Below are 70,238 nucleotides of genomic sequence, written 5' to 3'. Positions count from 1 at the left end.
GCCAAATCACAGCCCAATTAAGGGATAAAACGTTTAAGGGCTTTGGGGATCTTGTTCTCCAAGCCAGGGGCTTAATCCGCCTGGGGGGGTGAATATAAAAATGGACAGTGCCCTGGACCCTGCCGCAGACGTTCGGATGGGAGAGACTGAGCGGTAGAGAGGGGAAGAGGAGAAAGAAAAAAAGAAAGGGGGGAAGAAGAGCAAAACTAGGGAGAAAGAGAAAGTGAGCGAGTAGGGAAGGAGCAAGGAACGACAAGCGCTGGTCGTAGGGTGGGGAGGAAGGCGGGCAAGGGCCATGACCGAAGCCTTGGATGTGGCTGTATTTGCTGCCCGACGGGGCAGAGACGATGACGATACCACAAGAGACAGCTTGTTCACTTATACCAACAGCAACAATACCCGGGGTGAGCCCAGCAGAAGCATCAGAACACAAGGGGTCGGCCTAAGGTTGGAGGTTGGACGCCTGGAGGTGGGAATCATTCTTCGACAGACCAGGGGAAGGCAGAGGAGAGAGCCTTGCTCTAGCTGGTTGCACCCCAAATCCAAAAGATCATGGGGAGGAATGCTCCACATGTATGATTTGCCAGTGGTTTCTGAGAGAGCGTCTGAAAGGGTCTTCAGGAGGCAGGGACGTAGCCAGGATTTTGGGAAGGGGGTGGTCCAGACTAAGTGCCACCATTATAATGGGGCTTGGGTGTGGTGGCGCAGCAGCACACACCATTCATTTTATCTAACGGAAGGGGGGGGCCCGGCCCCCAAAACCCCCCCCCCCCAGCTACGTCCCTGTAGGAGGTGTTCTGTGGGTATAGGGATCTTAGTAAGCAAGCCAGGAAGAGGTGTAAATGCCTCCATCTTTCATGGGGGATGAAAACCACAGGAGGATCCACAAAGTGTCCAAACTAGGAACAGACACTCTCTTGTCTTTCCTTGGCAAAGTAGCCTCCTGGTGGATTCCTCTGTGATGACGGCTATTGTTGGTGGGGCTCCTTCTAACTCCTAAACTTTTCCCTCCTCTGGCAGGCCCCTTTGAAGGTCCAAACTATCACATTGCTCCACGATGGGTCTACAACATCACTTCTCTCTGGATGATCTTTGTGGTCGTTGCCTCAGTCTTCACTAATGGTTTGGTATTGGTGGCCACTGCCAAATTCAAGAAGCTACGGCATCCGCTGAACTGGATTCTGGTGAATTTGGCAATAGCTGACCTGGGTGAGACAGTTATTGCCAGTACCATCAGTGTCATCAACCAGATCTTTGGCTATTTCATCCTTGGCCACCCTATGTGTGTTGTGGAGGGATACACTGTGTCTGCTTGTGGTAAGAGACAAATGGGTTACTTATTTACTTACGTTCCAGTTTCACCCACTTTTCCTTTTAATCCTTCCCACATGTCACCACTCCCCTTGAAATCACATATCTCTTCCCTGTTGTCATCTGAGATTCCCTATCATATTCCTTTACTTTGCTTCTTCTTATCAGGATTTTCTAGGGCAGGGACATTTCATTCCCCGCTACGCTTTGTCTCTAGCTGCCTTGTGTATGCTAATCCTTTGCACTCCAGGACTCATTTGGCAGGATACAATACAAGGTTTTTAAAAAACCATCCGGCCAGTGACAGAACCCACAACTGCAATTTGGCACACTTGTTTTAGTATCCGGGAAAGTCAGTCCACAAAAAAGTGGTGGAGATGAGTTGGGAGGAAGATTGGTTCCCGCCTTCCACAGACCCAGCATAGATATTTTCCAGAAATCCATATCACTCCTGACTAGTGACAACTATCCCCTGTGCTTCTCTTCTCTGTAGGTATCACAGCCCTCTGGTCTTTGGCCATTATCTCCTGGGAACGCTGGGTTGTTGTCTGCAAGCCCTTTGGAAATATCAAGTTTGATGCCAAACTGGCCATGGCTGGCATTGTCTTCTCCTGGGTGTGGTCTGCCGTCTGGACAGCACCACCCATCTTTGGCTGGAGTAGGTGAGTTGAGGAGAAGGGACTATGGCAAACAACATCAGTGGAGAGAATGGTAGGCATGGAGGGAAAGGCTGGTGAGGAGAAGGGAAGCAGGTTTAGGGAAAGGTGTAATTACGCTCCACTTCAAGTATTCTGCATTAGCATTCTATGTGGTTTGCCAAACAAACACAGAACTCTTGCTCAGGATGGGCTGAGTTCACAGCAAATGAGTATAGAGTATTGGCTCATTCCTTGTTGGCAAGAAATAAGGAGGTGGGATGGAGAGATCATCTATCTTTTTGGTCCATGGGACTTCAGAAGCGGGGCTGGAGATTATTTTCATGGGGCTGGAAAGCTCTGAGCAGAAAACCAGTACAAAGGTATTTAGCTCAAGCTGTGTCTCAAATGATGGGCATTAGTTTTGGAGCAATATAGGTGTCATTTGCTGTGTCTTGTGAATGTCAAGCTTACATTAACCAATGCCTGTATTCCACTTTTCTCTTTGAACAAAGTCCAGTTGTTGTTAACATAAATAGCAATAGGAGAGGCTCAAAGGTGCTTTAAATTTCATATGTGAGAATGGCCTTGCTCCCTCTCCAGGTATTGGCCTCATGGGCTGAAAACCTCCTGTGGTCCAGACGTATTCAGTGGCAGTGATGACCCTGGTGTTCAGTCTTACATGATTGTCCTCATGATCACTTGTTGCTTCCTTCCCCTTTCTGTCATTATTCTCTGCTACTTACAAGTGTGGATGGCTATCCGTGCAGTGAGTATTTGCACTACATTACTACTCTGTCTCCTAGCTGGAATCCCCCTGGTCCAAAACACACTGCAGAAATAATCTAGCTTTAACTTCCCTGGCTCAGTGCTATGGAAACCTGGGAATTGTAGCTTATTGTGGCACCAGAGCTCTCTGAAAAAGAAGACTAAATGTCTCACACAACTAAATTTCCCAGAATTCCCTAGCATTGAGCCAGGGCAGTTAAAGTGGTCTCAAACTGAATTATTTCTGCAGTATGTTTTGGACCCATGTTCCTCCCACTCCTACAAGAATGCCACTTTACATAGAAACCTTCACCTTAATCCTGTCCCTTTTGCTAAGGCCTCATTCCCACTACAAAATAAATCGTTTTTGGAGTCAAATCGATGACGCAATTTAGCGCTGAATAGACATTCACACTATTTGAGCCTTTGATTTACCTACCCATTTCAGTTTAATCCACTTCGTGTTCACATTCAGTGATGGATCGATTTAACATGGAGTCACCTCATAAGGGTGACTGCGCCATACGAACCAATTCTGATCTGCAGCTCATTCACATTAGTGCTAAAGTGATGTATTGCAAATGACGCAGGGAATTAAGCAGATCCAGAAGAAGCATTTTAAATGGGTCTAGCGCCGGGGGGCCCTCAACAAACCAGGGATTTTGTGGAAGTGCAGACAAGTGCCATTTAAACCACTTTAAACCGTTTTGCAAACTGGTTTATTATGTAGTGGGAATGGGGCCATTATCTCCTCTACCTTCGACATACAACATCTTTCACGTTCAAAATATCACACTTCTAAGATTCCTAAGTGGCATCCTATTGGATTTTTTTTGTCAATGACACACACCCCTGACACTCTATCTTCCTTATAGGAAATCCCTTGTTCAAATTGTTAGGCTCGGTAAGATTTCCTCTGAATACCTAATTCCTAGCAAGATCCCAGGAACACACAAGCATCTGCCCTTGGCTGTTCTCAAATCCTTACTAAACCTTCCAAGAAGCTTATCTCCAGTTTCCATTGTATTTCTCTTTTCCTTCTTCTCTATTAACAGTATTTTCCTTGTGAAAAGATATACTGTTTGAAATTAACTATTTCTTACTTACTGTGGGGACCTTCTTTTCTTTCCCCACCGCAGCCTAAGTCTTTTGAGCCAGTGTGGTATAGTGGTTTGAGCATGGGACAACATTTTTGGAGATTCTGGAGACCAGAATCCCGACACAGCTATGGAAACCCACTGGGTGACTTTGGGCAAGTCGACAGATTTGCAGCCTAGCCCAACTGAATCCCTCTCCTCTCTACCGTTTCATAAATGTTATGCCCCCTTTAACCCGACTGCTTGCCTTCCTCTTGCCCAGGTCGCTGCCCAGCAGAAAGAGTCAGAATCTACACAGAAGGCTGAGAGGGAAGTGTCGAGGATGGTAGTGGTCATGATCATTGCCTATTGCTTCTGCTGGGGACCATACACAATCTTTGCCTGTTTTGCTGCTGCCAACCCAGGCTATGCCTTCCACCCCCTTGCAGCTGCTTTGCCTGCCTTCTTTGCAAAGAGCGCCACCATCTATAACCCAATTATCTACGTCTTCATGAACAGACAGGTAATTTGCTCTTTTTCCAAATGGACTCTGACAGGGTTAGCTAGATGAGATGGAAAGTACAGAAAACAGAGGGCTGCATGGGTTAGACAGAAGCCTATAGGGAGGATGCATTGCCTAGCACCAGAGTGAGAATTATAAAGGACCCAAGATGTTGTGGGACTGCAACTCCCAGTTTTTCCCCATCGTTGGCTCTGCTGGCTAAAGTTGAAGGGACTTGTAATCTGACACACCTGAAAGGCCACTGATTCTCACTCTTGGCCTGGTGGAGTCTGTTGCATAAAATTATCTGATGGAGGAATGCAGAACTCACACTTGTTTCTGATTAACCTTATCCTCCCTCTCCCCCCTCTACCATTCTCTTTTTCTTCTGGCAGTTCCGTAACTGCATATTGCAGCTCTTTGGCAAGAAGGTGGACGATGGTTCTGAATTATCCTCCACTTCCCGCACTGAGGTTTCATCTGTCTCTAACTCCTCTGTATCACCGGCATAAGAGCCCCCTGCCTGAATAGACACCAAGCCAGGAGACTCTGCCTCCCAGAAGAGCCCCCGTAAGATCTTTCCCTTCCTCCTGGACTGCTGCCGTATGGATTCCCTATGAGCATATCAAATACCGGCCTGCCATCTCCACAGACCCTCTCCTTTGAACCTAGACCGTAACCTAAGATGGGAGTGCTGCTATTTTTCCAGTGCTTTGGGGGAGGGAAATGTTTCTGCTTTCCTTTCAGAATTGTTTGGGGATAGAGGTGAAGGGGATGAAGAATTCCCTGTTAAATATCCCATCTTTCTGCAGCTTTCCTGGGAGGTGTTGTTTGGACACTCGTTCCCAAGATCCTGAATTAGTCTTCCTGTACAGCCCGCCTCAGTCCTCCCCGCCAATGGAGCAAAATAAAAGGGGTTCCCTGTGGAAAGCATATAGCTTTTGTAAAGCAAGTCTGTCCGAGGCCCTCTTAGCAGTGAACTTGCCCCAGTATCCATATCTTCCCTAAATGCTCCCCTTCCTGTGGCAGGATGGACTGATGGATGTGTCCCAAGAGGGAAGATTACCCACTGTTTGGCCATGCAGGCCATATTCCGATTCCCTTTTGCTCTGTCTCTCTATGAAGTTTTCACTGGTGCCAGGGATTTTGTTGAAGGGGGGCTGGAAGGAGAAAACGTTTGTCCCCCGAGGTGTCTGTGCCTCAGCCAGGTTGGATGCATTGAATCCTAGTGCTGTTGAATGTGGGAATGATTCAGAGATGGGGTAGAACCTGTGAGACTCAGCACGAGCCACCTTGGTCATCCAAGGGACTTTGTGCTTCTCCCCAGCATGGCTGAACCGGAACCATTCTGTACATAGTGTTTGATACTAAAGCCTATTGTGTCCCTGGGACATCTAGCTAGAAATGCAATGAGGAAAAATGGAAAAAAAAAACTACAGCAGTGAGAGTGTGATAGAGAATAAAGATTTTTAACTTCTGTATAAAAGCTCTGTTCTTATCCTGCCAAAAACACAAAACACAAAACCATGCAGCAACAGAATGCCCTTTGCTGAAATGTGTTTGCTATATATATATATATATCTTTGCATGGGGATGGGGTGGGGATGATGGCAGTAAAAGAAGGAAAAGCTTCCAGAGGTGGCAGAGGTTAGGGGTCTGTCTGATTATTACAGACTCCAGTGGAGGAAAGACCCAGGAAGATTAGATTTCACTGCTAGTAAATACATGCTAACAGGTATGAGGAATGGTAACATGGCTGCCTAGACAGGAGAACTTGTGGGGCCATGAACAGAGGAAAAAACTGGGAGGAAAATACACCTGACTGAAGAGACACAATCCACAGGGATGTTCACCTGGGCAAGAGACACAAAGAAGAACTGCACAAACCAAACACTGTAGCAGAACGGGCCTCTTCTAGAGTGTGGTTGGGTGTGATTTAGATTTTCCAATTCAGATGTCAAAATGCCATGGGAAAGTCCTTGCGTACATCTCCCAAGCTGGATAGATTGCCAGAACCACAGCATTATTAGACTACAGAGTTACGACTTAAGGCTGCTTGGTTTCATTTGCTTTCTTCCCTACGCAGACCAATGAATTCAGAATGTGTGTGCATGCCTGTACATCAATATGCATCCTCTGTGTGTATGTATCTGTTTTTCTTTGTCTCACCTGTGCTGAACTTTCTCAAGAAGAATGGACACACAGCCCTTAAACTCCTGCAGTCTGTTTTAGATTCATTTGAGGTGCTGGAATACATGGTTAGACTTGGTATATGGCATGAGCCATCACACGTAGCTGGGCATAGCTGTAGGTGCATGGGGAAAGAGACAGACATGTAGATTTGGGTGTGTTTTTTTAATAAATAAAGAAATAAATAAACATCAGGGAGTGTTGAAATGTGCGTGCCATTTAGTCCTCTGGTTATGAAGCTGAGGGAAACCATGCTTTCCATTCCAGCTGGGTAATATGAGGAAAGTAGTGCCAGGCAGCAGTGATGATAATAACCACAAGCAGAGTGGTAATGGCACGCCAGCGAGTACGCAGAAGAGGAAGGACACAGGCTGAAACCGTGGAGGCACACACCAGGAGAATGGCAGCAATGGTCAGTAGAAGGTTCATAAGCTGTCCATAAAGTTTATACACACTGGCCTGGGGCAACTCCATTGCCTCCTGTTGCTGGGCCTGCTGCTGCATTTCCAGTTTGGCCAGTCGGGTCTGGTACGTCTCCAGCACCTCCTGCCAAAGAGACAAGGAGAAGGCAGGAGGTCAGGATCCCCTACTTGGTTGGGCTCCTTCTCCCCTGGCATTTGAACTCTCACATTATAACCTTCTGCTCTCTAAGGAGTCTGTCATGCATTACACTAATAGCAATTTTCTAAGTGCCATTTGGGTATCCATGAACAAATGAGAAGAATCAAAAGGCTCAGGGGAAACTGGGGCTTCTCAAAGTATAAAAAAGCAGGAGTAGGAACACCCTGGTGCAGACTGGGTCTCCTCAGTGGCCCCAGAACAGTGACTGCATGTTGGGGGGCTAGGTGGGCAGAGGGAAGAAAACTGACAGAAAGGGAATTGGGATGGAAAATCTTGAACAGGGACACACCTCACATGGCTTCACTTAGTTGCATTTCCCATTTGTCCTCTGCTAATGAACTTTCAACACACCCAGGAGAAATCATTTGCAGGGAATAACTCTGGGGCGGAACTCTTGGGCTGAAATGAATGGGTGTACCTAATAGTTCCCTGTGCAGAGGCAGGCTAAGAACCAAAAGATAGCTTGTCCCACCCCCACGGAAGGCTCCAGTGGGAGGCACCTTCCCGAAATACAAAGTGCCCTCTGCAGGGCTCTTTAACAAGGTTAATCCCCCCCCCCCGAACCTTTCTAATGCATACTATTAATAATCCCCTAGATCTCTGAGTTTTCTGACATCCTGCTTTGACTCACTTAATACAAGCTTTGCCACATTAGCCCAGGAATATATTTCTGTATCTAAAGCTGGTTGGAGGAGCTTGAGTGTGGTGTGCCATATCCCTCCTCAGATATGCCTCCCATCTTCCCTGGCATGACCAACCACATCCTCCTCCACAATCCTATTCCTCCGGTTCTCAGAATGCTGCTATGTCTACACATCCAGGACTTCTAGACATAGGAAGTCCCTTACCCATACGTCCCGAGACCTCTCGTAAGACTGGTAGACCATCTTCTCTTCAGTGCAGGCCAGGTCATGTTTGAGGTTGGTGATCTCATTGAGATTGATCTGGATCACGTCGTTCACTTGCACCTCCAGAATATAGTGCCTGAGGAAGGGTGGCATAGTCAAAGGGGTGGGCTGACTGAGGTTCTACGGTCTGATCCTGCTCTCCCTGTTCCTCTCACGTCCCCCAACCCTAGCTCAAGCCAGCTGGCTGATCTTGTTAAAGCCTGAGCTTAACTCACTGCAGGTAATTGGATTAGGACCAAGTTGGCTCTGCTTCCTCATTTGACACTTGCAGTGTCAAGAGGTGGATGAGAAGGCTCATCCTGGGGGATGTCCATGGGTATGGAAGGCATCTGCATTTAGGATTACATTGGAGCAGAGAAACTCTGTGCAAAGAGAGCACTGAATCTCAGGACTGTGAGAAGTGCTACTTCTGAATAGGTGTGAAGAAAGGACATGTTACCAGTGTCACAAGTGGAAATTAGGGTAGATGTAATCCTGGTTTGAAATAACTATTATGTTAATTAAATGTTTGAGCAGTTCATAGCCAAGTTTTACTCACTTCTTCTCATAGGATCCGGAGAGTGACAAGAAATATTAAGAACGTTAAGAAAAACAACACCCACAGTAATTTCTCAATGCCTGTCCAAACAGTAGGGCCATTGTAAGGGACTGGGTTAGTAGAACATGGGGCAAGGGCCTCTGTCCCAGTAAGGGCTTCTTGGACCTGCTTCTCTTCTTCATCACTGCAACTTACTTGTTTACTCACTTAATTCTCTGCCACAGACAATGGTGGTAATGAGAAGAAAAAAACTTTTAGATGTTACTGCTAGTTTGCTCACAGAATGTGTACCAGGCAAGCAAAATCAGGTGGGATTTTCCTTCTTTTCATTCACACCTGTTAATTATTATTCATTTTTATTTATGTTTTTGAAGTACAGATTGCTCAAAGGATTGACAGTGTGGAAAGTATCTGAGTGATATGACAGACACCAGCCAATCAGTGATGTCCATTTGTTTGAAATTCAAAGAACAATTTCCATCCAATCCGAGTGCATAACTCTGAAAGAAAATAAATCCAATGGACTGATTGCAGTGAAGATGTTCTGTTACCTTCATGATCACAGCTGCTCACTAATCTACATTTGTTGTAAATTCTCCTTACACTATATCATTGAATACCAAAGTCAGGATTGTTTGTGCCACTGTAGTATTTCCAATTTCTATGTATGGTTGTGAAAGTTGGACAGTGAAGAAAGTTTATCAGAAGAGAATCAACTCATTTGAGATGTGGCTCTGGAGGAGAGTTTTGCAGATACTCTGGACTGCCAAAAAGACAAATAAGTGGGTTCTAGAGCAAATCAAGTCTGAACTCTCTCTAGAAGCCAAGATGATTAAACTGAGACTATCATATTTTGAACACATAATGAGAAGACATGACTCTTTGGAAAAGACAATAATGCTTGGCAAGGTGGAAAGCAGAGGGAAAAGAGGAAGATTACATTAAAGATGGGTAGATTAAATCAAGAAAGCAATGACTTCCCTAAGTTTGCAAAACCTGAGCAGGGCTGTTGAAGATAGGGTCACTTGAGGTCTCTTGTTAAGGGTAGTTAACAACAACATAGACAATTCTCAGCTAGAGAATTCCTCTAGTGCCTCTGAACAAACCAGAGATTCCAGGATGCCACAGGATGCAGCCATGGCATTTAAAATGGAGTCATAGTGCTATAACTGTGTAGTGTGGAAGGGACCCTGATACCATGTTTCTGGGTTAGCAGCACAGAGAAAGCTGTTGCTTCTGGGGCTCTTTGTTTAAATGCACAAAGGGAAAGGATAGTTCAGTATGAGTTGTGACCCTGGGGTAAATGCACCACTTTTATCAGAGAGGCAGGATATACATTTCATAAACAAAGAACCTGGTACCCAGTAATAGAGCAGCAACTGTTTTCCAGGATTGAGGGAGGGCAAAGGTTTAAAGCCCCAATCCACAGGTACTGGTTTGGGAGGTGGGAGACTGGGCAGGGGAAAAAGGAGACCAGAAGCTCCAAACATGAGGATGGATGTTAGGGAGATGGGATACTAGGGCCCCATTGCTCACAAGAATGCAGGTGCCCACCTCTTTTTCTCCTCCTGCAGGAATTCCATCATCTGCTTTTTATCTGCCCTCCATGCCTCATCCAACCTGTGACATTCATCCTCCAGGGCCTTATGGTCTTCCCTCAGCTCTAACAACTGGGTCTTCAACTCCTGAATCCTCTGGCTGTTTTCTTCCTCAAATAATTCATTTAGGGCTGGCTCTGAGACAACACAACTTTCCTTGCTCTCTGCGAGGGGAGGGAGGTTGACTTCCTCTGCTGCTCCTGTTTCTGTAGTGCGCATCCTGGGTAGATGAAAGGGTGGCAGCCGGGGGAAGTTGGTCCTGTGAGTGAAAATGTGCTGCTGCTGCTGCTGCTGCTGCTGCTGTTGTGCAGAAGCAGTGCTGGTGCTACTCTCCTGTGGGACCAGAACCTTTTGCTCCAGCTTCTTCAGCTGGGCACAGCAATCTTGCAGGCGCTGTTCCAGATGGGCAATATTAGCCGAAGAGCGCTGGTTGATGCGTTCAAAGGCCTGACGGATAGAAGGGGCTTTCTCCCGGTCAGCCTTGCTCACCAGCTCCAAGTAGCAGGAGGTATTTTCATCTCGGTTGTTCCTCTCCACTCGCAGCAACTCAGATAGGTGTAGGATGCGATGGCGCAGGGCATCCTTATGGCTCCGGTAGCTTGACTGGGAAGTGGTGGAAGCAAGAGACACTCTGTGGCCCCGACTGGAACCCGACTCTGCCTACCATAGGGATGAAGTGGGAAGACAACAGGATCAGAAGCAAAGGCAGTGATTTGCATTCAACCATAACACCAAGGCCCAAATCCAACTGCGATTTCTCCCAAAAGCAGACCGATTAAATAAATGGAAACTTGGTAAGTCAGCACTTAAATTCCAGTGATTCAATGGTTCTGCTTTAGTAGAAACTAGCAACTGGATTTAGGGCCACAATTTATATTGAAGCCTCCTCTTCTATGCACAGGATTAACCTTCTCTCAAGCTATTGCAGAATGCACTCTTTCAAGGCTAATACTGCCCAGAACACTTTGCTGTGCTTCCTTCTAGAACAGCCAGTATGCCCCCTTCTCTCACAATGGTGACCACATAATTAAAAATAAAGTGAGTCATATGTAATTGTGGGTAAATACAGAGCTGCAGTAAAGTGGTAATGGGGAGAAGGACGGGTTCAAGACCTCATTCCTCTGGTGAATTCTCCTTCCAGACTGATCCCTGATAGCACCTGCCACTCAGGTTGTTCACTGCCATTACTTGCTGACTCCTTGATCCAAGCTAAGCAGGGCTACTATCACAGCTTCTAATGGAATTACAGCTTTGAGCCCTGCTCACCGTCTTTCTCCACCTCCCTCTCCCCACCACCGGATTAGGCACTGAGTCTTCACTGATGTTTCAAGATGCTTTGTATGCATGAAATTCAATTCCCAGTCTCACATCTTCATGAGTAATGGCAGTGCCAGGGACAGATGAAGCTTTGGAGGGTGTTCTGTTACCTGGCTGTCTTCCTGGAGAACCCTTTATTTGGTTCACCCATTACTGTCTCCCAAAGGATCCCTTAGAAAGGGAGATAAAGTTGCAGGGAATATGGATACCTCTGCGTTGTTGCCCCTGTGGAATAAGAATGTGGGCAAAAATCTCTTGAAAAGACCTAGGTTTGGGGAGGAACTCAGATTCAGTCAATGGCGTTGGAGGCAGTGCTTGATGAGAAAGACTGATCTTTGGTCCCATCAGACGATGGCTTAGAAGGCACCAATACATTTGCCTTTTCCTATTCTTGGTCCCTAGAAAAGTCTTGCAAAGAGATTTCACTGTTAGGAGATCAACATACTATGGCATTACAGAGTGGCTTTTTCTCTGAAAGCCATAGTAAGAGATGCTTCCTGTACCCAGAGCCACAAACAGCTGGCAGGTAGTGTTTGGAAAGATTTTGGTAATTTCCCTAAGAGAGCTGCATGCCATAGGAAAAATTGGAATAGTATCTTTTGGTCACTCACTGCAGTGCGACGCTGGTTTGTGGAGTCTTCGGTCTGCTGAAAGAATTCTTCTTTGGAAGAGCTATCCACCATGGTTGCTGTATGGAAACAAACACACGTATCAAAGGTGCTGCCAAATCCTTTCCCCACTCTTCCTTTCTTTTCCTCCTTTTTGTGTCTCAAGCAGCCATTCATCTCAATTAATCCCTTGGTTAGAAAGTTCACCCCAGCAGATTCCACAGTGTGGCCTTATACGGCTCCCACATCCCTCTGTTTTTCCTCTGCCTTTCTATTCTTCTTTGTGAAACAATTTATACGAGTGTTTTGTATCCCACTTCTGAAAAATCAAAACAGCTTGTAAACATTAAATAAATGCTAAATTATAAGAGTACATTAAAAGCACAGAATAAAATAAAACACTTTTGGAGCTAGTTACAAGCTTTAACTTATGTGTAAACCTTAACAGAATGCAGTGTTCCTCACCTGCTTGTTAATCGTGGGCCCATTCCACCAGGCAGTTTTATTGTGTGAACCATATTAAAATCAATGGGTAACATTATTAGGGCTCTACCATTTCAGCTTCCAGAACAAAACTCTGAACTGGATTTCATAGATGAGATCCATTAAGTCTCTCACTGTGTCCCCCTTAACATTATCCCAATTTTTCCACCTAAAGTAGTCACTCAGAGGTGTAGCTAGACAATTTTCATGGAGGGTGAGAAGACAAAATTGTGGGGGCAAAAGGGTTTGGCCATAAATAAGTTTCTATGTGGGGGAACATTCATAGCTAGTAACCAAAATAAGTTCCAGTTAATACATTTTAATTAGAAAGTATGTTGTGAAGCTTCCCAAAAGCAAATCAATTTGAATGACAGTATTTCCTGCATGCAAAATTGTTGTGTAAATTAAGTAAGGGTTTTTAGGATAGCTCCTTCCATGTAGGGACCAGGGACAAAGAACAATAAAAAAAAAAAGTTCCATTAGCAATTTTGGTTGTATTAGCATCAGCAAAATAACTTCCATTGAGATCCAGGCTAACTCTGTTCTGTGTGAAGCTACTGGCCCTTTTCTTAGGTAGAGCATTGAATTTCTCAAGAAGCATCTGTGCTGTACTGTTATAGCTGGAAAAACAGGTAAGTCCTGTACAGGTAAAGCTTGCTAGTTGTAGTCCAAATGAAAGAGTTCTATCTTTAGTTTTTTGTGGGTTTTTCGGGCTATGCGGCCATGTTCTAGAAGGATTTCTTCCTGACATTTCGCCAGCATCTGTGGCTGGCATCTTCAGATGCCAGCCATAGATGCTGGCGAAACATCAGGAAGAAACACTTCTAGAACATGGCCGCATAGCCCGAAAAACCCACAAAAAACTATGGATGCCAGCCATGAAAGCCTTTGAGTTCTATCTTTATTGGAGACAGAATTCTCACTCCATTGGTTCCCTCTTGCTTATGATTCCCCTGTGGCAAATAATTTGCTCATCCAGGGAGCATATTCAGGAATTGCAGTGTTGCAGCAAACAGATGATGAGACAGGGGCCATTCTGGAAGACCATCGAAACCTGAAAGTGTTCCAGGTTGTCTCCCTCAGTAAAAGAAAAAGATCCTCAGGTCTTCACATGGATATGAAAGTCTAATCCACCTAAGTATCTTTGCCAGCCCCTAGACACTATTCTCAGCAAAGTAGCTGAGCTGCAAATGTGTGATGCAGCAATTAAGAGCTGCCCAAGTCACTCTCAGTGCTGGTTACCCCCCACCTATTCATGTTTAGAGCGCTTTATGTACATGATTTCAGTCACTCTTATAAAACCCTCAAATTGTGTGGCTTTTAATATTTAATTTATTGCCTTTTATTAGATTATCTTGTGTGTTGGTTTAATTAAATTCAATACAAATGGTATATAGTATAGTTTTATACGGTTTATATTATATAGTGCCTCTGAAGAAGAGCTTCTATATGTTGGGTTCAATAAATACACGTTTCTGCATAGGTATGTATACGTACACACAATATGTATTTTCTTGTTTTTCTGCATCTGAATTGTTAGTCGCAAACAGAAACGTAAATGTTGCATGTAGTTAGCAACCGATGCATCTAGCTAGTACTTTGGAGCAACTCCAAAGTATTTTCTGAAAGGATATGCCACTTTGGGCTGGAATGCATCTATGAGGGTATACTCGCAGTATAAATATGGATTTTGTGGCTAGCACCCATGTTTGTTTTCTACCAGTAATGTGACAGGGAAGCATTGGGGGAGTGGAGATGGCAGGTCAGGAGGCAAGGGCACTAGGGTTGGCATCACCTAGTGTGATAATCCATGGTGTCACCCCCCCCCCATTAACCTCTTCCCATACCATACCATACAGAATCCTTAGTAATGTTTTTTTGTACTAATCTTACTCATAAATAGTAATTCCCACATATCACTGAATGTAATGGCAATAGTTGTGGAATAAGGAACTAGCAAAATTAAAATTAAGACTAAGGGATGCGGTGACTTAGTGGTTAAGATGCCAGTTCTGATGATCAGAAGATTGGAAGGTTGGCAGTTCGAGGCCCAAGTGCTGCATGATGGGGTGAGCTCCTGTCACTAGCCCCAGCTTCTGCCAATCTAGTAGATCAAAATCATGCAAATACAAGTAGATAGATAGGTACCACTTTGGTGGGAAGGTAATAGCGTTTGGTGCAGTCATGCTGGCCACATGACCACCAGAGCAGTCCTCGGACAACACTGGCTCTTCAGCTTGGTAACAAAGATGAGTACCATCCCCTACAGTTGGGTTTGACTAGACATTCATGTCAAGGGATTAGCTTTACTTTATCTTTAAATTAAAATTACCTTTAGATTACGATATCATACCCATAGCCTTTAATATGGTTCAAGTGAAAATCTGGTAAGATGTGATGCTCCTAAATAAAATTTTAAAATAATTTTTTAAAAAGTTTTTTTTAAAATTGGGGCCTCTCCTTTCTCCTCCCATTGGGCTTGCCCCATTAACACCATCTCTTTCACTGAGCTCTAATGTTTTAAAGGGATACAGGGGAATGTCACAACCCATTTGTGCAGATGTTTGGAGAGCAGTGGTCTCACCTGGTATGGCCCACACCTGCTAGTGATGCCCCTGCCAGAGGAGTAACTAACCCATCTTCGTTGTGGTTCCTGTGAGTCACACAAATGGGTCATTCTGTGCCTGGAGATGTAAATGCACAGGTAAAGTTTGTAAAAATGTGGCCACTCAAAAAAACTGCTGCTATTGGTAAGCAATCTGTCCTTCTTCATGGTCTCACAAGAGTTGGTCATTCTGCATCTGTCAAGCTTCATGTTCAGGTACAGAATAACCCATTTGTGTGAATCCCAGAAACCACAAATGAAAGAGTCAAAGGCCTGGTACAGACTGGTGCTATGCGCCGGCCTGGGACTGATTTTAGGGCTCGGAAGAACGAAGCGTCTGCATGCTCCCAAGCCCTACCGTGCACCGCCAGCACCATCATGGCTCACCCCTGTTCCTATGGGGGCCGCCATGATGATGTATATGTGGTGCAGCATCCAAACAGCACTGCACCACTCGTACATCATCGGTGAGTGCAAGGGCGGCAATGGCACCCCATGTGCACCCTAAAAAGAACCCTCTGGGAGCAGGTTCTTTTTAGGGCTCCCGGAGGCCGTTTGGTTGCTACGGCCTCCATTGGGGGCAGAAAGGGGCAGCGTCTCGCCGCCCCTTTCTCCCCATCTGTCCAGCCCCATAATTACAGATTAGTTGCCTATCCATTCCCTTAAAGCATTCCCCCTGGCCTTCCTTCCAACTTCCTCATCTTTAGTCTAACTCTGAGAAGAGGTATCAATGCAGCTGAAGGAATAAAGCATGACTGGGTGAAGAGAATCAGCAGGCAGTAGAATATGTTGCTTAAACTGAGGTTATTGTAGGCCACACAGAAATCGTATGGTACTCGGTAGGATATAAATATTTAATTGATTTGTTAGTCCATCCCTGCTTCTTATATATAGCCCCCCTCATCTCCCAGAAAATGTTTTAGGAAAACTTGCTAACATAACATGACTGTATAACTTCAGAGCGCTTGTGTGAACTGGCCACATTTTTACAAACTTCATTGTGTTTGATGAATAACCTGTATCAGTAATAGAACTACCAGATGACAGTTTCACCAGGCAGCCAGGATGCATAAAATGTCTGGACACTAGGTGCAGGGGGGGCAAGTGGATCAGCACTAAATGATCTTCAGACAGACCAAGGAGTCAGTTCATATAATACTGTTGTTGTATGGGAGCCATTTCTTCTAGCAGGGTCAGTGCAGGAAATAACCATGAATTCCCATGTGATTCCTATTAACATTTTTTTCCACCAGTGTGGCATGCACCCAGTTTTGCATAAAACATTTTTGAGTTTCTGCACGGACTGTTTTTCACCACTAGAACTAGTGTGGTGTTTTCCAGAAAGGGAGGACAGAGGAGACAAAATAGCCTTGGACAATTGGTAACATGTTATGTAAGGACACAATCCAAGCAGAGAGTGTGTAGTGCTGAAGGACCATGCTGTTCTTTTTTTTTCTGTATGAGATATGAAAGTCACAAGCTGAAGAAGCTATAGAAATTGTGTGGTTCTTCAGTGGTTGTAGGACTACAACTCTCAGCAGCCCCTATCCAGCATAGCCATTGGTGAAGGATTCTGAGAAGTGAAGTCCAACAACACAATGTTCAACCCTGCCCAACAGAGGTGACTTTTTCAAGCACTAGACAACTTGTCTGAAGCCAAATTGCCTTAAGAATAATGTACACCCTCTTAAACTTCCATTCCCAACCATTACAATACTGTTCAAAAGCCTTGTTCACACAACTTAATGTATTTAAATATGTCCTTTCAAACCAAACAAATCCCCAAAGCACTTTGCAAAAAAGGCTAACATTACAAATAGAGGAGTACAAGCAGGCTCTCCAAGTCTTCCTGTCTTCCACTGCTCTGCACATTTCTTATAGACTCATGCCTGTGCTCTCCATAGTTGAGTCTAGCTATCTGGTGTTCAGTTTATCTCTCCTTCTTCTACTCTTAACCTTTACCAGCATTATTGTCTTTTACAATGAATTATGCCTTCTCATGATGTGGCCAAAGGATGACAGCTTCAATTTAATCATCCTGGCCTCCAGGGGTATTTCTGTCCTGATTCGCTCAAAGACCCATTTGTTTGTCTTTCTGGCTGTCCAAGGTATCCTCAGCACTCTTCTCCAACACCACATCCCAAATGAGTTGATTCTCTTTTTATTTGCTTTTTCCCCAGTCCAGCACTCACATCCATACATAGTGACGGGGAATACGATGGCTTGGACGATTCCAACTTTCCAACACATCTATTATTTTGTCAGTTGTACATCTTTACTCTTTAGGATAGTCTCTAGCTCTTTCATGGCTGCCCTTCCCATTCCTAGTCTTCTTATCGCTTGACTGCAGTCTCCATTCTGGCTGATGTTTGATCTCAGGTACAAGAAATCTTTGACTGTTTCAATTTTCTATTTCTCAATTTTCAAACTGGACATTAGGCTGCCCCATCTCTTTTAAGCATCTTGTAGGCAGTTAAAACAGCACTGTTCCACATGGCACTCAATGCTTGAAATTTCTGTTTTAACTGTTTCAAAACTGGATTCTAGGACTGATTATAGACTGATTTTAAGGGGGTTTAAAATAATATTTTAATGCATTTTAAAATGTTTTTTATCTTTGTATTGTTTTAATTGGTTTTTATTTGTTCATAGCCTCAGGAGGGCTTGTGTGCTGAGAGAAAATACAGTAATACTTATAAATAAATAAATAAATAAATAAATAATTGCCAGTTAAGGCAATACTCAATACATCTGAAGAGGTCTGCAGTCACAAAACCATTATGCCAAAGTATTTAAACTGCCATAAAACTCTTTGGTGTTTTTGCTAGAACAGAGTAATAAGACCTTAACCATTGTCCCCTCTTCCACTAAAGAGCAAAGATCACAGTCCACTAAAAAGTGTTACTGAACTGAAATGATGGATGCTGTGCAAGTGAACCATAGTATCATTCAGTAAGGCTTTTTCTCAGTAACTGCGCTTTCCAAGGATATTGGTGGCACTTGAGAACTTTCCGGCATGACAGATCCAGCGGTGTTCTCTTGCCACTCTTAATGGCTTGCCATCATTCATCGCCAGAGAGTAACTAGAGTCCTCTCTTGAGTTATGGTAGTTATTAGGGGCAGCTTATACACACAAGGTCCCAGGGAGAGGTGTGGGAACAAATTGTTCCAGTGCACCAACTGAAGCAAAAAAAACCTATTTGCTTGACACTCCGTATGCACAGATTGCTTATTCATGGGTTTGAACATCCATGGCTTGGAAATATTTTTAAAATACAAATTCCAAAAAGATACCCTTGATTTTTCCATTGTATAGAAGGCACAGTGTTTTACTATGCCGCTGTACTTAATGGGAATTCAGCATCTATAGATTTTAGTTTCCACTGAGAGTGTGTGTCCTGGAACCAAACCCCAGCAGATACAAGGGCCCACGCTTCTGTATTCCAACTCAAGAGGGACGTTGGGTCTTATTGTCACAGAGGAAGATAAAAAGATGGCAGGTTGCAGATGGGGAGCTGCTGCATCTTTCCCCTCACGCTCCGGGACTGGAATGTACAAATGCACTTGTGCCATGCTGTCTTGCCGTCCCTTGCAGTTGTCAGTCAAGTCTCCTGGCAAAGGGACACTCTGGGCCACCTGCCAGAGGTCCCCTTCCCCTCATGCTGTGCCAAGCCTCCAGAGCCAGGCCTTATCAGCTGCCCTGAGCAAGTGGAAGAGGCATTCCCCACATTCCCAGCTGCCTGATGTTGTGGGGCTGGTATCCAGTTTCCCAGGTGGATTTCGTTGCTCTTGCAGATCCAAACTTGTGCATATTTATTAACATATCAATGAGCACAGTGGCATTTATTGCCTACTGAGTAAGCAGAGTGGCCAGTTTATATGAGGGTTGGAAAAGTATCCATGATGCGTTGCTGGAGAGGGAGGAATGACACTTGCTACAAAGGAAACAGCATATCCCATTTGGGGAGAAAATCTACATAAGCGCCCCACAACAAACTCCAAGTCCCAGAATTCCATAGCCTTGAGCGGTGCCAAACAGGGTTATCTCTCCAGTGTGGATGCAGCCCAGGAGTGGCTGGCTAGCAAGAGCCAGAGGGGCAAAGGCAGACAGGAAGGAAGGCAGGCAAGCAAGCATCATGTGAGCAGAAAGGGCCCAAGCGCAGCCGATCTACATTTGCATGCTTTGCTGCAAGGCCCTCTTCTTGCTCTTGTCCTTGTTCTTCTTCTTCTTCCTGGGCCTTGGCTGGGCTGATCCTCCTCTGTTCCCCCACGTGCTCGCTCTGATCTCACTTCCTCTGGCGCCCAGAGCCCGGATCAAAGGCTAGCGAGGCAGGCTCCGCTGCAGCAGGATCCAACATGGCCAGCAGCAGCTTTCCCAAACCGGAGGAAAAGAGCCTCCAGGCCCTGCGCGACGTCGCCAACCGGCTCCGGATCCACTCCATCCGCGCCACCTGCGCCTCCAACTCTGGGTATAGATAGATGGGTCCCTTGCCCTCTCCTCTTTCCTTTCTTGCAGGACTGCAAAAAGAAGAGGGCATGCATCCCTCCCTGTGCCAACACACGTGGGTCCTTTGGAGTAAACGGAGGGCGTGTGGCATGGAGGAACCTGGAGATCTCTGTAGTTGGGAGGGGTTGGAGGGAGGGCAGTGGTCTTTGGGGTCTGGAGTATCACTGGAGCTGGGTTTGGGGGCATTTGATTCTGGATGGGCATGTCACACTCTCTCAGCCTCAGAGGGTGGCCATGGCAAACCCCCTTCTGAAGAAATTTGCCAAGGAAAGCCCAATGATGGGTTTGCTTTAAGGTCGCCATGAGTCAGAACACCAACAAATCATTTTTGATGTAGGATTTTCTTGGCATGTTTCTTCAGAGGGGGTTTGCCATGGCCATCCTCTGAGGCTGAGAGGGTGTGACTTGCCCAAGGTCACCTCAACAGGGAATCAGACCCTGGTCTCCAGAGTCTTCATCCGACACTCAGAGATCTACCCACAGAGACCAGAGGTGTAATCCCTGTCCCAGGGTGTTTCATTGGAAAGGCCCACTCTTCCCTCCCATGATCCCTGGGCAGGCTGGGAGGGTGTGACCCAGGGTGGCCAGATGCCATCACCACAAAGGAGGACAAGGCCATCGCAGAATAGTGGACATGCAAGGGGGGGGGAAGTAGGATATTACAAAAAAAAGCTAAAAATACCACTATAAATATACATTGTGCTTAGTTTTTTTTTGTGGGTTTTTTGGGCTAGGTGGCCACCAATCTGGAAGAGTTTATTCCTGACGTTTTCGGCCAGCATCTGTGACTGGCATCTTCAGAAAATGTTGGCATGGAAGAGATAGGGTGTATGTATGTGTGTGATATATATCTATCTCCTGCGGGCCTTGCCATTCAGCAACAGAACAATATGCAGATTAACATGGAAATCACCTCCTCCCAACCAACAGTATATATAGACTTCTGTAGAAGTCTATAGATGCCAGCCACAGATGCTGGTGGAACGTCAGGAATAAACTCTTCTAGAGCATGACCACATAGCTCAAAAAATCCACAAAAATTGATGGATGCCAGCCATGAAGGCCTTCAACTTTACATTGATGCTTCTTAGTCATGCTCAAAATGAAGGGCATTGTGGAATTCCTCCTGGACAGAAAGGCTGAAATGTAAGACATGTCCAGGAAAAGAAGGACAGCTGGTCACCCTGGTGTGACCCTTCCCTGACTTGGTCATTCAAAGTGTCAGGCACTTTGTGAAAGTGTTTAACAACTCCCAGCTATATGAGGGTCTTGTTTGCTGCTTTGCTATGAATTCTGGATTCAGGGATCTTTTTCTGCCAAGCTTGATGCGGTAGGTTGAGGGTGGATGGATGCCTGTGTGTCTCCAACCTTCACTCTTTGGTCTCTCCCCTCTGAGTCCCTGTTACTGTTCTCATGGATTGCCCTTTGCTTGTTTGCCTTCTTTCTCTGTAGCCACCCCACATCATGCTGCAGTGCTGCAGAGATCATGTCCGTCCTCTTCTTTCACACCATGCGCTACAGGCCCCAGGAGCCAGGCCACCCCAGCAATGACCGCTTTGTGCTCTCCAAGGTGTGTATTCTGGTGCATTCTTTCTCTCTGTGAGGGAGGGGGGCAGAGCCTGGAAACATGAATTGTTTTTGGACCAGCACAACCCAGCCAGCGTGTCCACTGGAACAAATTTTGAATAAGTTTCAAATTCTTGAGACTGATAGGAGGTCGTTTGGGACCTAAAATACCAAGCACTGCAGAGAGTTTGGCTGGTTTTCTTATCCCATTTGGCCTAAAACACTCACACCTTAGGTAGTGGTCCTGGAAACTACAGATTTGGTTATTCATGAATTTGATTAATATGTTCTCTCTATGAATATCTAGGTCTTCCAGCATGACTCTGGTCAACCTCTGCCAAAAGTCACACCGGAGGACATAGAGATTCCTAGAGACAACACATTTCTAAGCATTTGTAGGTCCTCCAGCACAATTCTGTGGTCAATGTCTAGCAGATGATGGCCATAGAGTTGCTCTGAAGGATTTAGAGATTGCTAGAGTGGTGTCCTCTCAGGTAAAAAGATTGTGTTTTTTATTTGCATTTACCCCTCTTTCACCCGTGTCCTGTGCCCTTAACCCCAGCAAAAGTGGAGGGCCTCCCATATGTAGACTGCGGTAGATAACTCTGGTGGGACTGGGGGCCACATGGATTGCTAAAAATGCCCCCCAAATGAAATTTGGAAATCCATTTTTGCTGTTTAAAAATATATTTTTTATGTTAACCAATGTGTGACATTAGTGGATGGCACAGAAGGTGACCTTCTACTCCTCAAGGTGCCCAGAAGAGTTCATTCTCCCTTTTTGCCAGAAAAAAAGGGCGCAGTACAGGGTAGTGTGGAGGTTGCCAACGCTGTCTTGGGGAGGGGTTACATGTAGAATCCACCTTCTGAACTAAACTCTCTTTGGCTTTGTTTCTTGCAACAGGGCCATGCTGCACCTGTGCTGTATGCTGCATGGGCTGAAGCTGGTTATATCAAAGAGCCAGAACTTCTGAATTTGAGGAAAATAAACTGTGATTTGGAAGGCCACCCAACTCCAGTAAGTGCTTTTTGTAGAGAAGCGTTTCCTATTTGTGCCAAACAACTTGTTACCCTGCCTGTCATCTACAGGGTTGTGTTATGTTTCACTACTGTCTTGGAATGATCCTGGATGAAATGCACATAGAAAAGAAAATTACTGCTAGATGCTATGATTCGTGAATACATCATTTGACTTAATGCTTGGTTGCAGTTTATAATAGGGGTATTAATCTTATTAACAATCTTGTTTTGTATATTTGGTATATTAGTTGAGTATATTTTTGATGGCAGTAAGTTATTTTTAAGATCACTGAGTAGCAGGAAAGTTGAATATAAATGCCATAGCAGTGCTGATAATTGCTTACTCATGGTGAGCAACTGACACATACAAATTATTGGTAGAATGCCAGGGTTGCCAAAACAGTCTTATTTTTCTTCTGCATTGTGGTGGTTCAGTGATAAAGAATCATAGTCAGTGAGTGAAATAGGCCTTGTTCTACTCTGCAAAATTACTTTGTTGACTAGCTAATGTTGCAATAATAGACCTTGAATATTGAACTACTGTAGTTACTTAGATAGGTACATCTGTGTGTTGCTCAGGTTGCATACCAAAATGTTCTCTTTGTGTTCATATGGAAAGAGATGTGAATTGAGTCTTAATCTGTAGAGGACAAACAACACATTTCTTTAAATCTAATCTGTCTGTAATGGCTAATGTACAATGGTGTTCATTCTCTGTTCCAACTCACTCAGTTGCTCTTTCTCTCTCGGCTTAACAGAGGCTGCCTTTTGTGGATGTGGCCACTGGTTCACTGGGACAGGGCCTAGGAGCTGCCTGTGGAATGGCCTATACAGGAAAATATTTTGATAAAGCCAGGTGAGATGTTAATGACAAATCTGCAAACAGCAGATAATTCTCAGAAGTCGGGGCGGGAGGGGGGGGCATGCAGGCCCTCAGCAGGACTTGGAGGGCCATTCCCCCAAATATATATGTTTTTAAACTTTAATTTTTTTTAACTAAATATACCCTACACATACCGCGATGTTTTAAAGTTCCTGGTTCAATAAGGCTTTTCCTAGACCTAAAACAGCCTGTCAAAACTTGGGGGAAATGCCCCCTATCACCAAGAGATGGAGGGAAATTTTAATTTAAAAAAATTAAAAATGGGGTAACCCCTTGCAGGCTTCAAATGACCTGTGGGTCACATGAATTCCATGGGCCACACTTCTACAAATGCAAAGTACACAATGGAGCCTGTTGCTTTATGGGTAGTAAGCATTGCCCACTTCTTGTTTTGAACCTCACTCAAAGTTCAGGAGTATTAAGGAAAGCCAAAAGATGGGTTGTGCGAGACATATTTTTTCCCTTTCCATTGCTTTACTGATGTGGTTTATTCTTTCTCAGTTACCGAGTGTATTGCTTGTTGGGTGATGGTGAATCCTCGGAGGGCTCTGTATGGGAAGCCCTGCAGTTTGGATCTCATTACCAACTGGACAATCTGGTAGCCATTTTTGATGTCAACCGGCTGGGGCAGAGTGAAGCAGCACCATTAAAGCATGACATTGATGTCTATCGCAAGCGTTGTGAAGCCTTTGGGTAAGTGTTGCCAGCAGCTTTTGTCCTTGTTCTAGCAAGGAGCCTACTGCTAATGGCAAGCATCTCCTTTTCTGCTAGGTGGAACACCTATGTCGTAGATGGTCATGATGTTGAAGAACTGTGTCGGGCTCTGTGGCAAGCAAGTCAGCAGAAGGGGAAGCCTACAGCTATAGTGGCCAAAACATTCAAAGGGCGAGGAATCCCAGGTGAATATGGGTCTCTTGTCATGAGTGTGGGGAGTTGTGATGCAGTGTCATTCCAGTTGCCTGATGGTATTTACTAAATGTTCTTTGTTTCAGGTGTGGAAGATGCTGACAACTGGCATGGAAAGCCTATGCCAAAGGACAAAGTGGAGTCTATCATCAACTCTATTCAGAGCCAAATTGAGACTAATAAAGTCTTGCCTATCCAACCACCTGCACAAGATGTGCCAGAAGTCAATTGCATGAATATCAGGATGCCCTCTCCACCTGCCTTCAAAATTGGGGAAAAGGTATTACATCAGTTTTCTTCTTTCCACACTAGCAGTTGATCCAGATTCTCATCATTAGTCTCACATGTATCATGTTAACTTTGATTTGCAGCTTTGTCAGAGAATTTTTGTCATTGCTTGCATACAACACAGAGCTCCCCAAATCCCAGCTTTGATACTTTTTTTTTTAATAACAAGAAATAACTATTCTTGTTTATTCTACTTCTCATTGTAGAAAACATTGGTTTTGGGTGCTTTGGTTGGAAAGAGGAAGGATGACCAGTCAATATTTTGCCTTCCATGCTCCATTCCCAGGGTTGTTTTTATAACCCTGATCCCTCCAGAGTTGCTGGAAAGCCATTTTCATTTTGGCCAGAAACAGGGGTGTGAATGGCTTGTTCTGGAAACCTCTAGGAACAGCTGTTCACTTTTAAAATCGATTTTAGGACCCTCTGTATTGTTCAGTACACAGCAGCAGACCTCAATCTATTTCTTGGTGTTGGTGTTTTGACAATTAGTGTGAATCCCAAAATTATCCTGTGACCCAAAAAAATTGCTCAATCACATGAGGTCTCTTCCCAGCCATATCTTCATGATTCCCTTCTGATAACAAACCCCTCCCAATTTAAATTTGCAAATTAAGTATGTTTTATGCAAGTCAGGAAAAAATGTGCATAACAACAAATGTGTATATTGAATTCAAGAGAGAGTGAGTAACTGTTCTTACATCTTTTTTTCCTTCCATTCCACCCACCCAATAGCAATTTGATAAAGACTTGAGGTATTCTCACATGTAACTTGAACTGGATTATTTGGGGAAGTTGTTTTAGTCCTTTTCTAGTTAAGAAAAATAAAGAATATTTCCAAGTTTAGCATGGGAAAAGTATAAAAAGGGAGGGAATTATGAAGAAGTACAATCTTCACCTTTTGAACTAAGAGTGTCCCTTTGGTTTGTGGCAAATTATAGGTGTCATATAGTGGATTGAAACTCACCTCCTTTCTCCCCCCCCCTTTTTTTTTTTCAGGTGGCCACCCGAAAAGCCTATGGTTTAGCACTGGCTAAGCTAGGAAATGCTAACTCCCATGTGATAGCCTTGGATGGTGACACTAAGAACTCTACTTTCACTGAGCTCTTCAAGCAGGCTCATCCTGAACGCTATATAGAATGTTTTATTGCTGAGCAGAACATGGTGAGTCTCAAAATGTGAAATTGCTTTGTGGGTCTCTAGTGATTTTTTTTTAAAAGAACACTTTCTCTTGTTCTTCAGGTCAGTGTAGCCCTAGGTTGTGCTGCTCGGAAACGCACCATTGCATTTGCCAGCACCTTTGCTGCCTTTTTTACCCGGGCATTTGACCATATCAGGATGGGTGCCATTTCCCAAGGAAATATAAAGCTTTGTGGCTCTCACTCTGGAGTTTCTATTGGTATGTATTGGCTGCAAGCTTGTGTTATATTGTTTATTGCAAAGTTGGCATTCAGTCCCTCAAGACTGTTTTTGCAGTCCTTGTAACTTTCAGAAAATCCTACCTTGCATCCCCCTATCCAGGTTTATGCGTGCTGAGATTTCCTACTTCATTTCCTGTCCTATCCCCTTTCATGGTATCAAATGGCTCTCCTGCATGTACAGAAGTAGTCAGCTTGGGTTGAAAGAGAGTGATTCAGCTGATTCTGAAATGGCCTAAACCAGTGCTACTCAAAGTGATGGTCCCTGGACCAGGACCAGTTCCTGAGTCACAGGATACTGGTTCCAGGAAAGAAAGAAACAGTTGTAACCAATGGGCACAAATTTTGTATTGATCCCTGGCAATTATCAGACAATAATAGCAGATCTTCCATATCTGATAGCCTCAGGGGCACTAGTCTAAACTACCTAGTTGAGCCACCATGTAGGGTAAATCTGCATGGAGCCGAAGCATATTTCTGGAAAATTGGCTTTGGATTCTTAAAATAAATCCTGTATTGTACAAGCTGCATAGCATCTTTACCTCCTTAATATTAAGAGGTAAAAGGATTGGTTTCCATGTTGGACTAGGACTCCAGGCTACCAGGGTTCAAATCCCCACTTAGCCGTGGAAACCCACTGGGTGGCCTATGGCAAATCTCATTTTCTCAGGTACAGAGAAAGGCAATAGTAAAACTCCTCTGAAACATTGCCAAGAAAACCTGATGGGAGAGTTGTCATGAGTTGTAGTGGGTTTGAAGGCACATAAGAACAAATTAGAATGATAGATAGCCTGGGAATGCTGACCAGTGATGTCAGTTCTCTTCTCAGGCCAGAATGAGATGCTATAATGATCTGTACTACTTCAAGGGCAAGCCATCTTTTAAAAATAGGGGGCCCACATTTCCTCAGGGATGCATTTGTTTTTGGACTCTCAAGTCCCATAGCCCTGGCCAAACACATCCACTTATGAAGGGTGATGGGAAATATCCACCAACATCTGGAAAGTCACATGATTATCATCATGACTGTGGAAGGTATAGAATGCTTTATATTTATCAGTTATTAGCATTTGAAGAATTTTTCTACTTTGTACCAGTGTGGTATAGTGATTCAAGTGAGAGACCAGAGTTCAAATCTCTGCTCAGCCATGGAGATCCCTTGGGTGACCTTGGGCATATCACACACACTCAGCCTCAGAGGAAGGCTTTGGCAAACCACCTCTGAAAAAACTTGCCAAGAAAATCCTATGACAGGGTTGCCATAGGTTGGAATTGACTAACGTATGGCAACAATAATAAAATAACTGAGGAACACACCTGATGTTCTTGAGTGCCTAGCATAGCTTTTGAATTTATATGGCAGATGAGTTATATGGTTCTCTCTTCCTTGGTCTGCCTCACTAGGTGAGGATGGGCCCTCTCAGATGGCCTTAGAAGATATAGCTATGTTCAGAACCATTCCAGGATGCACTGTATTCTACCCAAGTGATGCTGTTTCCACTGAACATGCAGTCTGTTTGGCAGCCAATACCAAGGTATGTGGATCAATAATAATAATAATAATAATAATAATAATAATAATAGTAATAATTTATATCCCACCTCTCTACAAAATGCAATCGAGGCGGCTTACAAGATTAAGACTGTTTCTCTGCCTTCCAAAAAAAGATAAAGACACTACACATTTGAGAGCGGCTTCTCAATTTATCCTGTGTAGTTGCTAATGTGACATTTTTTATTTTTGTTTCTTGCTTTTCTATTTGAGTACCACTTTGTGATCAATAGCCTCATTAAAAATGCTTTAAGTGAACACTACTTGAAGCATATTATTCTACTGTGCCTTCTAGGTAACCTCCTATTTCCAAATAATTCTGGTGTTTACAGAGCCCTTTGAACTTAATGTGTGACCTCCTGTGCTGTAGAATGTGCGGTACCATGGGAAATTGTGCTATTTTTGGTGCTCTGCTGTCTCTTTTCCTTTGAACTGTGTATTTTTGCTCCTCAGGGGATATGTTTCATTCGAACCAGCCGTCCAGAGACTCCCATTCTATACTCCCAGGAAGAAAAATTTGACATTGGCCATGCCAAGGTAAAGGGCTATAGCCTCTTCCATACAAGAAACAGTTGAGCATTAGAACTTGAAGAAATAGGTTTCTCCAGTTTTGCTCTGGAATTGGAATTAGAGATGCATAACATATAAAGAATAGATACTTGGTGTGAAATATTCTGGTCCATAGAGATGGTGGAGGAAGCTTTGACTTTTGATTTTTGAAATGCAGTGACCCAAAACATACATGAAAAAGTGTGGCATCACTGGGCTAAGCTGGGCTAATGTGTTCATTATTCTGAACACACCCTTACTTAGAGCATGGGCCCAACAAAATCTTACTTGTCAGATGCTAGGCACTGACAGATATCTAGGGCCAGTCTTGTTGACTCTTATGAACAGTATTAATGATTTTACTGTATAGCCAAGTCTACTAGACAGTCTTGTTGGCCAGTCCTCAAAATTCAGGCCAAAAGGAGTACACAGGAGTGAGTATTCTTGACATATGTGTCTACCACTAGATGGCAGAGGACTGACATTACTTGGACACATAACCATGAAATTAAGAGAGGCCAAAGGCATTCCACAGGCATTAGATCTTTTCAGCTAAGCATGGAGTCAGGTTTCTGATGTTTCCAGCTGTAGAGATAAGGCATAGGATCTTGTGTCTGGAGAAGAATCTTAGGTTGCCTTTAAGCAGACTCTGAAATAGGGTGTGACCTAAATGGGGCTTTTGTACAGTGCTTTGGACAGCGTAAATAATATTTTGCTTGAGCCAAATAAATCCTAAATAAATATATTTGTTTTCTCAAATGCTGCCCTGGACTTCAGCATAAAATCCTGCTAAGCAGCAAAAAATATAAGGCATTCATAACATTTTGCTTTTGCAGTAGGTAAAGTTGGGAAAGAACATGGATTTATGTGCACCTGTGATTCATTGTTTATATTGAACAGGAAGCCTTGGAACTGAGCATATAAATTGGATGACACTCAGTACATGAATTTAAAAAGTAGTTTAGTTTTCATTTAAAGCTTATCTCCTGAGGACAACTTTGAGTCTGATCTTGAATCCAAAGATGAGATTTTGTTTTATATTATGGAATAGCCATATCCTAAATGGGCCGTTTGTCTCATTTTAAGTTGTTCCTGTGGTATGTTGGTGGATCTACAAATGTATTCTGCCTTATATGTCTTTTATAGGTTGTGCGTAAGAATGATGCTGACAGGGTGACAGTTATTGGAGCAGGTGTTACACTCCATGAGGCCCTTGCAGCTGCTGATGAGCTGGCCAAACAAGGTAATGGATTGCTGGAATTTTGTAGCCTGCAAGCATAACTAGATATCAGGGTATTGATTTGACCCTGTCTCCTGCCCATGCAGCTCCTTGCTCCATCCTTCCTTAGTCCATTTCTTTTTCTTAGACATTTATATCCGGGTGATTGACCCCTTTACCATCAAGCCCTTGGATGCTGACACCATCATCTCCAATGCCAGAGCCACTGGGGGCCGTATCATTACTGTTGAGGATCACTACAAAGAGGGTAAGTAGGGAACTCAGTGTGTTTTTTTCAGAAGGGAGTGGGGAAAGCTAATTGGTTTTGTGACCATGGACCAGGATGCTCATGAAGAGTACCAGTCCCTATAAATTATGTACTATCTTGCTTTTTTGTCCAGAAGGATTTTGTTTCCACAGCTACTAATTGTACAGGCTACACATACGCTTGTGGAATTTTTTGTCATATTCTGTCAAGAACCCAGCAGTTACAAAAACACAGTTGATAATATAGAAAGGTTGTGCTTTATTAATGTAAAGTAGAAAAGTATGTGTTCTGACCTGTCAACTAAATTAATTTGTAAACTGCAGGTTTAATCTAACTCATGAATGGTTGCCAGTTGGCTTCCTACTCCCATGAGCCAATGAAAAAGCCTTGTAGTCCCTCAACCTATGTGCCCACTTTTGTCCCTACTTATCTGAGGCCACATAGGAGTTTATCTTGAGTTAATAATTGATGTCTTTGTTGGCAGCTTTCTCCCGAAAAAGATGTTAGTGATATTCCTATACTTATAGTCAGTTTGTGAGGGAGAATGCTGCCAAAGAAGTTTTATTTTGCAGTCAAAAGAAAGAAATGAATTCTTGGGAATATCCAGGAAAGAGGTTTGAAGTACTATGGCTTTTGGAAGACATCTGTGGACTGCTCCATCAGTTACTGTTTTTTAAACTTCAATTAAAAATGTCTTTGTTTTCTTAACCTTTTGGCATTTCATTTTAATTATACTTTTAAATTTTGTATATTCAGATCATATGTATTTGGATGTCTTGTTTTTGGAACTGTTTTGCATAGGCTTTTATGCTGGTATTTCCCATATTTCCTTTTTTTTTTTAAAAAAAAGAGGGAGGGCAGGCTGTCTGTTTTATTGTCTTGTATTTGTATAACACTGTCTATACTCATGGGGCTATATAAATAATTAAGCATGCTTTGGAAAAGTTTCCTAGCTGAAATGATTTTTTTCTTTCTGTCTCCAGGAGGTATTGGGGATGCTGTGGCATCAGCTGTCTCCGAAGAACCTGGTATCTTAGTCCACAGCCTGGCTGTGTCAGGAGTACCACGGAGTGGAAAACCATCTGAGCTCCTGGATCTGTTTGGGATTAGTGCAAAGCACATTGTAGCAGCTGTGAAGAGCACCTTTGCCAATTGATACTGTTGTCTAGTTTGGGGTAAATGAGCTCACAAACGTATGATAACTGGATTCTGAGGAGAAAGTGGTAGTTGCTTGGTTTACTGGTAACAAAACACCCAACAAACTGCTTTGTGACTAAGAAATCATCTGACTTCCCATGTTTAATTTTGATAACCATGCTGCTGTTAACATTCCCCTGTGGGCTTTGACCTTCTTCTGAATGCAAATGTAGCTTTAAAAACAGTCTGAGTTACATTCCAAAACCCTTTCTCCAGTTACTACACCATTCTTAATCTACTTATATATTAACTGGTCCTGAAAGCCTCCCCACAAATATATGTGGACCAGATAGTGCTTGTCTTACCTGATCCTGGTTGTCACCTACTGTTGGGCCTGCTCCTACCCTACTTGGTTTTCCTCTCTCAGGCTTGTCATTCCAAGGCCATGTTGGGTAGACCTTTCCCTGGGCTGTTTCCTAGCAGGAGGTATGGACACATTATTAGTACTTGGTGCAGAGTGCAATTGGGTCCCACAAAAATGTTCTTGTTTCTTTGTAATATCAACAGTGTTGTCATAGAACTCAATGTGACCAAGATAATTTTTCCTATTTAACGTGTACTGTATTGCTGTTAACAATATGCAGCCAGCAGATCAATAAATAACTTTGCAGTAGTCTTTGTGAATGATTTCATTAATAAGAGAAAGAGCAGGAAATGGTTCACGGACACAAATATATAATATAGTGCATTATTTGAAAGTGGAACAAGATAGCACACAGAGGTAGGGCTCTGTATTAGGTTTCTCCCTGTCCCCTCATAATATGGAAGAATTATTATCCAGATCTAGACAGCATTGTGTTTTATTCCTCCTATTGTCTGTTTTTGACAGGGAAACATAATGCTATGGTAAGGTTTTATTTTTCCAGAGAAAGATGGTCCTTGCACGAATCTGTTCTGTGTTCTGGTAGCATCTACTTTTCCTGAATTCCTGTATTTTGCAGGAGGCAGTTACCACTAGAGGTTGACTCTAGCTATCAACCAGAAGAATTTTGACATTCAAATAAAGGGTATGGTGATTGTACATCTCATAGAACTGACTCTCCTGTGAGACAGAATGAAGCAGCCACTTCGAGCAGTGGAGTACAAGAGGCAATGAATTGCGCTTGCAAGAAGTGGTCCACCACTTCTGCTCTGGAAAGGCTCACTAGCTGCCCTCCAGTTGTGGAAAGTGCTGCAGCCAGAAGGTCTCTAGAGCAGAGAATTGGTGGGCTCTGGAGAACCATACCAGTTGTTTTCCTGTTGAGGTGATAGCATTGCAGAGAAACAACCAAAGCCTGCCATGCCCCCAAAAGCTTAGTTGTGAAGGATCTTTTCTGCACTTAAAGTGGAGTACTCTGTGCTGCCACACTGTAGGTATCTGTGTGACACTCCCATGTTTGGCTTTGAGGAAGGGCCCCCTCAGAAGAAGCCATATGGCTGGAGAAGGTTGATAGCAGTTTCATTTATATACTGCTTTATACCATCTAGCCTATCCTATGCTGCTCCCGTCTGTCTTCCTTCCCCCCCCCCCCCCTTTTAGCAATTCAGTCTTTCTTTAAAGAAGGAAACCATGACAGTATCTAGAAGCTGAGGAGCTGGTATGAAAAGTCTCTGATCATGCTGGGAGCTGACAGAAAATATTCTGGGATAAAACATGCATAGATTTCAAAAATTAAATCAGAATCAAAAGGAACAAAATTTGGGACTTTCTGGTCCTTTGAATCAATCTGGATGCACCCTTAGATTTTTATCTACAATTTTATTTTCCTTGCACTGAAAGTGAAAGAGCCAGCATTGAACTAGAACTCTGGAGACCAGAGTTCGAATCTCCACTTGACCAAGTAAACCCACTGGGTCACTATATATGTCAACATTACTTGAAGGCACACAACAACATCATGCTGAATATATATATTCACATTCTCAGCCTCCATGAAAATGAAATTTAAGTCCCCAAACTGAACATTGAACCTCCTTTCATTCCAGCCTGCCCTCTATTCTGCTGCCAAATTTCAGATCTGAAACCTTAGGGAAGAAGCCTTTCTTGCTTCTACTTTGCATGCAGGTTGGTTTTTATTAAGGATCCTAAAAGGCTAAAAACAATGAGACATAAGCACTACAAAGTTATTTCATCTGCTGCATTACAATATTGCCTATGTGACTTTGTATCCTTTTATGTAACTGCTTCATTCAAGTGAAAGTTGGGCTGTGGCCTGCAGTCACGCTATGCTAGCCTTAAAGATCCCATAGGGTATTTCTGTTTATTGCAATATGGGCATAACTTTTATGAAATTGCAAGCAGAGGACTTCAATTTGCCTAGGCTGCAAATCTGTTGACAGGCTTTGTGGTGGAGTTGGTGATGGTTTGAGTGTCACACTATGGTCCCAAACACACTGCAGAAATAATCCAATGTGAGACCGCTTTAACTGCCCTGGGAACTGTAGCTTTGTTAGACATTTAGCCTCCTCTGTCAGAGAGCTCTGGTGCCACAATAAACTCCAGTTCCTAGGATTCTCCAGCACTGAGCCAGGGCTGTTAAAGTGGTCTCAAACTGGATTATTTCTGCAGTGTGCTTTGGACCTATGACTCTGGAGACCAGGGTTTGATTTCCAGCTCAGCCATGAAACTCACTGGGTTTGAAGTTGGAAACCATTCACTGGGTGACCTTGGTCAAGAAGTCACACTCTCTGAGCCTCAAGGGAAAACAATGGCCAATCTCCTCTGAACAAATCTTGCCAAGAAACCCCCATGATAGGTTTGCCTCCTAAATCTAACAACCTGAAGGCATAGGAGGAGGAGGAAGGCAAGGTTTGTTCAGAGGGGGTTTGCCTTTGCCTTCTTCTGAGGCTGAGAGAGTGCGACTTGCCCAAGGTGGGTTTCCATGGCTGAGAGAGGAGGATTCAAACCCTGGTCTCCAGAGTCTTGTGCATCTATTTGCTTTTATTTGGGCTGAAAAAGCAGACATTTTGTGTACAAAACTTTGCCTACATTATAAGCAGCAGCTGCTGCCTCCAAAATGCCACACTGAATGAACTTGTGTGAACAGTAAATCTAAAAGGAAAGGAGAAAGCAGACAAGCCTGCCTTATGGGAGATGGGATTGTTGATTATTGTGAATTTCTATGATAGTTTATTGTTATATTTTGTGTTGTAATCCGCCTTGATTCCCACAGGAAAAGGCAGAATATAAATAATAATAATAATAATAATAATTCCCATTGAGGTTTATGAATTATATAAAGGTAACTCCTCCAAAGGCACCACTTATTTTAACGGGACTGTTTTTCCCCCTACTGAGAATATATTTTTATTATTTAATGTTTTCATTAATATTAATTATATCAATATTAATATTTCATATATTTAATATTTATATTTAATTTTAATATTTTTTATTATTATAATTAAATATATTTTAATTATATTAAACAACATTTATTTAATTATATACTGTATATATATAAACAAATTTATTATTGATATTAAATATAAATATTTATGTTTAATATCAACAATACATTTATTGATATATAATGAAATAACAATTATTAATAAATTAATTTATTAATTTATTATTATTAATACATAAAGCTCAATAATAATAATAATAAATATTAAATCTAAGTATCTATATTTAATATTTATTATTATTTATTTTATTATTTATTTTGTTATTTATTTTTATTATTAAGCTTTGTTTATAAAGCACTGTAGGTTCACACCTTCTCCTCTGAGGAGAATACCAGCTAATACACATTCCTCAGTCCCTCACCTCACAGTGTTTTTGGGGGGGCGGGAACACTAGGCGATTTCTACACCCGTCGCTGTTATTAGTCAAACTTGCCTTCTCATTGGCTTACATCTACGCCAATCAACTTGTGCCCCGCCCCCTCTCCCAGATGACCGTTAGAAGTCACTAAAGACAAAAGGGGCGGGGCAAACATCTACCGTTAGTTCGGAGGTGGGGCTAAAAACATGGGGCGTGCCTTTTTACTGAAGCGTTAACCAACCAGAAGTCAGGGCGCGGCTTCAGGGAAGGTGTTTTTTGTTCCCCCCCTCAAGACTTTCCAGCCTATCAGCTCCGAGGATAACAGTTCGGTTAAAAAAAATTCGACCAATGAGAACGGCAGGGCGGGGACTCGGAGACGGCAGCGGCCCAATGAAATAATTGCTCCTCGCGCCACTAGCTGTAATGGACAGGACGGGCTCTCGTTTGGGCGCGCGAGGAATTTCAAACGCCGGGGGGAGGAGGGCGGAAAGGAGCGGTGCTTATAAAAGGGGAGGGGAAGGAGTGACGAGGGTGAATCTGGAGCGGAGCGTTGGAAGCCAGCGGCGCCAAAGAGGGGCTAACTTTAAAAAGAATAATGTAATAAGGCCCCGCCCGAGCGGAAAATTGCCTCATCCTGTAGCCGAAAACCTAAGAATTGACTTCTTCCCCCCAATCCCTCGTCCGCTCACTTTCGCAGAACTTTTCTCCCCCGTTCAATGAGCTGCGGCCATTGGAGGAGTCTGGCCACGCCCCTTTCCCGAAAGGCGAGGTGAGGAGGAGAATGAAGAAAATCGATGCGGGAGGGTAAGGTGTGTTTCTGGTGAGGGGGAGGAAGTGAGGGAAAGGTGTGCGGGGGCAAGAAAGAGACATTAGAGACCTATTATGCAGGTTCTTTGGACTTCAACTCCCAGAAGCCTCAGCCATCTTGGCCCACGGCCAGGAATTCTGGGAGCTGTAGTCCAAAAGACCTGAAGGACCAAAGTTTGGACATTACTGCCTTAAGATCATCTAGTCTGTCAACTTCCCCAAATCCTTCACATTTTTAATTTAAGTCAAATTGTGTTAAACTGAAAGTACTGTAGTAGGATGTCCTACTGTTATTTTGACAAATACACTAATGGTGAAGAGTTTGGTGGTGTCTGGTTTGTTTTTGTAGACAAGTCACACTCTCTCAGCCTCAGAAGATAATAATAATAAAAACTGTATTTACGCCCGCTTTTCTGTTGCCAAACATTCCAATATACAATACATTATACATATAATATCTCCATCTCCCCCCAAAAGAAGAATTAAACACATTACAGTTAAAATTTATCAGTTGAAATAAACAATTAATAGTAAAATAATCCATAAGCTGAGTGATACAGAGTACATAATGAGAAGGGAATTCATTTTTTTGTAGGGCATTCAAGAAAAATGTAGGGTGTTACCCAAACAAGGGCTAAAAACACTCATAGAAATCTAAATTTATGCGTCATAGTCATGCTCAAAAAGAAAAAGGAGGGCATTTTGACATTCTTCCAGGACAGAAGGTTGAAATGTAGGACGTGTCGTGGAAAAGGAGGACCTCTGGGTGACCCTGCCTCTGAAGAAACCTGCCAGGAAAACCCTGTAATAGGTTCGCTTTAGGTTGGCCATAAGTTGGAAATGACTTGAAGGCACACAACAACCACAAACAACAAGACCAGCATGTATGCTTCCTCTTTTTGTGTGCGTATGTTCCTTATTTGAGTTTGTTGTTCTGAATTATTCAGAATGTTTTGCAGTTCGTGAGGGTCAAAAATTATTCCAGCCCCACCCGCCCCCTGATGTGTGTGTTTTGCTGGTTGAAATAGGTTGAAGAAGGTGGTGTAGTGGTTTGAGTGTCGGGCTATGAGTCTGGAGACCAGGGTTCGATTCCTCACTTGGCTTTGCAACCCACTGGTGACTTTGGGTAAGTCACACACTCTCAGCCTCAGGGGAAGGAAAAGGCAGAATGCTCTCTGAACAAGAAAAGAAAACCTCTTCACCGTAGTCAGAAACAGCTTGAAGGCACACAACAACAACGCAGGTCCCTAAAGGCACTGGATCCTGTCTGATCTTAGAAGCTAAGCAGGGTTAGCCCTGATGAATACTTGGATGAGAGACTGCCGGGGTTTGTTGCTATGTGCTTCCAAGTCATTCTTTACTTATGCTGACCCTAAGATAAACCTGTCATAGCTTTTTCTTGACAACTTCCATCAGAGAGGATTTGCCATTGCCTTCCCCTCAGGCTGAGAGCATGAGATTTGCCCAGGGTCACCCAGTAGGTTTCATGGCTAAGCAGGTATCAAACACTGGTCTCCAGAGTCATAGTCAAATGCTCAAACCACTAAACCACACTGTCTAAGAAACCCATGTGAAATTAATGGGTTCACCATTAGTCCATAGGTGACTTGAAAGCACACACACAGGTTTGGGTTGGCTCTAATGGCTGCAAATATATCTAAATGGACATGCTACTCTCAGTTACTTAATATGGAACATAAAATAGCAGTCTTTTCTTTTTCTGTAGTTGATGCAGAGTCCAGCTTCAACGCTACTTCATCTGGATTAGTCACAGCACCAGGAGAATCTGAGTGAAGTGGGTTTTGTGACTGAAATATACATGTAGGAAGTGGTAGTTTTGGAGTACAAGTATAATTAGGGTACATGCATGGCATTTTCACATACCACTCTTTTAATATCTAAGTTCCAAAATACACTGCAGAAATAATCCAGTTTGAGACCGCGCTTACTGCCCTGGCTCAGTGTTAGGGAATACTGGAATATGTAGTTTATTGTGGCACCAGAGCTCTCTGACAGAGAAGGCTCAATGTCTCAGTAAACTACAGTTCCCAGAATTCCCTACCATTGAACCAAGGCAGTTAAAGCAGTCTCAGACTGGTTTATTTCTGCAGCGTGTTTTGGACCGCATATGTGATTACTTTGCTGTAGCGCACTGATATGGTGTATGCTCCAGGAATTCATATGTATACCCTTTCAGCATAGCTGACCTGCATCTCATTTCCTGTCTGTTTCATTTCCTGTAACTGGTAAGTATAGTAGAGTATTTGGTTCCTTATTATTTAGTACTCCTGGAACTGAACTAAGTTCAGAAATTTCTGGGTTTGGAAGAAAGGTGGGATATAAATCCAGTAAATAAATAACCTATGAACCTGGATGATGTTCTGCATGTAGCCCACCCTGTTCTGCTTATCCAGTTCTAAGGGGGGAAATTCTCATACATTTGTTATTTATTGTTGTATGTCTTCAAGTCATTTCTGACTTATGGCGAACCTAAGGCAAGCCTATTGTGGTTTTCTTGGCAAGATTTGTTCAGAATGGGTTTGCATTTGCCTTTCTTTGAGGCTGAGACACTGTGATGTGCTTCTCATAGTTGTGTGAGAAGCAGTTGGCTGAGTGGGGATTCGAATCCTGGTCCCCACAGTCATAGTCCAATGATCAAACCACTATACCACTCTGGTCACATACAGAATTGTAATTTGTGATTTTTTAAAAATGATTGTGTAGTATAAAATCAAATAATGCAAAATCGTGCTAAGAAGAAAAGAAATTGGTACTACAATAAAATGCTTCATCTTCCTTTAACTTCATGCTATTCATATTGGGTTTAATTCATTGTTGAGATATTTAAGATTGTTAACATTGCCTGTCTATAGTGATTTCAGTATTGAACAATGTTGACCTTTTTCTGTTTTTTTTTTTTGGGGGGGGGGGCTATGTGGCCATGTTCTAGAAGAGTTTCTTCCTGACATTTCGCCAGCATCTGTGGCTGGCATCTTCAGAGAAAGAAGATGAATTTCTCTGAAGATGCCAGCCACAAATGCTGGCGAAACGTCAGGAAGAAACCCTTCTAGAACGTGGCCGCATAGCCCGAAAAACCCACAAAAAACTAAAGATAGAACTCCTTCATTTGAAGTACAACTGGCAAGCTTTACCTATACAGGACCTTTTTCATTGGAACATTGCTGTGCGTTCAGTTCTGTCCTTCCAAATGCTTCTATAAGTAACAATTTCTGTGCATAACCATTATTTTTTACTCTCTACATTTCAATAGTTGTCACAAAAGTAGCTCTCAATTCCTATCCCAACTTGTCATCAAGTTGCGTTGGAGTTAGTGTGACCTTATGAATGAGAGATCTCCAAGTCATCCTGCTATCAACAACCCTGCTCAGGTCTTGCAAACTCAGAGCTGTGGCTTGCTTGAAGAACTCTATCCACCTTTCCTCTTTTCCTACTGCCCTTCTACCATACCATATCATACCAACATAATTGTCTTTTCTAATGAGTTATGTCTCCTCATAATGTGCCCAAAGTATGACCGTCTCATTTTAGTCATGGAGTCTAGGGTGAGTTCAATGTTCTCGGACCCATTGATTTGTCTTTTTGGCAGTCCACAGTATTCATAGAACTCTCCTTGAGCCCCACATTTGATATGAGTTGATCCTGTTTCTATCAGCTTCTTTCACTGTCCAACTTTCACAACCCTAACATAAAAAATCACAAATATGATGGCATGGACAATCCTGCCTTTAGTACTCAAAGACGTATCTTACAGTTGAGGACCTTGTCTAATTTCTACTGAGTTTCCCTTTTAAGTCTTAGTCTTCTGATTTCTTGACTACAATCTCTATTCTATTCTATTTTAACTATTTCAGTGTCTTCATCATCTGCTTTGCTATATAATTGGCATGTTAAACTCAACATATATGGTACCATTGCTTCATGTTCTCTCAACTTGGCTGGGCAATAGCTCAAAAGTGCCATCCATGCAGAGAACTAGATCTCTTTGTTTATTGTATCCTTTATACCAGGTTGGGAATCACATGGCCTTCTATTGGTTGTGCTGATTAGAGCTGCTGGGAGTTGCAGTCTAACAACATTAGGAGAGATTTCCAACTCCAAATCCTCCTGCATAGTTTGAAAAAGGTCCAGCTGATACTATTTAACAGTGTTGCATTGCCACTAAAGCTGAGCAAAAATACTTCTTCCCCAACTACACTGCTAATTAGTATTTGATGCATCAGGAAACAATATTGCAATTTTGACTGCAATATTACATGACCTCAATATTGATATTAAATTACATAACTGTTCTATAGTGTTCTTCTCCCTGTATCTTTCCTTTGCAAAATGAGGTGTATTAGTTCTAAGAATCACTTTGGCCTATGTTAAGTGTTGTTGTCTGAAATGTGAAACACAAGGAAACACCTATTTGATCTACAAGTCTGGGGATAATTTGAATATAAGTCTTAATTTGCCAGAATTGTCCAGGTTTGATGGCTTGACCCTGGGCTGCAATATAGTACATCTTGATGATTTTCTTGTATTGAAGATAGTTATTTAGAGCAGTGTTTCTCAGAGCAGCTGACAATTGGAAACTGGCAATTCCTTTCTTCCAGTGTTCCTGTGTGGCACCATATTTGTTCCCACTTGGTTCAATTGTAATTTCCAGGAAACATGCCAAGGATTGGCAGTCAGTGGCTTATGCACTGCCATTGGTCCAGGGCACACCACATTGAGTAGCACCACTTTAGAGTCATTAGCTGCTCTTTTCTTCCTCCTTCCTGTCAGTCTACATATCTAGGTTACTGTCAATAATCTGAAAAAGTTACTGTTTGGATGTAGCTTCTGTAATGCTACATCTAGCATGGCTACAGGTATTTTTTTTCCAAATGCCACTTAATGTTCTTTTCATTGTGCTTATTCTGGAGCAGAGGAGTTGCTAGTTTGAATTTCAACTAGGGTATGGTGCTTCTTGACTGGTGTGAAGGACCTATCCTTTTCCTGCCATAGATAGCAGATAACTGTAGGCAGAGTCTTCTATCTGTTATAATGATTAGACATAACTGGGCAATGAAGCCCATTTGGACATGACATAGCTAGTGCATCCCATCTGATTATAGAAGCTTAGTTGCATGAGCCCAGGTTAGAACTTGGATATGAAACTACCAGTGAATACCAGGTGCTATAGGCTCTATTTCAGAGGAATGAACTGGCAAAACCACCTCTTGAGTATTCCTTGCCTAGAAAACCCTATTAAATGAACAGGATCACCATATGTCAACATGTCTCCTGAAGGTACGTATGCACAGGCAGATACAGTTATGGGGGGAGGGGCGCAAAATGAACACAATACCCTACATGAGAACTCTGGAATTTTCTTTTGTCCCCAAACTAAAGGATCACAAAAAATCAACGTGAGTTTCAGAGAAACAAGGCATGTCAGATTAATCTGATTTATTTTTAAATAAAATTACGAGTTTGGTAGATGACAGGAAAGCTTTGACATAGCATATCATGATTACAGTAAGGTCTTTGACAAGGTTCCCCATGGCATTCTTGCAAACAAGCTAGTAAAATGTGGATTAGACAATGTAGCTGTTAAATGGATTTGTAATTGGTTTACCAGCCGAACCCAAAGGGTGCTCAGAAGTGACCAGTGGGGTGCCACAGGGTTCTGTTCTGTGCCTAGTACTATTCAACATCTTTATCAATGACTTGGATGAAAGTATGCTTATCAAATGTGCAGATGACACCAAATCAGGAAGAATAGCTAATACCCCAGAGGACAGGATCAACATTCAAAACGACCTCAATAGATTAGAAAGCTGGGCCAAAGCTAACAAAATGAATTTCAGTACAGAGAAATGTACAGTACTGCACTTAGGGCAAAAAAAATGAAATGCACAGATATAGGATGAGCGACACCTGGCTGAATGAGACTATGTGTGAAAGGGGTCTGGGAGTCTTAGTAGACCACAAGTTGAACATGAGTCAACAGTGTGATGCGGTAGCTAAAAAGTCCAATGTGATTCTAGGCTGCATCAGTAGAAGTATAGTGTCTAGATCAAGGGAAGTAACAGTGCCACTATTTTGCTTTGGTCAGGCCTCACCTAGAATACTGTATACAATTCTGGGCACCACAATTAAAAAATGATGTTGACAAACTGGAGCGTGTCCAAAAGAGGGTGAGTAAAATGGTGAAGGGTCTGGAAACCATGCCTTATGAGGAGAGACTTAGGGAACTGGGTATGTTTAGCCTGGAGAAGAGACGGTTAAGCGATGATATGATAGCCCTGTATAAGTATTTGAAGAGGTGTCATGATGAGACTGGAGCAAGCTTGTTTTCTGCTGCTCCAGAGAACAGGACCTGGAACATTGGATACAAGCTACAGAAAAAGAGATTCCACTTCAACATTAGGTGTAAGAGCTGTTTGCCAGTGGAACGCTTTCCCTTGGAGTGTAGTGGAGTCTCCTTCCTTAGAGGTCTTTAAACAGAGGCTGGATGGCCATTTGTCAGGTATGCTTGGATTGAGAGTTCCTGCATGGCAGGGGATTGGACTGGATGGCCCTTATGGTCTCTTCCAAATCTAGGATTCTATGAAGTTTCTAGTACAATAGTAACTTAAAACATTAGATGAGCATTTGGAAATAGTTTTCGCATCCGAAAAGGAGGACCAGGCAAAAAGTTCAAGGGAACGAGAACAAAGCAAATGCAAGCATTTCAGGTGTGAATGGTTTCAGTGTCTCACTCTCTGTAATGGTAGAATTCTGGGGACTGAAAGAAAATGCCAGAATTCTTATGCTCTTATTCTTTCCCCCATTTTACTGCCACACCCCAGATATAGACGGCCACACTTTGCTTCTCCCTACCCCTAAGCTCTGACAAGTTTAGGCATTTCCATATATTTGCAAAATGAATGAGTATTATTTCTAATTGTTTCTAAGGGCAGGTCAAAATAAAGCTGCTTTGGGTCACTTTGGAGGTATGCTGTTTAAATGATGCATGCGTCCTAAGAGGCCAGAAGCCACGACAAAGCCACAAGAACTTGCAAAGCATTCCTGTCTGAGTCTAGCATTAGACTTCAGAAAGAGAACAACTATGCCTCTAAGCTTGATTTATTGTTGGACTAAACTTGGAAATACAGTAAAGTTAACAAAATATATTGGCCTTTCAACATGTACCTGTCTTACTCATCTGTGGGTTATTCACACTATGGAACAAGAGCAACCTCTTCTTTTTTTCAAAGACTCCCCTGACTATAAGTAGTTCTAGGAAAATGGCTATTTACAAATGGCTATTTGCAAACTTCAGCTGAACTGTTCTGTAATTGAATTACTGTAGTTTTGTAAGTCCCTTTGGGAGGCTGTGAAGGGATGGAGAGCAGAAGATGCAGCAGCAAAGCTTTCAAAATAGAACCAGCCTGGAGGGAGGCAACTGACTAATAATAAGTGAATCAGCTGACTTGTCAAATGTTATCAAAGAATTAATTTTATGAGAAGAGAATAGATGTTTGTGCGAATTACCAAATAGAAGAAAAGGTAGTTATTGTGAAATAACATTAATGCCATTTTAAAAAGGAAGGAATGTATAGCTTCTTCCCTCCTTCCTGTGTTGAGCTCAGGGCATCATCATGGCACCCATACACGGTTCTCTTGTGTCCTGCAACAACTTTGCTAGGCTGAGTGTGTAGGGGAAAGAGGGAAAGACACAGGCATAATATCACAAAATGAGTTTCATGGTGAGAGAAGGGTTTAAACCTGGGTCTCCCTGGCTTGACACTCTGCCCACCAGGCACCATAGTCTTTGCCCTGGTGACTGTTCATATTCCTGTTTGGAGATAGCAGTTCTAGCAGGTAATCCATGGAAAAAGCTCTGCTGTTGGGTTTCCCCCGACGGTTGTAGGGGAAAGCTGATGTTACACATACTATTGCTAACAAATGGGATAAGAATTAAATTAATGGTAATTTGCTATCTCAGGAGAGCCAGCATGGTCTAGTGGTTTGAATGTTGGATGACAGCTCTGGAGGCCAGGGTTTGAATCCTGGCTCAGCCATGTAAACCCACTGGGTGATCTTGGGCAAGTCACACTCTTTCAGCCTCAGGGACGTCAGTGGCAAACCACCTCTGGACAAATCCTGCCAAGAAACCCCTTTGAAAGGTTTGCCTTAGGCTCTCTATAAGTTGGAAATGACTTGAAGGCACACAACAGCAACAACAATTTGCTATCTAGAGAGCCAGCGTGGCATAGTGGTTTGAGCGTTGGTTTGCGACTCTGGAAGCCAGAGTTTGATTCCCCACTTGGCCATGGAAACGTACTGGGTGACCTTGGGCAAGTCACACACCCTCAGCCCCAGAAACTCCATGTAAATCTCTTAGGGTCACCATCATAACTCGGAAACCTATTGAAGGCACATGGCAACATCAAAATTTGCTTCTGTACAGTGGCACTCCAGGAATATTTGGCCATTTGACTAACAGAAGTTGAAGCCCTGGTATCCACTTTTTAGAGGTCACCTACTAAATGTATTCTTTTTCTCTAGCTGTAAAAAAAGTTTTCAGACACCTCTCAGCAGTTCATTTCTTAAGACTGTTTATTTATCTTCACCCTAAGGAAAAGAATATGCTAAAAACTTGTATATTCTAATTAATGTTCCATGTATGGTGGCAGTGCCCTTAGAGTAGTGAATGCCAATGTCATATAATGGGTGACAGCTGCCTTTGTTCCTTGCTTTTGGGCTTCTCTGTTTTGCTACTGTGCTGGAAAACACAACCTGGACTAGAAGGATTTTGGTATGTTCCAGGAACTCACTTCTTACAGACTTCCACCAATGTGCTGTAGCGGATCAAAGCGTTGGACTACAACTCTGTAGAGACCAGGATTTGATTCCCTGCTCAGCCATGGAAATTCACTGGATGACCTTGGGCAAATCACATTCTCTCAGCCTCAGGGGCAAACCTTCTCTGAACAAACCTTCCCAAGAAAACCCCAGGATACGTTTGCCTTAAGGTTGTGATAAGCCAGAAATCACTTGAAGGCACAGAAGAACAAACGGAATACTATTTTGAGAAGATGCTAATTTTATCTTGTTTATAAAACCCTAAAACAGCTTGAAATCCCTACATGCTGAAAAACAACACTTCCTTTGCTGATCAGTACAACCAGCTAGTTAACCAGCCTCTTGGTTTGTTTCGGGGGACATGTTTCCAAAGTGAGGCCATACATGGAGGTGTTTTTTGTGGTTACTCCTCTGCTTTGATCTTCTTCTTTCCAGAGGTCCATCAAGGCCACAGTCTTCCAGAAGCAACACAGAACATTTATTTTCAGTCGTCTGTTTGTGGACAGGATGAGCATTATCGTAATTGCATGTAACTGAAGAGCAGTCTGAACTCACCTTTTGTGGTGACACTATTATCCTTTAATTTGGTTCCTTCTTGGGCATCAATTAGGCCATGCTGAAATCTGAGATTAAGGGTAGTATGCCAGAATATGCTAGATAAAATGAAGGCTATCATGTCTTAAGGGTCTAAAGATACATTTATGTTTGTCACAATATGGCTTGGCAGCTACTGTTATATTTTTAAAAAATGTTTACATTAAAAAAAACCTTATTTTTAAATGTCTGTTGAAATAATAGATTAAAACTCTCAGTAAATAAACATTGTATTACTTGTCCTCAAAGGTTACAGTCTTAACTACTTTCCCAGATGTCTCCTGGAGCAATAACTTTTTGCCTAGCCCTGAATTACTGCCTGCCAAAAGGCACACGTATATCTGGTGAGGGGTGATCATATTGTTGGGGGACAAATACTGTTCTTCTGCTTGCATCTCTAGAACTCTTTATCATTCCTGGTTCATGTACAAATGACCCAGGTGCTGCCATTTCTTTGGCTTGGTATACAGGTTAAGTCTCCCTTATCTAGAATTCCAAACGCCGAAATGTCCTCAAATCCAAAATTGTCGACATGGATGGTTAAGATAGTAACAGTTTTGCTTTCTGATTGTTCAGTGGACACAAATTTTGTTTCATGCACAAAATTATGAAAATAGAATGTATAAAATTACCTTCAGGCTATGATTATGAGGTACCGGTATACTTGAAAGATAAATTAATTTCATGTTTAGACTCTCCAGAATATTATTATTATTATTGTTATTATTATTATTATTATTATTATTAAACTTTATTTCTAAAGCGCTGAAATCACAGTGGATCACAGTGATCCATACCACTAAAAAAATGCAAATATTCCAAAATCAAAGAAGCTTCTGGTCCAAAGCATTTTGGATAAGGGAGACTCAATCCATACTTTGAATCAGAATGGTGGTGGACCTGTTGGCCTAAGACTGAGGGTACTTGGGTACAAATCCCCATTTAGCATGAAACTCACAGAGTAAACATGGGCCAGTCTCTCTCTCCCAGTGTAACCTACTTCATAGGGTTCTATTGAGCATAAAAGTACAGAGGAAAGCCAGGTACAGAGCCTTCCATCCCTTGTCAGAATTGGGTGGGTCATCTCAAGGAAGGCCTTGTACTGTACACTTTATTTGATAAGTCCACAAACAAAACTTTTATCTACCAGGTTGTGACTTTATGTATTAGGGGATCAACTTGGTTAGGTGGATTGAGCGTGAACATGTTGAGTGGTACTTTGAGGATGTCCCACAGATGGATCTGAAACACCCAGTAAAATATGTGGGTTTGTGGTGAGCTGGTAAGACGAAAGCTTCTGTGTTGGGACTCCCCCAATGGGATTTTAAGATGGCTCCCTGGCAGTTCTGGTCAGTGGGTAAAGCTGAGTTAGATGGTCTTTTCTTCCTTTTTTCTGACCTCTCATCTTTGTATCTCAGTCTACTAGCACACCTGTAGCAGTCATTGACCAGGGACAATATGCCAGTAGCCACCATGGCCCAGGATCCAGTGAAGCTGCAAGCGGAGGTAGATCGCCTGGTGGCTGAACTGCAGGAGGCAACACAAGAGAAGGTACAGGCGGCACAGTATGGGCTGGCTGTACTGGAAGAGAATGGGGAGCTCAAGCAGCGCTGTGGAGAACTAGAAGGTCAGCTAGAGGTGCTGCGCATGGAGCTGGTGCACATGAAAGAGGTGAGTGAATGATTCCCTTGCTTTGCTTCAGACAAAGACAAGGTTTCCCTTGGCACAGGAAGTGGGCAGCTGTGAGGGGTTGGGGCCATTTTTCACTCCTTCAGGTTACAGCAGATTGTTCTGGTTCTCCAGAAGTGACATCATGTCTTTTCTGGTTGCCACTTTCAGCCAGAAGAAAGGCTTGTGGAGAGGGGCAGTGTATTCTTGTGCATGGTTTTGGATTGAAAAACATCAAAAAATCAAACAAACCGGGGTGCTTTGGAGGCCATTCACGGCCCATAGACTGCACTTTCTCCATCTGTGCCTTAGCCTCTACCCACCTTAGATTCTGACTGTGTTATACGTAATCCATAATGTCTTGTGTCTTCTGATTTCTAGGCTTTGGCTGAGTCACACAGCAGTCACAAACGGGCAGCCGCTGATGGGGAGAGCCGAGAGGAGTGTCTGCTCCGAGAGACAGCTTCCAAAGAGGCCCACCTAACTCAAACCATTGAGGAACTTCAGGGAGATGTGAAACACCTGAGGACCCAGCTTGACACCACAGGGACAGAAAATGAGCGCCTTCTTGTGGCTTTGAGGGACTTGAGAAAGGTGATATGTCTCAGTTTCAAAGCTCTGGGGTTTTTTTTATAAAGCTGCCAGTTCAAGGCCTCTCTAGCATTGAAATCTATATATGGTATAACTGGTACTATATTTACTGAATCTTTGCCAGGATGTGGTAAATGAATGAACTCATATCAAGCAGCTGGCTTTATTTTGCATAATAATGGTTTTGTCAGCCAGGAAGAAGGAGGATTGTGAGGAGGTATAGAGTCAAGAAGCTTTATTTTCTGGTTACTGATAGCGCAATTGAGTCTTCATTTTGCCATGAAGCTTCACTAACTACTGTCTGTCTGTGTGTTCAGGCATCTGCTTCTGCTTTTTTGTTCTTAAACTTCTATGAAACTTGGTTACTCAGGATGCTGACCTTCCTACTTGTGAGCCAAGGATTCACAAAGGCACTAGTGCAGTATCCCATGCTTTCTGACAAGAATTATACGTGCTTGCTCTATTGTGTGGCGCAGAACTGGAGAGCAGAGTGACAAATAATCCCAGTAGGCAGACTGTGCTTTGGAGGTTCTCTGAAGCACAACACAATGGTTATATTGATTTTTAGATTGTAAGCCTGAGAGCAGGGAACCATCTAATTTAAAAAGATTGTATGTACAGCGCTGTGTAAATTTACAGCGCTTTATAAATAAAGGTTAATACAGTGGTACCCTGGGATACGAAATACCCAGGTTACGAAATTTCCGGGATACGAAAAAATCCCATAGGAAATAATTGTTCCGGGTTACGAATGTTTTTTCGGGTTACGAAAAATTTTTTGGTGCTTTTTTCGGCTTTTTCGCACGAAATCGCGGCTTTTCCCCATTAGCGCCTATGGCATTTCGGCTTGCGAATGCTTTTCGGGTTACGAAAGCGGCGGCGGAATGAATTAATTTCGTAACCCGAGGCACCACTGTAATAATAATCCCTTATCCTCCTCTCATCCTAAAAACTGCTTGGGAGGAAGTCTGGGACTTGCCTGCATCACTTGAATGCTTCCAAGTTCTCTGGCACACTTGATCCCTCCAATGGTGCAGTTTTTCTGCTCTTCCCAGTGTCTGGTAAGGGTGGAGGGCTGTTGGTATTCATGTTGTGGCTTTGGAGGCTCAGATGGGCTGAATGGCAGATGATCTCTGATCCTCCCCATAGTTATGCTGAAGTTATGCTCCAGATGCCTTGAGCAAAGTACTGGGAAGGGGCTTTGCCTCTCAGGCCCAGGAGCTGTGGAATTTAGCCTTAGTTGTCAGCCAGCCAAAATGTACCAAAAGGTTGTGCATAGAGAGATAAAAGCTGAGTGGAAAGAACTGGGGGGAAAACTCAGTCAGTTTTGATGTGGTTCTCTCCATCCCTCTGATCTTTGCATCAATAGATTAAACTATAAATGTGGTGAAAGATCAAAGGAACCATAGGCAGAACTACATCCTGAAAAGTTTACTGCAGGGGTTGGAATTATATGGTCCTTCACATGTTGCTGAACTGCAACTCCCAACATTCTTCACCATTGTCTAAGTTGGGATCTGCAGTCTAGCAATATCTATAGAGCCACATGATCCTCACCGCTGGTCTACTGACTCATACTTGTGCCAGGGGAAAGCGAGCAAATGCTATTCCTAGAGCATTTAGGTGTAAGGGGAAGTTCGGGATATGTTCCCTTACCTTATTCTTTCCAGTCCTACTCTGTGCCTCAGTCTTCTTACTTATTTTAGTATTTGGAACCCAGAAGTGACCACTGGTATATAACTCCTACCCCCCCCCTTTTTTTTTTCATGTTTAATCAGGATTCATAATAAAGTAGACACTACTAAGAGAAAGATATAATTGCTGTAGGACATGTGCTTAAACACCACTTGGGGCATTGCATGCTTTCCCCCAAAGATGCAGCTGTAAAAGTATGCAGGGCATTTTTTAAAATAATAATTTTGATTAGTTTTTAGTAAGAACAATTAATTTACAATCAAAATAGTATACAATCAAAGAAAGATACAGAAGGAAGAAAAAGAGCAGAAGAAAAAAAGAGGGAAAAATAGATACAATACCTAGTAAGGCAGAAAAATAAAAAAGAGAGGAAAATATTATTCTCCCATTACAGATGTAACTAATTAATCCTACAAAAAATTCTAATGACCAAGCCATAGATTAGTACTTTATTAGATTTCTTACTGCTCAAAAAATCCATAAACTTTTCCAGTCTTTCAAAGAGTCTTCAGTTGGCTTATCCTTTAAAACACTCATTAATTTGGCCATTTGGGCTAACTCAGAAACTTTAACAGTCCATTCTTCCATTGTCGATGCTTTAGTCCATTTCCAAGTTTCAGCAAACAATATTCTTGCTGCCATTTTCACGTGTCCACATATATCAAAGAAGCTATTAATGTTTATTATCCAATTCTTTGTCCTTAATGCCCAACAGAAACATTTTGGGTAACATTACAAAATGTCTGTTTATAATTTTTTGAATTAACATATAAATCTTAGACCAGTAACTTTCTGCCACCTTACAAATCCACCACATATGAAAAAAGGAACCCTCCTTATCTTGACATTCCCAACATTGGTTTAAAACATTCTGGGTCATTTTTGAAACCCTATTTTGGGTTAGAGACCATATACAGGGTTTCTTTTAAATTATTGCATAAAGGAAACTTTATATGTTTTGACCACATTTTCCCCATCAATAGGATGTCACACCCAAAATTCTGGCCCCATCTTATGTCCTCTTTTACAGGCTAATCTATCTAGTTTCAGAAGCTATCTATACTTTTTTGTAATTACATGATCATTGTCTTTAAAACTCTAAATAAAATTCATTTTCACTCACCTCTTACAGCTGCATTTGTCTTGTCTCAATTAAATCTGTACTTACATTGTATATAAGCAAACTAGCTAAGATATTTTCCTGCCTTAAGAATCATCTCTCTTGATTTAAAATTTCATCTCTCATTCAAAATACAAAAGTTTGTCACATAACAACCATCTCCAATTTTTAACCCATTCTTTCTTTTTAAAAAATGGCTTCCTGTGGTGAGGTAGCTAATACTATCTTAGGAGAAAGGCTGTGTTTATACTTATACCATACTTGAGAGAGAGCCTTTCTAATGCAATTTTTTTTAAAATTCAACATGTACTTTAATTTTATCATACCAAAGATAATCACAGTAAATTTCTTCATTAGAGCTTAAACAATGTAAGGGTGAAATTATGGGCAGTCCTTTTCACTGTGGCTTTCTCTTTTTCCTCCTTTTTTCTTTTCGTTTTTTCATAATAAACTAAAACACAATAGGAAAGCCAAAGTGGCTTGGTTGAGGCTGGATTTGTCCCTCTTCAAGGAAATGTGTACCAAGTGTTTCCTTGTCCACCTCATTCTTGTGGTCAAAGCATGTGTCTGATGTGCTGATCCCATTTTTCCTCCTCACTCTTTCCAGGAATGCCAGACCCTGGAGTCTGAGAAGGTTCGGCTGCGTGAGGAGATGAAACAAGCCAAAACTCGGGAGTTGCGCCAGCTACAGGACTGTGCTGAACTTGAGGAGGAGAACATTTCCCTGCAGAAGCAAGTCTCAGCACTCAGGGGCAGTCAGGTATTTGAATCCAAGTCCCATTGTGCACTTGTCACTGACCCTTAGCATGTATGTGCTTGTGTGTATGTATGTAAAGGTTGCGTCTCCCTTATCCAAAATGCTTGGACCAGACTTTGGATTTTTTTAAAAAAAAATTAATAGTTGTATTTGCATATTTGAGGAAGTAGACAAAGTCTGTGAAAACCTCATGCTACAACTTCTTTCTGTGTTAGTCTCAAAGGTGCTACAAGATCCTTTTGGATATTTATATTCCAGACAAACATAGCTATGTCTGAATAATGGGATATCTTGGAGATGGGACCCAAATCTAAATAAAAAAATCATGGTTTTATTTATTCACATAGCATGAGGTTATTTTTGTACAATAATTTAATACTTTTTTGCATAAAACAAAGTTTGCGTACATTGAGCCAACAGAAAGCAAAGTTGTCACTATCTCAGCCACCCATTTAAAAAGCTTTGGTTTGGGAGTATTTTAAGATAAGGGAGACTTTGCCTGTATTTGTATGTATTTGCCTGATTTCTTGATATTTCTTTGGTGGTTTGGAATAACTGGGCTTGATGTGGAAGATGTCTGACCCTGGTCAGATGTATTTGTTGGATCATGCTGTAGTTGTGGGGAACAAGGAGAAATGAGTCTGAAAGAATTATGCCTTTCTGTGTACATCTTTACCCCCTGTTAGAGCACAGCTGTCAGAGGCTATGTCTCCTTTCTCCTTGAAAACTCTAAAAGAGGTTGCATCTAAACATTAGGAAGAATTTCCTGATCGTCTGAGCTGTTTTATATAGAATGCGCTGCTTCAGTGTGTGGTGGAGTCTCCTCCTTTCAAGGTTATAAACAGAAGCTGGATGGCTATCTGCGGGAGTGCTTTGATTGTATATTCTTGGATGGCCTGTGTGGTCTCTTCCAACTCTGTGATTATGACTGTGTTCAGTTAATTAGGTCTGGAGGAAGTGCTTTCCCACTAATCTTTGGAAAATGTGCTTCAGGACTCTTTCTAACTTCAGAGGGATTAGGGCATGTTGACTCAAGAGTGTGGGGATGATATTCTCATAGTGTGTATTTTGAATCCAAATCCCCCTTTCATTAGCCCAGTGGAGAAAAATTCTCTTTTGCCATCGCTATTCTCCCTCCTTCTTTCCCTCCTTTCCTCTGTCAATGTGTATGTGTCTGTATATTTATGAGACTTCTGGAAAACAAAGAATATACTTGGTTCTCTTTATCCGTTGTTTCTCTGTTTGGGGATTTCTGTAACCTAAGATAACCTTGCATATCTAGGATCCTGGTTTGCTAAATGTGCAGTAATCCTACTTTGTCTGTTGCGAGTCCTATTTTGCCAGTAAATACATGACTACCACATCTTTCCATTAGGATGTTGGGATACATACATGGGCATATAATTTTATTTTGCCTGGGTACATTACAGAATAAAAACATACAAACCAAAAAGATACAACCCCAGAGAAAACAGTCTATTTCAGTCTTAAATACAGCTGCAGCAATCCAGATTTGGTCTTGATTATTAAAAGATCACTGAGCTAAAATATCTTATTTTGTGCTAAAAACAGGCCTGGCAGTGGCTCTTCTGAGGCAACCACAGCCATAATCCTGTTTTTGCATTGTGCTAACATAACAGTCCAGTGTGCACTTGGACTTTTTTACAAGTTAGCACCATAGCTGGGAAGGGAAGGAGGGAAAAGCCAATGTCAGTAGAGGAAAAGGCTGTGAGTTTTGAAGAAGCCTGTTGCTCCACTGCTTGGCTTCTGGGTGGGTTCTCAGAGCCAGCATGTCCTGGGAAGGCTGCCTTGCAAAATTGCCTGTCCTGCCATGCCATAGCTTTTTTCTTCTGCTGCTTGTGTGTACACTGAAGTACACCAACAGGATTGTGGCCCAAATTCCACAAAGCTGGTGCTACTACAGATGTCTGTTCACCATTTTTTAAATAAAGGGATGTGGAGTAAGGCTTCAGCCACAGGAATTAAAGGATATTAGAGGTTGTTGTAAATAATTCGGTGAAAAAAGGGCACATAATGGTTGAGGTAGTCTGCTCCATGTTATTTTTGAAGCTTACAGTGGAATTCCGTGAAGTTGGGTCTGGGAGGAGAGGTGACTTGCTTGCACTGACCATCCCTGTTTCATTCCAAGGTGGAGTTTGAAAGTGTCAAGCGTGCATTGAGCTGCCGAGAGGAAGAACTGGTGTTGGCTGGGACCCAGCTACTGGAAGTGGGTCGTCTCCGAGACCTGGCGGAGCACCAGCTTCAGGAGGCACTAGAGGCTCTGCAGGTAGAGCGGGAGCAGAAGCAGGAACTGCGGCGGGAGCTTGCCATCTATGCAGGAGGGCGTAATGACTCGCTAACCAGCTTGCAAGCCAACCTGGAGGAGCTCAACAGTCACGTGGAGTGTGAAGAGCAAGACAGCGGCTTCGCCAATGGCAGCAGCTTAGGGGGCATGGCTTCCACACCCCATGGCGTCCGGCCTGCTCCTGGTCTTGTGGCAGACCTCTTCAGTGAGCTTAGCTTGGCGGAGATTCACAAATTGCAGCAGCAGTTGCTACAGGTACAGTAGGTTGAGCTTTGTGATGGAAGGACAGTTCTGGTCAACAGGAAGAGGTTAGGTTCTGAAAGGAAATGACAAAGAAATCAGTTGCATTCTTGCTAGACAAACTATGCATGTGTTGTGCCAGTGTCAAGTGATTGTCTCTCCCCCCCCCCCCATTGTCTAGGACAGATTTTGTAGTTTGCTTTTAGCAAACGAGTTCTGGAAATCCCTGCTCCAAAGCAGGTTAAAGTGTTTTAAGACCAGCACCCCCGTGTGATGTGTCTGTTGCTTTACTATACAAGTGAGGGGATCAGGAAATCTTGGTGCTATCTGACAGAGACAGTTGTCATTCCTGAATGGCTGGAGGACCCTTGTTCTCCCTCATCTAGGCAGTGCCAGAAGTTCAGTCAAATAGAAAATAAAATAACCTAGGACAGGATGGGGAATCCATGGCCTTCCAGATTCTAACTCAATTCTAACTTGCACCAGTCCGAGATAAGCAGGATGGTCAAGTGGGATATGAATTGTAGTCCAACAACATTTGGAGGGCCTAAAATTTCCTGCCCTGAACCTAGGACTGCTCACTATGTATATTTTGCCTTACAGACAGAAGATGTGCAGATAGCAGACAGAGATGTACTAACAGTTGAATATAGAGTCTTATGAAGTCTAAAAGTGGACTCTAGTTTGCAGGGCTTAAAGTGTAACAGAGATTTCTTTGGACGATGGGACTGGAGATGGAGACAGCTAAGAAAAGCCGGGAGTCTTGGCTTGACACGATTGGTTCCTGCACTGTGTCCAAAGAGCTATTCTGGCTGTGAGTTGCTGGGTTGCCAAAGGAGTTTTTCTTTGGTGTTTCTTTTGGCAGGCAGAGCTCTTGCATGAGAAGGGAGGGGGGAGTGTATGGGTGCGCTGTTGCTCTCACTTTGAACTAGGAGTGACTGTCACCTTCAGGGCTAATGGCAGGAAGCCACTTGAGTTATTCTGAGCAGCTGCACATCCTGCTCAGCTGGTGTCATGCGTTGCTGTGTCCTTTCTCTGCCCTGCTCACCCCACCCCCACCTGGCTGCTTGTCTGCAGAGCAGATTAGTTCTGCCTTTGGTCAAGCCAGTCTTCTTGGAGGGACAGATTTGGAAGCTGTGCTGTCCTTGCAAGCTATTGAAGAACCTGGTTAAATCCTCACCTATGAAGAATGTATCCTCCACTTCCCCCCCCCCCCTGCTATTTCCAGTTTGCCAACCCCTCCAGGTTACTAGAGAATCCACTGATCTTGCTGTCCCATCACCAAGGTGCCAGCTGAAATAGCTGCTGTTAGGTCACCTCTGGCTTGGCTGCCCTTGTTCTTTGACAAAAGCAAATCAAAGCTGAGAAAGCTCAGAGTCTTTGTGTGCTAACAGCTGGTGCTTGAAAGCACAGATGGAAACTTGGGACCTGGCAGTGGAAGGCACTGGGAGAGTCTGCCCTTTCCATCTTGGCCTCTCAGAAGGAGACAGAGATTCAGAACAGAACCAAGCAGTCACAAAACTCTGTGGTGGGGCCTACGAAGTCAAGGTTCTGATTGCCAACTCAGGGTGCTTGCATGTTACAAGGGTTCTTGCAAGCCACTCCAGGACTAAACATTGGTTCCCATGTTAAAGAACACCTATTATTTTTCACTGTTGACTATGCTGTTTTGGGCTTATGGAAGTTAGTCCTACAATGTCTGTGGAACCACAATTGCAGGAATACAAGTCATTTCAGTTGTATGGTGCACTGTCTTGGGATAAAGAAATTTCTAAAGGATGACATGACTCACTAGAAAAAACAGTAATGCTTAGAAATGTAGAAGGCAATGGATAAAGAGGAAGACTTCATTCCAGTTGGATAGACTTGGTCAAGAAAGCCATGGCTTTCCTGATTCTGCAAAACTTGAGCAGGGTTGTTCAGGATAGGGTGACTTGGAGGTCTCTTATTTATAGGGTTGCCATGAGTCAAAGTCGATGGCAGTTAACAACAAACAAAAATATATTCACGGTTTTATTACTGAAATGATATTTATCTGGAATGCTTTTTTGGTGGAATAACATGATAAAAATGTAATAAAATACTATGGTTTAGCTTTAGAATTCCATTCATCTTATAGATCAGGGATGGGGATCATGTGCCTCTTGAGATCTTCTTGGACTCTAACTTCTATGAAACTGTAATCAGCATGGCTATACATTCCTTCTCCCTGTTACAGACAAAATCGTCTTTGGGCATGTACCTGCTGCCTCAGACTGTTTGTTGACTTCCTCAAATTTGGCACTTAAGGAATGACTAAAATCTCCCACTCACACACACTACATGGCTTGTTTTACAAAACTGAATCCTAAAGTCTTTTGCTTCCTGTTTAATTGTGCTTAAAGGCAGAAAACGAGAAGGCCTCACTAGCCTCAGATCTGCAAGACCTCAAGAAGCAGCTGGCCAGCACCAAGGAGAGTTTGGCCCAGCAAGATCTGGGCAACAGCTGTGAGATCCAGTCCATGGATGCTGGTCCTGGCGGCGGCGGCGGCGGGACCACTCTGTCACTCAGCGAGATGGAGCGCTACCATGAGGAGCTGGAGAATGCCCAGCTGGTAGTCCGGCAGGAGAGGGCGGCAGCTGCCCAGCTAGAAACGGAGCTGCGAGTCGCCAGAAGGATGACTCGAGAGTGTCAGTCACGGCTTGCTCAGGCCCAGGAGGAGCTTCTGGGCTTCTCTGAGGAAATGGCTGCTCTGTACCATCATGTCTGTGCCTGCCACAGCATAACCCCTCATCGTGTGGTGTTGGACTATTACCGTGAGGGTCGTGGAGCTCGGAATTCGCACAGGAGGCGCTCATCCAGAAAGCTTCTGCTGTCAGAAAGGGAGACAAGTAGCAGTGGGGACCAGTCGCCCACCAGTAGCAGTCCTGGTTCCCCTTGTGGGTTGGAGCCCCTCAACGTGGGCAACCTGACGGCTGTGTTGCGAGAGCAGCTGGGGCACCTGCAGGTGGCGCTGTCTGTGGCTCATCAGCAGAGCCCCTTGGGCCGTGGGGCCGAACTGGAGCGGGACAAGGAAGCCCTGGTGGAGGAGGTGCTGAAGCTGAAGTCCTTGCTGAGCACAAAGCGGGAACAGATTGCCACTCTGCGCACAGTGCTCAAGGCCAACAAGCAGGTCAGCGGCGGGGGGCAGCGGGAAGGGGAAGCTGAGTGCTGAACTCCCTCCAGCTGGAAGAGGTTCAGCACTCAGAACAGTTGCTAGGTTGGGCTATGATTCCTAGAAGCCTATAGCCAGCATAGCAATGTTGGATGGGGGCTTGGGTGAACCTGGAGCTGGCTTTGGAAGCTCCCTCTGTCGAGACTGTGCTTGTTAAGTGGATCTATCAGTGATATGGCTCATATTTTGGAAACTTGTACAGTACTTCCTTTTTGACCACAGTTTAATGTTAAATAAAAGAAATGAGGGAAAGTCACAAAAACAAGGATGATGAAAGCTATGGCACTTCTTTTTTCCATAGTGTCTGGCTGGATCAGGAATGGCCATGCACAGTGGTTTTAGGACCATTTGGGGGTTCTTTCAACTCCTTCCTTGCACACACATGCCATTCCCAAAACCATAAATGACATTTGTTACTTCCAGTCATTTTATAAATATATTTTTGTATTGTTAAGGTGGAGGGGAATGGAACTAAAAAGTATTTTGAGCAAACTTACTGCTCCCCTCAGTGTTCATCCCCAAATAGAGTGTTTTTTTCTAACTGGAATTTTTTTTAAAAAAATTGAGTTTGGAGATTGGAGAGGTTGTGGGAACTGGAGGGGGTGAGGACTTCATGAGACCCCACAAAGGTATGTCTGTGGACTGCGGGGTTTGTCTGTGGTGGAAATACTTCACTAAGCAAAGCAGTTTGTGACCTGTGTAAAGCATATAATCCACATAATCCAATACACACATTGTGTGAATTTTCTTGTGCCCACCATGAGAAAGAGCAGGTAGATTTGCAGCTACTACAAAAGTGATTCAGCCCTTCTCTTATATACTCCCCCCCCTCATCCACCCCACTCCCCATATCTGCGACCTCATCAAGGATTTCCAATATGTACAGGTTGAAAAAAGTATTCATGCTGGCTTTGGGATTATGTGCATGTGGTGATAGGAGGAATTTTCCAAAGTCTCTGGACATGCCATTTAAAGCATATTTATTTAGACAATGTCTGTGCTGCCCCTCTGAATGGTATAAATCAGGGGTAGGCAACTTTTTTGAGCCGGGGGCCAGGTTGCTGTCCCCGAAGCCAAAAAATAAATAATTAAATAATTTGAAAAAATTTAAATAAATAAATAAACCGGGACAAATGTAGGATAACATTTTCAAATGGTGGACACTTTTTTTTTAAAAAAAATGGAGGACACGCAAAACATTTTGCTGATTTTTTTAAAAATGTCAATATAAATGCATGTTTCTGAGGTGTCTATAGACAATTGCCCCCCTTGCCCCTGCACGTGAGAGGCCAAAGGCCCCGGCGGCAATCGGCAGCAGGACCGGGCTGGGGCCAGTCCCAAGGCCTCGCCGGGCTGCATCCGGCCCGCGGGCCGCAGGTTGCCCACCCCTGGTATAAATATTCCTAGGGTAGCGTTCAGTAGAGCTTCCAGGAAACAGGGTTGTGTCGTATTGTGTGTTTTAACATAGCCCTGGATTATGATGTGGCATGACAAGAGCCTGGATTCTTAACCCCCCCCCCCCCCAATATATTCTATTTTAATGACTTAACAGCTGCTTGTCAGTGCCCTGTTTCCCATTCTGCACCCAATCTCTGTCCTTACTTTGGGCTACATCTCTTCCTCCTTCCTTTATTTTATTATTATTGCACCACTTGCAGCAGTTACTTTTCTCCTGGGCAGCATCCAGGGCACAGGTCTTTCCCATTTTGGACTTAGAAGGAAAAGCAGGCGGAACTCAATCTTATCACGGGAGTGTTCGGTAATTTCTTGGCTCTGGCCTTAAACCTTGTTATGTGTGGCTGGACACATTCAGTGTTCAGGCTTCAAAATACAGTCCTGCTTTTAAAGTGCCTTAGTGCGCAATGGAGACAGGTTGCTGGCTGATCATCTTCTCCTTCTACTTTTAAAGCCAGTACTATAGATGCAGGAATTGGGCAGCCTACCAGATGCCACTGAACAGCAAGCCCCATTATTCCTCACACTGGCTGTGTTGACTAGGTTTACTGGGCATTGCAGTCCAACAACATCTTGAAAGACACACAGTTTTTATCCTTGCAGTACCTGAAGCAGTCGTGGACGTTTCTGGGAGTGTAGTCTTGAGGGGTCACAAAGTCATCTTATCTTTGAATGGGGGGAAAAGACATGAGAAGGTGGTTGTAGTTGTGCTAGAAGTGAAATGGTATCTTGTTGGCAAGCTGGTACCATGTGTGCAAAGCCAGCAGTACAGTTCTGGGGAGCAGCAGTGGTATTTATAGCTCCCTTTTGAATACTTTCTGGCAGCTCTCCTCAGCCTTGTATCCTCTAGGTACAGTGGACCCTTGTTATACGCTGGGGTTTGGTTCCAAGATCCCCCGTGTATAACAAAATCCGTGTATGCTCAAGTCCCATTAAATATAATGACATAGCAAATGGTGTCCCTTAGAAAAAATGGAAAATCAAGGTAAATTTACACTTTTTTGGAACATTTTCAAACCGTGTATGCTTAAATCCGTGTATAAAAAATCCATGTATAAGAAGGGTCGACTGTATGTTGGACTGCAGTTTCCATAATCCCACAGCCAAAATGTGTACAGATGGCAGGGAAAGAGGGGGCAGGTGCACCCACCTGCCTGAGTGATTCTTAAAATTACACCTTTTGCATGTGGAAGGAAAAAGAAAGTGGAGTATCTATGTGTTTGCTGAGTGTTTATGTTCCTTCTTAACAGACAGCAGAGGCAGCCCTCTCCAATTTGAAAGGACAGTATGAAGGTGAGAAGGTGCTGGTGTCGGAGACCATGGCCAAGTTGCGTCATGAGCTCAAAGCCCTGAAAGAGGATGCTGCTACCTTCTGTTCCTTGCGTGCCATGTTTGCCAGCAGGTGAGGAGCTGTGTATGTGTGTATTAAGAGGAGAGGGAGTGAAGGCAGGGGAGGAAACCTCCATAGGAGGCAGGTAGTAAATAAATGGTGGTGGGAAATAAGACTTGAACCAAATCTCCTTCATCACAGAAGTGCTAGTCTATCAGTTTTTTGTATCATATTATAAAGTTTATATTTCAATTCAGATTCCAGAATAGAGTACTACACACACACACACACACACAGTGTGTGTGTGTGTGTGTGTGTGTGTGTGTGTGTGTGTGTAGGGGGAGCACTCTATTCTGGAATCTCTCTCTGTCTCTCTCTCTCTATCTATCTATCTATCTATATATATATAATATCTGTGTGATCGTATGTGTGAATATATATAGAGAGAGTATTTTTTCCATATACTTTTACAGCATTACAAAATTAAATATAAAAAAGAAGCCCTTGTTTCTTTTTGCCTGTAAAGTGTATTTAATTGCTGTCCTTTATCAATTTTATTATTGCTATTAATTGTTATGATGAATTTTATATTGTGATATATATCTCACAATATAAAATTCATAATAACAATTAATAAGAGTAATAATAAAATGATAAAAGACAGCAATTACAGACATTGTACAGGCAAAGAATAGAAAAAACAAGGGCATTGTTTTTATATTTAATTTTCTAATATTGTAAATTATATGAAAAAATTACTCTCGCTTTGTTTTTAAAATTTAACATTGTAAACCTATATGGAAAAACTACTCATACAAATTACAGAACTAACTATATAAACTAACACACTACACAAAATAACAATATAACACACACACGCACACACACATACTAGCTGATGGTTATATGTATCAAATTGTTCCTCTATATTTAAATACACTTCTACATATGCCAGTGGTTCTCAAAATGTGGGGAGAGACCCCTGGGGAGGCATGAGAGTTGCTCAAGGGGAGCAACACTTAGAGATCCTGACCTCCCCACTTTTCCTCCTCCTCCACTTCCAAATATTTTTTTTCTTGTGGCGGGAAGAGAAAAGCAAGGGCAGTGCTCGGAGCCTGTGCTGGAAGAGGAAAACTATTACCTTATACAGCAGGCCCTTCCTTTACATAGGGGATCTGTTTTGGATCCCCCCGTGTAAGGGGAAATCTGTGCATGCTCACCCACCATTGCAGTGCAGGACAGCGCGTGTGCACCATTTCTTTAATTGTTACGTGGCTTCCTTAGCTAGGTATGGGCTTATGAAAATTGTGGTCCCAGCACATCTGGAGAGCCAAAGCCTTGAAGATTGTTATATATTATGCCATTTAAACAAATTTCCTTGGATTTCTCATTCCTTACTTGTCATGAGCATTGATCAAGCTCTTCATATTACTGAAACTCTGTTGCCAGAAATCTTCCTCTGCTGTATTTTGTTTTCAGGACTTCACCCGTGTATTTTCAGAAATACCCTTTCAACACCAAAGGACCATTTTCTGTCACTTTACTGATATCTCTTGTTTGTTTTAAAGAATCAGGAGAGCAATACTAACTGGACATTCTGAAATTTTTCTGACATTTGAGGGAACCATGGCAAAACTATGGCCATCGACCTATCAAGGGATCTGTGGGCCAGTCCTGTGTTTGTCATGAGCCTGCAACTTACCATCTTCCTTTCTGTCCCCAGGTGTGATCAGTATGTGAGCCAGCTGGATGAGATGCAGCGGCAGCTAGCAGCTGCTGAAGATGAGAAGAAGACTCTGAGTTCCCTGTTGCGCATGGCCATCCAGCAGAAACTGGCCCTCACGCAGCGGCTTGAATCCCTTGAGACTCCAGTTGAGGGATCACGGAGTAGCAGGAGGGCATTCAGACCAGCCAAGGGCAGTGCGGTAAGAGAAATGGGCACTGGGTTATGGTGTGGACAGCGAAGAGGAAAACAAAAGCTACCAAAATTGTAGGCCTTGTACAGATGTGACACTGGCCAATTGTCTCAGTGGTAATGGGGCAGGGGACTTACATGCTCACATGTATTTTGTTCACTTCTTCCCTTCTTCCATACTATTTGCCTCTTTCCTCTCAGCTTTGGAACTGACTGTGGCCAAAGTTAATGTTAAGGACAGTTAACATTGCACCAGTGTCAAGGGAAAACCACATTTTGCAAACTTAACTTCTTGTGGCATGGAAAGCTTGACCCTAACTTTCTGATCTGCAGTTAAATACATAAACACTGTTTTGTAGTGTAGTATTTTTGCAGAGTGTATGGATAAGAGGCCCCAACAGTTGTGAATTGTGGGGAGATGTCATAAACTATAGGTGAAGGAATAAGAAGTAACTAGAGAGGACAGAGAAGTCTGAAGAAAGAGCTTGAGGGGACAGAAATTAAATTCTAGGACCACATGTGAGGAAAACAAGCCTCTCTTGTAGTCACACAGTGCTAGAAAGGCTAGAAAGCATGCTACGCTCATAAGCTCAGTAGGCAGCCTTAAGCCTCAGCTCTACAATATGGAGGTAACAATGCCAGCCAGTGTATTATTTCTACATAATCAAGGTGTTGTATGAATGTTAAGTAGCATAAGGAAATCCAGGGGCCTTTATATGGCTGTTGCTAAGCATGTGTACATCTCTCTTTCTCTTTCCAGAGATGAAATGGTTGGTATCCCTTGCAGGATTTCCATGTAGTTATGACCTGGCTGTTCTATGTCCACAGTGGTCAGAGAACTCCAAAGAAGAGGACAAATGTGGCACCTAAATATCTCAGCCAGTGAAGGTGATTTTCTTCTGCTATGAGGAGGCCTTAGCCAAAGCTCATGTCCTTACCCTCTGTTGTGCCTTAAGATTCCTTGAAGACACACTCCTTTTCCATCTTTCTCTCTCTCTTCTGATTAGCCTCTGGTGCTATGTTTTTACTAAGCACTTCTAATGTTGTGCCTTTTTGTTAATTCCAATGTTAACGACATGGATGCCAGCCTTAAATACCAGGGGCTACTTGCTTTGTGTTGATCAGCTGGAAAGGAAGTGGGTGGTTCTGCCTCTCCACCCTGTTTTCTTGGACTTGCTGTACTCACTCAGACCGTCTATCTCTTCATTGCCTTCCTGATTCCTCTTCTCTCCCTGTCCCCATCCCCCCCTCCTAGATTTTGCACACAGTGAATAACTAACTTCAGGCTTCACAGCTTGAGAGAAGAAGAAAAACTAGCTCCATACTATTGTGCGATGTCTTGTAAAATGTGTAACTAGAAAGCAATTTTGTTTGTAGCCTGGGGCTAGATGAGTCCCTGGTTCTTTGACACAAATAAATAAATGGCTTTCCTGAATTGCTTGTTTTTGTTTCTGCCTTGCTTAAAAGTGTGTTTTAAATGCCTTTGGCTTCATTTATTTACAGTGACAACCATCAGTTTTTTAAATGGAAGTCGTATCTTTACAAATATACTTGAAAAATTCTACATATAGGTGATGCACATACTTAAAACACTATAAAAAGAGACACACACAGATAATTTTAAAGTAGATTCATGATTTGATACCACCTTTATCTTTGGAATATCATGTGCCCATTAGTCTTCTCAAGTCTTTATACACTTAGGGATTTCTGACAACTTTGCATATTCTCTAACTGTTCTATCTTTGGTATGCTCACTCTGGAGGTTTTTTTTTTAAATTATTTATTTACATGAATAGGGAATTACATAACCACAACCCCATTCAAATAACCTACTTCATGGTGGAGCTTACATTAAATGTTTCTTTCATTTTTTTAAAGCATGCCAAAAATTTATGCATTAATGGTGGGCCTTGATATATTGTCAAGTGCAAATCATGGGACATGCATGGATTTTATATTTCCACAAAGTTATCTTTTGCTATTTTTCTTTCTTTTATAAAGTGATGGAAGCTGATCTTATTCCATTTATATTTTCTTTACTAAATAGCATTTTAGCCGCTGTAGCTGCGCAATGAACCAGTGTGGTGCAGTGGCTTGAGTGTTGGACTAAATCCTGGCTCGGCCATAGAAACCCAATGGGTGACTTTGGGCAACTCACATTCTCTCAGCCTTAGAGGATGTTCATGGCAAACCCTCTCTGAAGAAACTTGCCAAGAAAACCCCATAATAGGTTTATCTTAGTGTTGCCATACATCAGAAACAACATGGAAGGCACACAACAACTACAGCAACAAGCCACACCATGCATTTTTTCCTTCTTCCTTCCCCTTTGCTTCATTAAATTGACATTATTTATTTAAACCAGAGATGGGTGTCAAGGGTTAAGGGGCTTCATTTCCTGCCTAGAGACCTTGTAGTGTTGCCCCCCACTGCAAAAACGTCAAAAAGCTCCAATGCAATTCCTGCTAGAATGCAAGGCTTCCTCTAGGCCTGAAATAATCCATGGAGGGCAGGTGGGGTTTTGGCAAGATTTCCCCCATGCCCTTTAAAGGGCATTTGGGAACAAAAAAACATTGGGCTGTGGGGACCACAGGAATGACTATGAGTTATACATTCCTCATCCCTGACTTAAAAGTTAAATGATCTTTGATGGGGTCTGCATTTCCTTATTTACTTTAACCAACGCTTTCCTTTTGCCTTTCTCCTTTGTCTATTGCCACAAGTGGATAGAACGGAATCCACTCCACTTTTGTGATGCATTTCTTCACATTCTTTTTTTTCCACCATGAAGGCACACAGATCTCTCTTTAGCTTCTAGCTGTTTTTCTCTGCTAGCAAAAGGCACTGTTTTCCTTGCCCGTACCAAGGATGGTGCTCTGCCTGGCCTGGATGCAAAGCTCTCTGAAAGCACTTTCTGTGCTTTAAGCAAGCCTGTGCCAGGCGCTGGGGGGAGGGAAGAGAAGGATGTTTGAGCTTCTGTTTAAACAAGCCACCTCCACCAGAAGCCAGAGACTTGCTGCTAAAAGGAACTGTGGAGGGAGGCCTTCTCTATGGAGAGAAGATGCCTCCATCTGGTGAAAATGGGAAGCACACAGCATCAACAAAGATGAAAGAGGGAGATTTTAGGCTGCTGCTGCTGCACTGCAGAAATAAAGGAAATTGACACCACTTTGACTGCTGTGGCTCAGTGATATGGAATTCTGGGATTTGTAGTTTTGTGAGACATTTGGCCTTCCCTGTCAGGAGAGCATTGGTGCCCCACTAAGCTACAAATCCCAGAGTTCTATAGCATTGAGCCATGGCAGTTAAAGTGGTGTCAAACTACTTTATTTCTGGGCAAATCTATCACTCTTAATTTTATTCACGTTCTCATTTCTACAACCACTTTACCTGAACTTTGCTTCTTCCCTTAGGCTTAAGTTCAGTTCATTCTGAATATTGAAGTTTGGGTCCCTTCCCCCCCCCCCCCCCCGAAAATTCTTGTTTGCATTTCTCATCAAACAGTGATATCTTTATGGGGTCAACCAAAATGTACATATACGTTGCAAGTACTGTATTCAAAGCTCCACTGGCTTCTTCCTCAGTCAAGGAGTTAAAAACTATACAAGGGGGGAATTGGTGATGTTAGTCATAGGTCTGTATTTTGTTGTTCTTGTTCTCAGTTCAGATGGTATGGTGGGGTTATACATCTAGGCTGGCCGCTCCTGGCCATTTGGATACTTGGAGATTCAGTCCAGGAAATAAATTTTAAATTCCGTTTGCAAGATAAAAGGCTACTGTCTTTTGAGATCCAGTTTTTCTCAATTCCTTTGTGAAGCCACAAGCCCCTTTGATAGGAAGAGAACAATGAGTATCTCAGGAAGTCTCCATATTAGAGCATCAAGAAAACTTATGTGTATCACAGTTTTGTGGATTTTGGATGATGCAGTACTTTGCTATACGGCCAACACAGTTACCCCTGGTTATGTTGTTTGCATTTTGTTCACAATTTTGCCAAATTACACATTGTTGCAAAGCAGTTTTTCCGACATGTAATGTCAAACACTATTTTCACCAATATATGTCTTTATACATGTCTTCTTTCCTGATACTCATTTTTTAAAACTAGAAAACTTGATTGCTAAATTCAGAGAAGTGCAAATTTTCCAGGACAGTCGTACTTTGCCCCATGTATTGGTTTTAAAAATGTAAAATTAGGTTAGGCTACATTAAAATAAAACCAAATGACTGTTTCCACTGATCTCTACCCTTGATTGTATATATGATGCAAACGCTATCCTTTTTGTTTCTATTGTGTTATATATGTGAAATGGCTCAAATATACAGTCAAGGGTAGATCTGTGAGGAAATTAATTTGGTTTTTCAAATCTGGGCTGCAGCAGTAGGAGTTCAACAAAATGAAGCAAGAGGGCTGAGGCTTTTAAAAAACAGGGTTCTTATGTAACATTTTCATGCTGACTATTTTAGACTTTAAATACTCTACCTGCAACAGAGAATGCAGAGACGATCCTTCTGCCAGAATGTTCTTCTTTCCCTGCATAATGAAATAATGGAAGATACGGCCCAGTGTGATCATTTGCATCTAGGAACCACTTTTTGTCCTGGTCTGTGGTATAAAGGGAAAGCAGTTTTGCTAGACTTCAAGGTCTGATAGTGTTTTGCAAGACTCTCAGCACTGTCACAGGCTTAGGGAACATGATTGTTATCACAACACAAATACTGTTGCAATTACACTGGTCCAGAGCCAGCTGTGGAAGAAAGATAGCTCACAACACGTCAACAGGCAGGAGAATGGTGTGTTCAGTCCAAGGAGAGAAAAGAAAACCACACTGGAAATAAGCAACAGCATAGTAAAATCAGTCCCTGAGTAAAAGATTTGAGTCTCTGAGTAAAAAATTTGAAGAGTTCAACACTGTTCATGAGATGTCAGCAGATTTGGGTGAGGGATACTTGACATTAAGGTAGCAGTTGTGGGATGGAGAGTACAGATGCCTCATGCTTAATGGGATTAGATGAGTGGTACCCAATAATCTGTCCTAGGCTTGGAAAAAGACACGACTTTAAGGTGGCATTCATTCCTCCTTTCCCTTATCCCCCACCAAGTATTTGTCTCCAGTATTTATTGCATAATTGCAGCAAATGGTACCTTCCGGAGCAAATAACAGCTTTGATTTTCATAGAATCATAGAGTTAGAAGAGACCACAAGGGCCATCCAGTCCAACCCTCCTGCCATGCAGGAACTCAAAAATCAAAGCATCCCCAACAGATGGCCATCCAGCCTCTGCTTAAAAACCTCCAAAGAAGGAGACTCCACCATACTACGAGGGAGTGTGTTCCTCCTCAGGAGAATTCAGACCTTGATCCATATCTATCCTATGTAGCTGCTGTTTCTAAAAGGAAAAAAAAGCCTCTGATCATGTGAGAAATACATTTAGCCTATGTTGTTGTTACGTGCCTTCAACCTGACTCTGGAAACCACGTCTTAGTTTTTTCTTGACAAAGAGCTGTTCAGAGGAGGGTGCCATTGCTTTCCTCTACGGCTGAGGGAGTGTGCCATTCCCATTGTAGTCCAGTGGATTTCTATGTCTGAACAGGGATCTGAATATTGGTCTCTTGGTCCAGCACTCAAACCATCCTAATCTAGGCATGGCCTATTCAATGTTTGGGGCCTCTGTTTCCAGAAATCCCCATGGACAAGAGTAAAAGATTATGGGCGTTCTAGTCCAAACCATCTAGATGACCACAGATTCCCACAGAATTGCTCTTGCTGCAGCCTGAGTAGGACAACAAGGGCACTGTTACACTGAAGACAAATTTGCAATAACCTTTGATTTAATCCAGTCATTGTTACTGTTCTTACACCTATAGATTAAGCCACAGTACAGCTGGTTGTGGCAATGGTAGAAACTGTGGCTTGCACTATGTTGGGAACAGTGGGGTGAGCAGTAAAGATTGGGAGGGAAGAGGTTGGGATAAGCAGGCATATGATCTGACTAGCAAAGTGTCATATGTGCTTCCTTGACTAATCTATGTCCATGTGATCTTATCTGGCCGCTCTTTACATGCGTTGTTGTATACACAGTTCTGTGATAAGTACAAAACAAGGAGTGATATGATCAAAGTCATATGTTTCCTAAAACGGCTTGTTTCAGTGATTTGGAAAAAATAAATATTATGTTCCAAACCCCATTCACATAAACATTCTGGCCATTGGCATTGTTCAGAGGTGAATGTTCTTCCATGGGTGAAGTGCAGACTGCAAATGGGTTTTGTATAATAGGGCAACATGAGATGAAATGGAACTTGGTAGGCCGACACTTATGTCAGTTCTCTTGAGTCATAGCATAGGATTTACTCTAATGGGAAATAGTTAGATTTAGACCAAAGATGGATTTAGTTTTAATGGGAACTAACAATTAGATTTAAACCAGAGGTGGAAATTGTGTGGCCTTCCAGGTGTTGAACAGTCACTCCCAGCATTTCTCACCATTGGCTATATTGCTTAAGGCTTCTGGGAGTTGCAGTCCAGCAACATCTGGAGGACTGCATGATTTCTGTCACTGATATAGATGGCAACGTGGATGTAGGACTCAGCACTAGTATAGCACATGACTTTCATGGTTTGAGGAGCTGCTCTCTTCTATGTGATTCTCCTGAATCCATGAAAACCAAGTTCAAGCATTTCCCACCTCTGCCTATGTGGACTGAGGCGGGTGAGATTCACAGTCCAACAGCATCTGGAAGTTGATGTGACTTCTACCTCTGGCTTAGAGATTTAGGTCCATTGTTATGGTTGCATGTTACTTCTACTGTTGGTTCTAACATCATGTCTGGTGTTGTTTGTTATTAACTGCCTCCAAGTCGACTTTGACTAATAATAATAATAATAATAATAATAATAATAATAGGTTTTATTTATATACTGCCCAATCACTGGGAATCCGGGGGGTTTACAACAGAGGGGATAATAGACAGTTCCATGCCCTTAGGCTTACAATCTAAAAGACATGACACAAAAGGAGAAGGGAATGGTGAGGGAGGGAAGGGGATCAGGTCCAGCATTCTTCTCTCCCTCTGAGGCCTGGACCAAGGCAGATGGACTGGAGGGAGGGCTCTTCTTTTTCAGGCTAGCCCTTATGGCAGCTCTGTGAATGAAAGACCTCCCAGATACCCTGTTATGAACAATGCTGCTCAGTTTCTGCAGACTCAGGGCTGTGGTTTCTTTGATTTGAATCGATCCACCTGAAATAGGAGGCTCTTTTTCTTCTGCCTTCTACCTTACCAAGCATCATTGTCTTTTCTAATGAGTCATGCCTTCTCATGATATGGGCAAGTACCATAGCCTCAGTAAAGTCATCTTGACTTTTAAGGAGAGTTCAGGCTTGATTTGCTCTAGGATCCATTTATTTGTCCTTTTAGCAGTCCACAGTATCTGCAGAACTCTCCCCCAGCATTCACATTCATTTCCTAATAGCTTTCATCACTGTCCAGCTTTCACAACATACATAAAAATCGGAAATATGATGACATGGACATTCCTGACTTTGGTGTTCAATGATATACCTCTACAATTGGGAAAACTCTGACAGTACTAAAATCCAATCTGTTATTGTAGACCAGGGCAGGGTGCTGTCTTCCAAATGTTGGTCTTTAACTCCCATTGACCCTAGCTAGAAGTGATGGATGATGGGAGATATTGAACTATTTACACAAATAAGAGATCAATAGCCCAGCCTGACTGACAGTAAATGAACATGATGGTTGCTTTTAATGCTGCTGGCTAAAATAAAACCCATAAACCTCAATATGGATATTTGGAAGTGAACCAAAGTGAACCCAATGAGCTTCACATTCTGAATACACGAGATTAGGATTAGATTTTAAAAGGTAGCTGTCTCAATAAATGTTAGGTATTTTGTGAATCCTGTAAAATGACTGAGGCATGTTCTATGATGGTTGATGCTGAAGAGAGAAAGCTGGCAGTGGTGAACTTAAAATATGAAACAGTTTATCCCAAAGTAAACCTCTTGAGTATTCCTTGCCTAAGAAAACTCTATGGAATTCACGAGGTCACCATAAGTCAACACAAGTGACTTGAAGGGACATAAACACACAAGTCCTAAGCATTCTTGTATAGGATTGCTATGTTAAATCTCTGAGATAACCCAGGCACAGAATTGTTGTATGCTTTCAAGTCATTTCTGACTTATGGTGATAAAGAGGACCTATCATAGTATTTTCTTGGCAAAATTTGTTCAGGTTTGTCTTTGCCATTCTATGAGGCTGAAAGAGAAAGACTTGCCCAAGTTCACCTAGTGGGTTTCCATGGCCAAGTAGGAATTCGAACCCTGGCCTCCAGAGTCATAATCCACTCCTCAAGCCACTATACCATACTGGCTCTCAAGACATAGAAACCCACACCCACCAGAAATAGGTGCAAAGACACACACCAACCTGTTTATGTGATTTATATCCTGCTTTTCTTCCAAAATGGGATTCAAGGTGGCTTACGATAATTTAAAAAGATAAAACTAAAACATTAATTAAAAAGTTAAAATATAATTAAATAATACTAATATTAAAACATAGGTTAAAGACAGCATAGTTAAAATCAGTTAAACAATAAAAAGCATTAAAACATAAACACAGCACAGCACATTACACAAGTAAAATGCACCCATCAAATGCCTGTCTAAATGAAAATAAACATGCTTATATGAAGGTAACAATCCTATTGATTCCCATGGGATCTACCCCCTAGTAAGTATATTCAGACTCCCAATTCAGGGCCAGGTTGTTGTTAGCCTGGAATATCACTTTACAAAGGGATCTTGTAGCACCTTTGAGATTAACTCAGCAAAAGAAGTTGTAGCATAACTTTTCCTAGACTTGGTCTACTTCCCCAGATGCATGGAGCAAACTGAGGAGCTTATGCTACAACACCTTTTGCACAGTTTGTCTCAAAACTGCTGCAAGACCGTTTGCATTTGGAAATTGCTGGAGTCTGAATTGAAGCTCAACCTGCAAGTATTGATAAACCACAATAATGTGTCACTCCAAGACCTTCTGAGGGAATCCTACTGATCTGAAGGGATCTTCCTTCCAGGAAACTTCAGGGGAAGAAGCGACAGTTGTTGTTAACTGTCCTCAAATTGACTTTGACTCATGGCAGCCCTGTGGATTAGACATCTCCAAATCCCTTCATCCTCAGTCTCTCTGCTCAGGTCCTGCAGGGCAAGGTCCATGGCCTTCCTGGTCAAGTTTAACCATCTGATTTGTTGTCTTCCTCTCTTTCTATTGCCTTCCATCTTTCCTAGCATCATTGCCTTTCCTAATGATTCATTTTTCCTCATGTTGTGGCCAAAGTATGACATTTTCAGTTTCGTCATCTTGACCTCCAGGGAAAGATCAGGCTTGATCAGTTCAAGGACCCATTTGTTTGTCCAT

General features: G+C 42.7%; 4 protein-coding genes and 1 long non-coding RNA gene across 12 annotated transcripts in view; 3 read left to right on the top strand and 2 right to left on the bottom strand.

Moving 5' to 3' along the window:
* The window catches only part of LOC121923262 (red-sensitive opsin), an 11,556-nt gene extending 5,818 nt beyond the window's left edge, over positions 1-5,738 (top strand). Inside the window, exons 2-6 of the mRNA XM_042453531.1 lie at positions 1,021-1,317; positions 1,805-1,973; positions 2,550-2,715; positions 4,074-4,313; positions 4,688-5,738. Of these exons, the coding sequence (XP_042309465.1) occupies positions 1,021-1,317; positions 1,805-1,973; positions 2,550-2,715; positions 4,074-4,313; positions 4,688-4,804 (989 nt within the window). The 3' untranslated portion in view covers positions 4,805-5,738. The remainder of the gene's footprint in view (positions 1-1,020; positions 1,318-1,804; positions 1,974-2,549; positions 2,716-4,073; positions 4,314-4,687) is intronic.
* A 907-nt stretch (positions 5,739-6,645) lies between these two features.
* Positions 6,646-12,149, bottom strand: TEX28 (testis expressed 28). The gene is made up of 4 exons (XM_042453530.1): positions 12,076-12,149; positions 10,104-10,807; positions 7,952-8,087; positions 6,646-7,028 (listed from the first exon to the last, which is right to left on the bottom strand). The coding sequence occupies exons 1-4, from the start codon at positions 12,145-12,147 to the stop codon at positions 6,714-6,716; spliced, it is 1,227 nt and encodes a 408-aa protein (XP_042309464.1). The 5' UTR covers positions 12,148-12,149; the 3' UTR covers positions 6,646-6,713.
* A 7,288-nt stretch (positions 12,150-19,437) lies between these two features.
* Positions 19,438-31,143, top strand: TKTL1 (transketolase like 1). The gene is made up of 14 exons (XM_042453988.1): positions 19,438-19,629; positions 21,120-21,237; positions 22,138-22,251; positions 23,012-23,109; positions 23,638-23,829; positions 23,908-24,035; positions 24,129-24,322; positions 25,327-25,491; positions 25,570-25,726; positions 27,150-27,280; positions 27,751-27,834; positions 28,993-29,089; positions 29,214-29,333; positions 30,317-31,143. Exons 1-14 carry the CDS (start codon positions 19,517-19,519, stop codon positions 30,487-30,489), a joined length of 1,884 nt encoding a protein of 627 aa, XP_042309922.1. The 5' UTR covers positions 19,438-19,516; the 3' UTR covers positions 30,490-31,143.
* A 3,581-nt stretch (positions 31,144-34,724) lies between these two features.
* Positions 34,725-62,222, top strand: LOC121921376 (protein bicaudal D homolog 2-like). Of its 7 annotated transcripts, XM_042449366.1 has the most exons (10): positions 34,725-35,047; positions 44,359-44,495; positions 44,792-44,861; positions 45,936-46,188; positions 46,567-46,779; positions 50,199-50,351; positions 52,498-52,908; positions 55,278-56,045; positions 58,793-58,944; positions 60,596-62,222. In XM_042449366.1, the coding sequence occupies exons 4-10, from the start codon at positions 45,976-45,978 to the stop codon at positions 60,864-60,866; spliced, it is 2,181 nt and encodes a 726-aa protein (XP_042305300.1). In that variant the 5' UTR covers positions 34,725-35,047; positions 44,359-44,495; positions 44,792-44,861; positions 45,936-45,975; the 3' UTR covers positions 60,867-62,222. The 7 variants fall into 7 exon arrangements, with proteins under 7 accessions (XP_042305300.1, XP_042305302.1, XP_042305301.1 ...); XM_042449368.1 differs by lacking the exon at positions 44,359-44,495; XM_042449367.1 differs by lacking the exon at positions 44,359-44,495 and having other exon boundaries at positions 44,767-44,861.
* LOC121921377 lies at positions 48,907-60,710 on the bottom strand. Of its 2 annotated transcripts, XR_006101930.1 has the most exons (3): positions 60,575-60,708; positions 58,149-58,208; positions 48,907-52,969 (listed from the first exon to the last, which is right to left on the bottom strand). It is a non-coding gene; the product is annotated as an uncharacterized LOC121921377 (long non-coding RNA). The 2 variants fall into 2 exon arrangements; XR_006101929.1 differs by lacking the exon at positions 58,149-58,208 and having other exon boundaries at positions 60,575-60,710.
* Positions 62,223-70,238: the final 8,016 nt, after the last annotated feature.

Source organism: Sceloporus undulatus, chromosome 2 (assembly GCF_019175285.1).
Source record: "Sceloporus undulatus isolate JIND9_A2432 ecotype Alabama chromosome 2, SceUnd_v1.1, whole genome shotgun sequence".
NCBI classification, from domain to species: Eukaryota; Metazoa; Chordata; class Lepidosauria; order Squamata; family Phrynosomatidae; genus Sceloporus; species Sceloporus undulatus.
The sequence above is the reverse complement of the archived record's forward strand: the minus strand, read 5'-3'. Positions and strand labels throughout refer to the sequence as shown.

Bases quoted from the DNA above. Each gene is read 5' to 3' on its own strand.
- LOC121921376 (XM_042449364.1), top strand. From the start codon at position 45,976: ATGCCAGTAGCCACCATGGCCCAGGATCCAGTGAAGCTGCAAGCGGAG. The intron at 50,352-52,497 runs GTATTTGAATCC...TTTCATTCCAAG, and splicing joins CAGCACTCAGGGGCAGTCAG to GTGGAGTTTGAAAGTGTCAA. The intron at 56,046-58,792 runs GTCAGCGGCGGG...CCTTCTTAACAG, and splicing joins TGCTCAAGGCCAACAAGCAG to ACAGCAGAGGCAGCCCTCTC.
- TKTL1 (XM_042453988.1), top strand. From the start codon at position 19,517: ATGGCCAGCAGCAGCTTTCCCAAACCGGAGGAAAAGAGCCTCCAGGCC. The intron at 27,835-28,992 runs GTAAAGGGCTAT...TGTCTTTTATAG, and splicing joins TTGACATTGGCCATGCCAAG to GTTGTGCGTAAGAATGATGC. The intron at 29,090-29,213 runs GTAATGGATTGC...TCTTTTTCTTAG, and splicing joins TGATGAGCTGGCCAAACAAG to ACATTTATATCCGGGTGATT.
- TEX28 (XM_042453530.1), bottom strand. From the start codon at position 12,147: ATGGTGGATAGCTCTTCCAAAGAAGAATTCTTTCAGCAGACCGAAGAC. The intron at 10,808-12,075 runs GTGAGTGACCAA...TCCCTATGGTAG, and splicing joins CAAACCAGCGTCGCACTGCA to GCAGAGTCGGGTTCCAGTCG. The intron at 7,029-7,951 runs GTAAGGGACTTC...TCTCTTTGGCAG, and splicing joins AGAGGTCTCGGGACGTATGG to GAGGTGCTGGAGACGTACCA.